Raw genomic sequence first — 52,157 nt, 5'->3', positions numbered from 1 at the left:
ACCATATAAATAAAATCTTTATCCTGGTAATTGTACTGTTTTTTGGATTGAAAAGTGGCATATTTGGCTTCAGCCCAAGTTATTGTAACGGTAAACACTTTTTTGACCTTATAGAGATAATATTAGCATGTTTTGATCCAGAAAATAAAACTAAAATTGATAATTCGAAATAATGTAGATCGATTCAAAATTTCACTCTGGACAGTGTAGACTGCAGTTGATAGTAGGAATCTACTATCATCCTAAAATATTACAAATATTATTCCCATAAAAGAGAAAATCTAGTCTGGCCGCAAATGACTAAAATGCAGTGAAGCAATAATCTATATCTCAGAATAGACTATGTATTGTAATCGTTTTAAATTTTAATTTTCAGTAAAATCGGGCCATTTTTCATGTTTTTAAAAAATATGATTTTTCACCATTAGGTTGCAGACAAAAGGTTTCCATGACAAAGTGAAAGAGCAGACTCTAAAAGGTTAGAAAAACGAGGTTTGCTTAAAATCGACCTATTTTTCAATAAAATATAAGGTCATGAAAAAAAACAAGTTGATTGTAGGAGGCAATAGCTTTTTATTCCATTTACTTTAATCTAAAATTGTCAAAAATGTTTCTATGTTGGAATTAAACACTTGAATTTCCAAAAACAAAATTAGTTTACAAATGTGATTCAATTGTACCACCGTCAGCTGCGATACACATCTGGATTTCGGAAAGAGTCTTGGATCATTTCCGGAGTGAAAAGACGACATGCTTCTACAATTCTCTCACGTACCTCTTGAGCGCTGGCCACATTCGTACGGTATACCTGTTCTTTTATAAAGGCCTCCACGAAAAAATCCAGAATTGTTCACTCCGGGGATCTAGGAGGCCAACGAACGGGTCCTTTCTTTCCCATCCATCAATTTGGTAATTCGTTTTTGAGGTGCTCCACGATATCACGGTGGTGGTGAGCTAGCGCTTTGTCGTGCTGAAACTAAAGACGTCTGAAATCGTGCAGAAGATCATCCAATGCGTACTCTATCTCGTTTTGAAGAAAGGTCCATTAAGCCGAGCTGGTAGAATAAATGGACCAATAAGTCTACCTCTTACCAGACCAGCCCAGACATGGCCGCGAAACTGCTGCTGATGGTGAAGAGGGTATCCAAAATGAGGATTCTCGTCGCACCACATGTGATTGCTCTGGTGGATAATGAGCCAACATTTGAGAGAGGGCATTCATCGGACATTAGCTAAAGACGCTGAAAATCACGGTTTTCGTCAGCCATGATGTTGAATTTCTCCATTGTGTACTGCTTGATGCAGTCTCTCTCGGTATGGATGATAATGGTGACTGTTTAGAACGCTCCAGACGTTGCTATTTGCCACACCCAGGTCGTTGCTCGCCACTCGCCACGAAGTATGTAAGGACAACGTCTTAAAAGTCAAAGTTGTTTTTCCCTTGTCCATGGAACCTCAGATTGATGTTGCCGGAATTGTTTAAGTCACTTATGACTCTGAGAACAGTTGTGTGACTATAGGCTAAAGTTGGAAAAAATATTTCTAAATAACTGGCGTTCCAATGACCTACACCGAGAAATTGCTGAAGCATATGGTTGCGCTACTCCAAATTATAACGAGGCATACTTACCTTGAATTGATTATTTGAAATTATGATTTAATTTCGTAGTGGTACAGCTTTAATTACGAAATGGTAATTTTCTTAAGAATAAACGTAAGTGAAAAAGCAAAAGACTTTAGGACAAGTTTAGGTCTACGCGTATTCTTAAGGTCTATTCACACGAGCCAACTTTTTTATCCAACTAGATGAGTCAACTTTGAGTTGAGTAAACTAGTTGGTTCGTGTGAATAAAAGTTCGATGAGTTGATCCACCAAAAAAGTACGCGAGAAAAAAATGGATCACTGATCCATATTTGCTGACTCAGCATTTTGATTTGAAAAGTTGGCTCGTGTGAAAAGGTCTTTAGTTTCATATTAAAATTTCAAAAGTGATTTTTTTGTAAATTCTAAGTGGTTTTTCCAACAACATTTTTGCCAATTTTCTATTAAAATAAATGGAATAAAAACCTTTGACCCTACGACTAACTTGCTCTTTTCATAACCTTGTATTTCAGTGAAAAATAGGCTGATTTTAACCAAACCAATTTTACACTAACCTTTTACAGTCTGCCCTTTCATTTTATCATTGAACCTTTTGCCTGTAACCTACCTGTAAAAAACAATTTATTCCAAAACCATGAGAAATGCCCGGATTTTTTAAAAATATTTTATTTAAACGATTACTAATCATCGAATACCTCTGAAAATTTCCTACTTCTACAATAATGTTTTTTTGTGAAAAACGCTTATATCGATGAATTTCAAACACCCTGTAGAAACATCTTAACAATTATATCAAATAACGAAATTTATGGACTTCCCTTAAAACCTTCAGCTCGTAAGTCTTCATAACTTCGTCATATATTGACGTACGTTCCTGGAAAAATTCCAAAAGGAAATAGGAGTTGATTTGAAATTAATCTCAGCATCTACAACATTCTTTCTTGTTTTCTGAATTGAAAAATAATTGGATTAACAAGACTTTCAGCAGAGACGTTTGGGACGACAGTCCGAGGGGCTAACTGCACTTCCCGTAATCGGTGTACACCCTAACTGTAATTATAACGAAATCTTCTGTAATCCTTTGCACTCATTCGTAATCCGGGAATCATTTGTAATCTTCTTACTCATCTGTAATCACGCGTAATCATTACGAAAACACGCGTACTCATCTGTAATCACGTGTAATCATTATGAAATCACGCGTACACATCTGTAATCACGTTTAATCATTATGAAATCACGCATACTCATCTGTAACCAAGTGTAATCATTTGTAATAGCGCGTAATCATCTGTAATAACGCGTATTCATTGGAATTCTCCCGTACTCAATTACTCATCTGTAACAATTTTTAAGTTTTGGGTTGCCTGTGTACTCCTCGTAATTATTCTATACTCATCGTTATCATTCTGTACTCATCGTTATCATTCTGTACTCATCGTAATCATTCTGTACTCATCGTAATCGTTCTGTACTCATCGTAATCGTTCTGTACTCATCGTAATTATTGTACTCATGGTAATCATTCTGTACTCATTGCGTAATCAAGTGTACTCATCTGTACTCATTAATGATTACGTAATCGGTGTACAGGCAAATTCTTAGTGGTTAGCCCCTCGCGACAGCCAAGAAACATGTTGATGAATTTGTCTCTTGCGTTACTCTTCAAAAATGCCTTTTTGGCGTTTGGTACCCCCGTTGAGGAGTTTGAATTGACTTAAGTATATCACCATTGGAAACAATACCAAAGATGTCTGTAGAGCTGGAAAAGTAGACGATTCAACCAGAGTTCAGACGGTACCACATACTTTTTTTAAAAGTACGTACATATCCACAATCTACGAAATAGCTTATTATAATTTCCACGATGGAGGCTAACGAAGAGAATTGGCACGAGTTTATAAAATAAAAATAAAACAAAAAACAAAATCTAAAAGAATCACAATCTTATATGCCCTAATATGTACGTCATTTATTTAGATCTACCTTTGTCTAGAAGTAACCAGTCTGTACTTGATATGGAAATGTGAATTTGGTAACTAACAATACTACCATTGTAAAATCATAAATCTACAAATCGAATTGCTCTAACGTGGCTTTCTTGAAAATATATTTCGAGAGCTATTTGCGGAATGACATGAAAATCTTAAAAAAAATCGATATTTAGCAAGTTTTTACAAAGTTTACCGCAGAGCCTATAGAGCGACAAATGTTTGCATGAAATAAACGAAGTATAAATTTCGCTTGATGTACTTCTACATTTAATTAAGTCGTGTATTTTTGAGCAAGATTGGTTTTATACCAACGAACACACAATCACTATTAAATTACTGATAACACTTTATCATTGACAATTTCATTTTTAAATAATTTCGATACACAATACTTTCCGTAAAATTATTTAACCATCAAAATTAAAAAATTTCTTTTAACTTACTAAAATCTTTTAACTAAATATTATTTTATTGAAATTACGGTCAATGATACTATAATACAATAATATTCAGACTACCACTAAGAATAATGCGGAAGGCATCCATTGCTATAATAATTACATCTGGACCTCCTATACAAGATGAAATATTAAAGATCTGAACCTCCTATACAAGATGAAATATTAAAGATCTGAACCTCCTATACAAGCTGAAATATTAAAGATCTGTACCTCCTATACAACATGAAATATTAAAGATCTGAACGTCCTATACAATATGAAATATTAAAGAATAAACCTAACTAGATTATTCCGCGACAATGGCGTCTAAGACGTTTGGGGTGTGATTGTTAAAGGTGACACGGTGGATCGAATTCAGAAAACCACCAATTATAATGCGGAAGGCCGGCTATCCATTGATATAAAATTACGTTATTTTTATATCAATGGATAACCGGCATTCCGCATTCTAATTAGTGGTTGTCTGAATATGATCCACCTGGTCATATTTAATTAAATCGCGTTTAAATATCACACCCGAAACGTCTTAGACGCCATTGACGAGGAATAATCTTTAATATTTCATCTTGTATAGGAAGTCCGTCCACCCAAATTAATTGATCATTACCCTTATAATATTAATTTATTTAAACACATATTTTAGTATCATGGACGTTAATTTCAATAAAATTATATGTATTTAAATCGCATTTCCTATGTCTAATTTTAGTAAATTTAAGGAAAATTAAAAAAAGTGATGGAAAACTATAAGACACCGGTACCACCACCATCTATTTTAGTTTTATTTGTAATTTATGTTTTTCATCGTTTTTTTAGACAACTCTGGCTTTTGGGTTATGAATAATAGTAAACAAGGTTTTTAGTGCGTTAAATATTTTTTTCCGTAATGTTAATAAAGTTAAAAGCAGTTTCTAATGTTTTACGCCTTAGTAACGACCATAGTTTAATTTTGTTTCGTCGGGTACTCCACCGCACCGTAAATATTATCTTTCCCAAGTTTCAGAATTCTAGCAGATTGACGTCGGTAATTATATGGTAGAATTGCACTTTACCAACCACACCCCCCCCCCCCCTCCCCAATAAACACTTGATTCCGACTAATTAGACCATGAAGAGTTCAAAAAAAAATTATCTGCCCGCCGCAAGTATTTTTAAAATTTGATTGAAAATGTCAAAGCTCCATGTATTTCCCTTAACTCCGGCGAAGCGTCTATATTGACATCGTCAATTCGCCGAAACGACTACCTCATTACATATAGTGGACACCGCAGGACTGGTGGTGAAAACTAAATTACCACACTAAATGGTTAAACTGTACTACATATACTAAAGTATAATAAATGCATTTACTGAACCACAAAACATAAATATAAATAACAATATGTTTGAAAAGGTACAATTTTTTGTGGCGGGAACTAAAAAGCAATATGAAAGGAATTATTTTAAACGAAGACAACACTGTCGAATTCAACGACGAATGAAGCAGTGTTTTCTTCGATTCCTTTGAGTTCTTTAGTTCTTTTATTGCTCAACAAGAGGTCTAAGACCCATCACGTTAAGACAGTGGACAATACAAAGTATACATATACAGAGGAAATATTATATACAGTTTGTATGTACAGGGAAACAGTACAATGTGAGGGAGATACAAGGGAAATAAAACAAAGTAAAGGAGTTATATATTACATTATTACATGTAAACGAGTTAAATATGAAGTTCTAGGAACTCAGTTAGCTCCTTGCGGAACTGTTTGGGGTTGGGATAGGACTTTAGGAAGTTCCGGAGAGAGTTCCACTCACGGATTGAAGAGGGGAGGATGGAGTGCCTGCGGACGGAGAGTCGAAAGCCAGGAAGAATGAGAGCCGCGGATTTCATTCCATGCGGAGCACGACGCCAAGACGAGATGGCAGACGTAAGCGGGGCCAGGGCTCCGTTGGAGCGGTGAATAACACGGTTTACCATTGCGAGGCGTTTGACACGGCGACGGTCCGAGAGGGAATCCCATTTAAAGTTTTTAAAGACTCGCGTCATGCTTGTACTCCAAGAGAAACCGATGTTGACAACAAAACGGAGGGCTTTACGTTGGATGGTTTCAATGGTATGCATGCCGCTGGCGGTGTTGGGGGACCAGACTGGGGAACAATACTCCAGAATGGGGAGGATATATGTTTTTATAGCGAGGGTTTTTGTCTGGAAGGATCAATCTGAGAGGTGTCGGCGCACAAAACCTAGGGCACGGGCGGCTTTGGAAGTGACGGTCAACATATGGGGATTCCAATCAAGGGTACAGGATAGCGTTACCCCGAGGTATTTTTGGGAGCTGACGGACTTAAGTTCGACATCCCCCAAAGTGTAGTGGGGAGAGTGAGCTGGTTGCCCTGAGGGGTGAAGGGAGAGGACTGAGCATTTGGAGGCATTTAGAGGTAGGCTGTTGGAGTCACTCCAAGACAGAAAACGATTGAGATCCTCTTGTAGGGTAATAACATCGGAGGGGGCGAAAATGGTTCTTGAGTGCGCAACATCGTCGGCGAAGATATACAGTCGGGAGATAACATGGTCCCCTATGTCGTTTATGAAAATGACGAATAAAAGGGGGCCAAGAACTGAGCCCTGTGGAACACCAGAGGCCGCAGGAAGCCAGTCGGACGCAGCCCCTGGAATAACAACACGGAAACGCCAGTTTTGAAGGTAGGCAGCTAGCCAAAGCAAGGTCTGGCCCCTAATGCCATAAGAGTGGAGCTTGGCTTTTAAGAGTTCGTGAGACACAGAGTCAAATGCTTTACGGAAATCGAGGAAGATAATGTCAACACGTCCAGTGCGTTCCAGCCCATCGCACCAATCTTCAACGCAGCAAAGTAGTTGGGTTTCCGTACTAAAGCTGCTGCGAAAACCATGTTGGTAAGGCTGCAGAACATCATGGGCTTGAAGGTGGGAGGTTATGTCCAAAGCCACGATATGTTCATCAGCCTTGAGCACCAGGGAAAGTAGTGCAATCGGGCGGTATTCAGACGGATTTGAGTTGTCACCGCCCTTTGGAACGGGAGTCACATTAGCTGTACTCCAATCAGCCGGAATACTCCCAGAATCGTACGAGAGTTGGAAAAGCCGCGTTAGGGGAGCAGCCAGGGCCACGGCACAGTTCTTCAAGACAGCGGCTGGAATTCCGTCATGGCCCGCAGCCTTAAAAGACCTGCCTCTCTGCAGCAGACGTTGTACGCCTTGCTCCGTGAAGATGATCGGAGGCATTACAGGACATCGCGGCGGCAGAAGGGAGACAGTTTCAAATGTGTGAACAGGAAACGTGCGTTGAAATGTTTCGGCCAGTAGTTTGGCTTTAGAGTCTGCGCAGGTGATAGCACCCTCCGGGCCATTAAGATCAGGGATATCAGAGTGCTTGGCTTTTTGGGAAACAAGCTAGTAAAACTGTCGCCTGTTGTTAGTGAGATCTGATGCCATAATTCATTTTTCAGAGATAGAGAATTGCTGGAAGCACTGCTTTTTGTCATGGTAGTAATAGTAGTTATTATTTTCTTGTATAATGTTAATAAATAGACTAGTTCGACGAAAAAATGTTACATTTGACAAAGAACCTAGTAAGGCTCGAAACGTTGTGTCCAACTTTTATTGTTTTTAAGTTGTAATTAAAGTAATGTATTGTTATATTGATTTTGTTAAGTCCTTATTAAATACAGTTATTTTATCTCATGCGTATTCCTTAAAAAAATAAAAACTAATAGAGAATTGCTTTTTATTATTTTCAATTGTATATTTTTTGGGGGATTTTATATTTGTATATTTTTATTTTTAAGTGTATATTTGTAGTTCTTGGATAATTTTTAGTTTAATAGGTTTAAAATCACATTGTTTTAGTTAGTTTCTGCCACAAAAATGGCATATTTTCCAAACTATTGTTATTAACATTTGGTTTCTGCCACAAAAATGGCACCTTTTCCAAAATATTGTTATTAACATTTGGTTGCTGCCACAACAATGGTACATTTAAGCCCAGTTCACAGTATACAATTAATTGGACCAGTTAATTGAGACCAACTAATTGTAAGGAAGAAAATTGAATAGTGTGAACAGAAAAATTGTAACCATTGTTCCAACTTTTTGTATTCACACTGTACAATTTTCTTGCTTACAGTTAGTTGGTTTCAATTAAGTGGCCCAGTTAATTGTATAGTGTGAACTGGGCTTAAGTTCCTGCCACAAAAATGGCCCCTTTCTCAAAATATTGCTATTTACATTTAGTTTCTGCAACCAAAAATGGTACCTTTTCCAAAATATTACTATTTACATTTAAATCCTGCCACAAAACATTACACCTTTTCAAAAATATTTTTATTTATATTTATTTTTTGTTGCTCAGTAAATGCATTTATTACACTTTAGTATATTTAGTAAAGCTTAAACATTTCGTGTATTTATTTAGTTCCCGCCACCAGTCCTGCGGTATCTATTATATTAAAGGACGTAGTCGTTTGGGCGAATTGGGTCTATGGCCAGAGTTAAGGGAAATACATACAGTTTTAAATCAAATTTTATAAATACTTGCGTCGGGCAGCGTCTAAATTTTTACCAACCTTGGTCGGGCAGATAATTGTTTTTAACTCCCCATGGTCTCATAAGTCGGAATCAAGTGTTTTATAGGGGGTTAGGTAAAGTGCAATCCTACCAAATATATTATTTGTGCAATAGCATTTACATTATTGTTAAATATTGAACTTATTAATTACCATGGTATAGTGTATTAAAAAAACAATGAAACTGGAGAAGATCACACGGTATAAATTTATTATTTGGATTGTTGGGTCAAAATATCAAAACTTGTTTAAATCTTACAACAATTACACATAAGTGAATAATTTACCAACTTATTGCATTGTCTGACTTATTCTTTTCAAAATAAAAAATCTAGTTAGTTCGTAAACGTTTTAAATATATTCGTATAATGTTCCAGTTAACGTTTAAAATCGGCTCAACTCTCTATTTTATTTTATTGGCTGAAAACTAAATAGTACAATTTCATCAATGTTAGAATAATAACCAAAACGACTGCCGGACATTTTTTTGAGTGTTGGGAAATTATCCGTCAATTTCTTGGCTTTTCTTTAAATTTTCCCGTCGCAGTCCGTTTACCGAAAAGCAAAATGCTTTGATAACCTATGATACGCGAGCGAAACATCAGTTTTAGACACAACTAACCACAAATAATTTTTTTTTAACGAATCAATAGTGAAATATATTTTCACTACTCACTTTCATAATTATCAAATTTAATACAAATGGTGGTTTCGATACTGAATCTTTTCTGAGATGGTTTTCGAGCGGGAATTTTTAGAAGGAGGGCGTTGGTGTTAATCGACATTATAGCCTCTGAAATATTTTGTGCGTTTCTTAAATGGTTTTTTCGGTTGATGACTAACGTTTATTAAAATTTTACGTAGAAAATCTAGTTTGTAAGATTTTAAGTTCTTAAAAATTTATTTTCTAGACTTTCATTAAATATTAATTATAAAATATTTAAAATTGTATGAAGTTCACAACAGATATTTACCCTTTACCCCAGGTCTTCTATAATTACATTTAGGCCACTTCGAACGTACGAGTCCACTGCACTCGTATACTAAAGCCGTAAATTCTTCCTAGACTAATATGAAAATTCACAGTAAAATTATTCTTGGCTTATTAGGCCTAATTGAGCATAACCTCTGGAGTTAAAACAATTAATAAATAAAATTCAGTTGTAATTAAAGTTGCAGGATTAAATTAAGAGTTAAATCAAACTTTCAGTAACAGATTATATCCGTTTATCGAAAGTTAAATATATAGGGTTATTAAATAAGAAGAAGGGGGCAGGTAAGGGGTTTCGCGTCAGTGACGTCACGGAGTAACTTAATTTAATTATTTGAATTTCAAATAATTGGAAAACCACTACACCAAATTGGTCACAAACCCCTAAACAGTTCATTGCTGTTCAAGCGAACCCTTTCCTTCCCAATTAGGACTTTAAAAGTGGTATATTCTACACGGCCCTTGAGTCTACAAGATTTTAATTAATTGTAGTTAGTAATTATAGTAAAAAAGAGACATTTGTAGAATGTTTTAAAATAAATGAAATTGTTAAAATAATAAAATTCAAGATTTTGGTGATATAGGAGAACAAGGTATATACTCCCAATCGATGTGACTGTACGAAAAAAAGTGTACATAAAATGCATTCTATCACTGTTATACAAGGGTTTTTTTCGCTTAAACCTAATTCGGAGATTATTAAAAAAATTATTGTTTATTCATTCATAGTCTGGCGTTATTTGTAATTTCGTATCCGTTTGCCGAGGAGTGTTAATAACGAAAACTTCACGGGTATTGGATGTAAACAGGTCCCGGATCAATGTTTCAGAGGTTGCCAATTTGTCGTTTCAGTGCTGTGCTGTGGAGGGGTGCGAAATCGTAATTTTGACCCCTAATAATTAAAAAAGCATCGTATTTTTAAAACTGTTCATGCTAAAATTATTTCAAAGGTATCACTTTAAAGTCTGTTACATAAGGAATCACTTTAACTACTCAGAGATAAAATTGGGGTTGTTTAGCTTTATTTTTCCAGCATTTGGCCAAGCATTCCGCATATCTTTGAAATAAATTATCGCCAAATTATTTCAGAAATGCAATTTTAAAGATAAATTATTGAGGAATAACCAAATATATTTAGGGTTTGCGTTTGGAGACTGAGGGGAAAGTGAAATCGAAAATTAAACCCTTCTAATCTAGAAATAATTAGTCATGGCTAATGAGCCACCACAAATATTTCTGAGTTACTTTGTCGCTAGATTCTATTTGTATTATCCTACTTGCATGGTGAAAATTATAAAGAAAAATCCAATTTAATCTGAAACAAAAATATATTATAAATTGTTTAAATTTAAACGTATTGTACTATTATTACCTGAATCAACTTTATCAATATCGAAATAAACTAAAGAATCCCTTATTGTTACGTTAGTGCATTGCACTCCAATTGTTTCATAAGAACTCTTGTAGACTCCGGTGCATGGCAATCCGTTCTTTCAGCAATGACACAGGGTCTTGAAAATGTTTTTTACATGCACATTTGACTAATTCTAAAACTAGCTTTTGGAGCCGGTTAATTTGGATTAATAATTGAGAATAAATGCAAATCCTGTAGACATTTTGTCTACGAACAGTAATCTTCGATTCGTGGCAGATAGTGGCGTAGCCAGGGGGGCTAATTTTTTTATTTTTTTTTACAATGGCGTGCCCCTTCCCCGAAACAAAATACTGGCTACGCCACTGGTGGCAGAGCTATCCCAATGAGAGTCACGAAGTGTGAACCGAGGTGTGTACGTACAATGTGAGGTTAGTCAGGAAGCAAGTGGGCCCGGCAGTCTCCCACGAGCTTACATAGCATATATATATACCGCGTTCTCCTATTCTCACAAAGTACTCCCCACTCCTTCGTCGCCTATCTCTTAACGACTAATGAAATATGCCGATCATTCGCATCTCACTCTCTAAGCAGCCGCTTGCCGTTACGATGCGGTGGTGGAAACTGTGTCCTACTCTTGTCTGTACTAGGCTCGTTTAAGACTTAATATGAATGAGCAGCAATTACACAAAGGTTTTCGATAATTTCACTACTACCCTACAATTATCGCGGGTGTCTGAAGCACAAGGATAATAATTAATGTGCCAAAAATATTTTTTTCTGTGAATTTCCTACTAGTCTAGATTGCATTTATTCCTTTAGTAAACGAGTGGTCTCGTACGTTCTCAGTTTTTATCTTGAAAGAAGACCTCGCGCGTATAAAGGATAAATATATTTTGTGAACTACATACAATTTGAATTATTTTATAAATAATATTTATTGAAAAGTCAAGAAAAAATTTTTATGCTTCAGCTGCAAACTTAAAATATTCCCACTTAAAATATTACGTAAAATTTTAATAAACGTTTGTCATCGAGCACTACACCCGAAAAAAAAACAATTAAGCAACACGCAAAATATTTCAGAAGATAGAATATCGATTAACACCCATGACCTCCTTCTCGCACTGAAAACTACCTTGGAAACGTTTCATAATCAAAACCACCATTTGTATAAAATTTGATAACTATGAAAGTTAGTAGTGAATATATATTTTTCTATTGATTCTTTAGCAAACTTAAAATTATTTATTTTTAGTTACGTCTAAAACTGGTTTTTCCTTGATCGCGTATCATACGTTAACAAAGTATTTTGCCTATTGCTAAACCGACTGTGATTGGAAAAGTTAAAGCAATGCCACTGTATTGAAGACTAATTTCGAAACATTCAAAAAACATGTCTGGCATTGGTTATGGTTTTAATTCTATCATTGATGAAATTGTACCATCTTAGTTTTCAGTACATAAAATAAAATAGGGAGTTGAGTAACATTTTAATTGTGAACTGACACAATTTTTTTATTTTTCTTACTACAGTTTAATTACTTATTAACTTAATTGTTTATTTTGTAAAGAAAAAGTCAGACAAAGCAATCAGTTGGTAAATTATTCACTTATGAGTAGTTGTTGTACGATTTAAAGAGGTTTTGATATTTAAACCCAAAATGTTTTATAGGTGTAAATGCTATTTAACAAATAATATATTTTTAAAACAGTTTAATCTTCACGTAAACTATATCAATGAAGGTACATTTTTAGATGAGTATAAAACAGTAAGTTAAAACATTTTTTCTATATCGTGGCTTTCTACGTGAAGATTTATGATATTGTGGTATGTTGTGGGACTAGTGATGAATTAATTTGAAAATGTTAGACGATATGGATTATAATAAGAATTTAGAATACAGAGTATACATTCGCCAAGTATGAGATTGAATTTTAATTTTCAATTGTTAAATTATTATACGGATAGCATTTTGTATCGAAAATGTTTTAAAAATTTTAGCTTTTAATTTTGGCAAGCTGTAATTGTCAATGAGAAAGCTTTATCGGTATTGTAATAGTGAGTGTTCGATGGTATAACACCAATCTTTCTCAAAAATACACGACTTAATTAAATGTAGAAGTACATTAAGCCCAAATGAAATGTCGTTAATTTCATTCGAACATTTCTCGCTCTAACGGCTCTTCGATGAAAACTTGCTCAATAACGATTTTTGTTGGGTTTTGATATCATTCCGCAAATAGCTCTTGAAATATATTTAAAAAAAAGTAACGCAAGAGAATTTCGATTTGTAGATTGATGATTTCACAATTGATGGTAGTATTGAGTGCTTTCAATTCGAAACTCACTACGTCACCAATGTAATTTGCATATTGATAAAAAACGGTAACTGTCATGGCGGCCGCTATTAACACTACATCTGTGACGTTAGAAGTTTTCAAAATCGTATCAGACGAAAGCCCTCAATTGTTAGTTACCAAATTCAGAGTGCCGTTTCAGGACCAGACTGGTTACTTCTAGACCAAACTGCTGATTGAACCTAGGACACAGGAGGCCATCGCCTTCTCGCCCTATGGTCCTGTATGGTCATGGGGCGTTCTTCACCATAAATGACGTAGATATTTGGGCATATAGTATTGTGCTTCTTTTAAATATTGTTTTTCGTTTTTTTTTTTATATTTTAAAGTTTGACTGCTTGTTTGCAAATAGATTTTGGTACGTTGTGGATGTGCTCCTGAAAATCATAAAGATGTATTGAAGCAGGTATACCTTAAATTATATTTTACATTCATTTATAAAGTTCTGATTCATAATCACGTTTTCTGAAAAATTATTTTTATACGTGTATATTATCGAAAACAGTTGTGTTTGAGACAAAATGATGATAGTAGACTGTTATTTTATGAAATTTTACCTATTTGAGGCTTAAGAATGTCATTCCGAACTTGGGAGTTCTGCGGTACACAGTTAGGGTAAGGGAAATACAGGTGTACAGGTTTAGGGGACTGTTTCTGTTCCTCTCGTTCACCCTTTGCACTTTTTCCTGCGCCGTTTATTTTATACTTAGACGCTTTTTATTCAAGTTTGATGCATCGCGTGTGTTTGCATATCAGTTAAAAAGCTTTGCCCAACTATGCGTTTAAATTGAAATCCACTTCACGTTGCAGTTTAACTCATGTCTCACCTAGGCAAAAAAATTTATTTTTAACTGGACTTCAAGGTTATTGAAGAAGTGAATTTCCGAAAAACCATTGCAGTTCAAAAAGCCGAGAGAGAAAAGCAAATTTCAACTTTGTACAGGCCATTTCATAAAGAATTATATCGTACATTTTCAGTAAGTTCAAGTTGCTTTTACTTAATTTTTAAAATCTTGAATCTTTTTATGACACTCATTTCGATATGAAGATGCATTTTTGAAGTTTATGAGTTTATAAAGTGTATAGCTTAAATGTGGTAAAAATCACACCCCTGAAGGTCGGCATGCTGACCATTTATAACATATTTCAAACATTTCTTATTTTATTTATTTAATCTAGGATAGTTGTTTGGATTCTAACTTTATACATATTGTGAACCAAGCAAAAAATACCAAATCTTTAACGGAAATTGATATCAACATAATTTCAAGAGGTTAGTATAACATTATGCATATCAAGACATTGCGACAATCAATCCATATATAGTCATGAGGGGTTTTCTAGTTTGTTAAAGAGAGTAGAACTCAAATTAAAAAAATGTCTGGCAACACCGAGGGGCTAGTCACTTCACGTAATCGGTGTACAAGCCCGTTCCTTTGACTGTACTAATGATGGTATGTGTCAGAATTTATGGCCCGGTGTACCGGTAAGATTAAAACCACGCCACCAGAGGTCTATCATCATAATGCAATACGTCAGCGTCCACAGCCCGGACAGGTGACAAAACAGCCAGGGAAGCAAGTGAACCTTACTGCTGACGGTCTCACCTTCGACTCAACCCAGCAGAAGGTGCAACAATGGGACGACCAACCCCTCACTTCGCACACAGCAGTGAAAATAAGAGCGGATGCTCTAGCAACTCCAGCCGACACTCTACCTACGTAGGTAGAGAGCCAGACCCTTCGGAAAGAGCTCCTGAAGGGGAACTACGGGCACACAGTGGTCCACATGACCCGGCAGAGCTTGAACCGGAGATCCCGGTGTGCTCCCAAAGGCCGGGAAAGAGTACCACTGCGCCTCATACGGAGATCCAAAGCAGTCTACCAAATCCTCCGAGGCTGCGAGTTTGCCAGGACCCTTCCGAGCCGTAACTCAGTTTCCAGCTTATACCTGACCGAAGTCGGAGGTGGAGCTAGCAAATGAACCACCGCCCTTATGGGTTACAAGAGCCGGACCCCGACTCCCCGGTTAAGCCACCAGTTATTGCACACTCTGAGCCATAAAGGGCCACTAATGACAGTATGCGTACTCTTTAAAGTCTGTACCTTTAACAGTGTTGAGTATTCGTAATCGGTGATAGTCTATCTGGCCGAGGTTAGCCCCTAGGCCAACACCCGTAGCGACTTGTTTTTAAACTAAGTAGTAGTATCACATGTAGCTTATGTTAACCCTACAGGCAGAATATTCGGATTCAATGATGCACCACAGATATGAAAGTTCATACTCCTTTTAATCACGACGCTACCAATAAACTTTTCTTATTTCCTAAACGTATTGTACATTTAATAATTATATTATGGCTATGGGCTGCACATTTTGTTGTATTGGGTTGTAATGCGAATCGCAATGTTGATATTAGATATCGTTACCTAATTTTCGAATCAACTAATCTAAGTAATATTTTAAAATTAATTTTTTTCTTCTGTCCAGAAAAACAGCTGTATAGCTTTCCTGTATTTACTTCAAGCTTTTGCCAAATGTTGCTAGAGGAGTTATTCCATTTTCAAAGCGCACCTTTCGAGAAGAGCAGACCGAACACGATGAACCAGTACGGCGTAAGCTAGTTTTCGTGTTTTCGCCTTTCTAGGTCCTGCTGTGTATTTCGCCAAGTAGTTCTGATTTGACAGAATTAAGAGTAATATAGCACCACATTGCAATCGTCTTACGGCTCTGTCTTATCTTCGGAAATTATTAAAAGGGTGGAAATGTAACATACGTTTCTAGTAAACCAATATTTCGGAAATTGGTAAAAGGTGTTTTCATCCGAGTGAGTTGGTTTCCTATTCCATAATACACATGGAGATTAACCTTAATAGTGAGGTTAGGGAACTGTATTCTCGTGTGACATGAAGAGCTTGCCACACCCTTCTACACAATATATCGCGGCCACGTGAATTTATTTCACTAAAAGTCGCTAGGTGGCTTGGGCCAAAGCTGGTGCCTTTGATACTAACCCTGCTGATTATTATAGTTACTATAAATATGAGTACAAAATATATTTTTCAATGCCTTTTCAATTAGTAGTCTGCTCCTCAATCTGGGAGTTTACACTCACAAGTTCTTTGGATTTAAGCATGTGGTGCTCATTAATTAGGCTTTGTTAATTATCATACTAGATTAATTCTGTACATATAAAATACTGCACTAGAGTTTAAAAGGTCGACCTCGCAGGAAGACTTGAATGAGAGTGACTATCTAGTTCCCTTGACTGGGGTAAGCTACGTTTTTGCCCACTTCACCGGCGATAGTCTTAGGACGTTTATAACAAAGCGTTTTCCTTTGAAATCGGTTGAGTCTGAAAGTGTATGGATGGAAATATTTGTGTTACCCTTGAATATTTGAATGTTATAGTTTTATATATGCGTCTGCGTTCAAAAGGAATTTCAGAAGATTTTCCTGCAAGTTTATGTTTGGATGAGGAGTTCTGTTAAACTTTTATAGTTATCCGGATTAAATACCTTGCAATGAAGATTTGATGGTAAACGTTTCAAATTATTTAATTATTTTTCAAGGTTTTACTCGAAGAAATAGGCCTCACTAATTTAATCGATGTTTTACGGGAGGAGTATTTGAACCCCGTCGCTAAAGTATTGTATCCGGATTGCGTTGGTAACGGACTCGATTCTCACAAAGCTTTCTCAGTCAAGTACAAAATTGGAGAAGACGAAGAACTCTCTTACCACTTTGATAACGCCGAAGTGAGTTCCACTTTTGTTCCGTTTACAGTACGTGTTAAGCATTTATAGGCCTATTTATACGAATCAACCATTTTAAAACATTATTGTCCAACACAATATTATCGATGTTGATCGAGTTTTGAAGAAGGCCTGATGTATGTGACCGAATAGTTAAATCTAAAAACATTCTTAACACTCTTTTAGTTACCAAAAATTAATTGACAATTTGTACACAAAATACCTGTATTATAATGTTTTTCACTGGTTAACGTGCGAAATCGGGACAACCTTTTTATGGAGCGTGTGAGTTTATATGCAACATGTTTTGCAAAGACCAGTTGAAAACTGGACCGCCCAACACTGTCTGCCAAATGTGTTGTCTCATATGATCATGCCTTAAATTTCAACTAAATATAGTTTTATTTTATTGTCTGAAGTAACTTATTGATAATTATACATTCGCTTTCTTTCAGGTAACAATTAATTTATGCCTTGGAACGGATTTTACTGGTGGTGATCTCTACTTTGGAAGTATGAAGAATGAGGAACAGTCTAAAGTCGGTGCGTCTTCATTCATTGGCGTCGAGCACAAAATGGGAACGGCGATAATACACAGAGGCCAACATCTTCACGGAGCCATGCCTATTGAGGAAGGTGAGAGGCAGAACCTCATCGTGTGGATGCGATCTTCATCGGTGCGGAACCAGCTGTGCCCGATGTGTGATCGACCACCTTCGTTAGAAAGTGCACTTGGCTATGGTGACGGGTTTACCTTGTATGCTACCAAAGATCATGTAGTCCGAAATAAAGTAATTTCATGAACTAGAAAGGAATATTGTTTTCGAGGCATATGTGAAGTATTGTGACAAAGAGAGTAGGTGAAATTTATATTTTGCTCCAAATTACTATAGCCACTAGTCTACAATTTTCGGAATAAACCAGAGAGTTTTTTCCGTTTCAATTGCGTAAGATCCAAATTGATATGTTTCACCCTGATACTCTGATACTCTACTAGGCGACACTAGAAGCCCCAGATATCTAGCCAAAAATAAAGAGAAAGAATGTTCAAAAAGATCGAGGAAAGATAGAAATGTTAAAACGTCAGTTTTAAAATAACCAATTACAATCAACTGTCATTATTATAAACCTTCACCTTTCATAATTTAGATCCTTAGGTGAAGGTTAAATTTTGGTTTTCACATTAAATTCTAAGAAATATGTTGAACCTCGATAGAAATCAATACACACAATTACCATGGACTAATTAACAACAGGGACGGTCCGCCACGGGAAAACAGTAAAAGAACAAGCATAGGCGCGCTCTAGCGGTACTCGCGGGCATAACAGGAGATGCTTTTATAGGCTGGTAATTCCAAATAAGCGGGGGGAGTAAAATAGGGAAAGAAGCTTCCTTGGAATGCTTGGAATTTAAAATTTGAACCACGAGATTACCATGCGGTGCTAATATATTAGTATTTAAATTAATCGTCGGAAAAATTTAGAATGTCGAGCTTTTGCGTTCATACTTATAGTAAAATATTCTGCTTCGGATGTGGAAAACGTATCATTTAACTATACCAATTATAATAAAATAATAGCAATAATTATACTTATTTAACGTTATAACATGGATGGTTATGAGACACGTTTGGGGCTTCCTTTGTAAACAACAAAATGAAAACCCAAATCGCAACTGCTAAAACCGAAATTTCAAAAACCGTTTCCAGTTTATGACGTTTGAATCACCAGCATAAAAAATATTTGCCTGGCAGCGCTGCTGAAAGCGTTAACACTTTTTTGGGTCTTTATAGGGAAATGTTATATATCTGGACCGTCTCGGTTGTTAATTAGTCCATGCAATTACTAACTGAACCTAAGAAAAATAATTATTGGGAATGAGTCCATGTGAGGGCACGGACCCGCCTGCTCTACTACCTATAGCTAATCCACTTAGACATAAATTCCTGCAGAACGATCTAAGTTTGTTTCTGCGTCTTCTGTTGAGTGGCTCTGCCTATTATTTTTATGCAGCTGATTCTTCTTTCTGATTGATTGAAAGCATTTGCACGTATTCGGAAGCTTTAATGAATTAGGTATTGATCAACTATTGAAACGCATTATATTTGTATTTACATGGTTGCGAACCATTCTGTTTCCTGTTGCTATTTAGTGACCATTCATTCACCCCTGCGCCAACTTTAACCACCATTTATCCACCCTTGAATCAACATTTAGCCACCATTTATTCACCCCTGCGCCAACATTTATCCACCCCTGCATCAACATTTAGCCACCATGTATTCACCCCTGCACCAACATTTTTCCACCATAGCTATAGCAGATCAACCTCATCTGACTAACTGTTTGTCTTCAGATACTTACGACCTGAATAACCCGATCTGATGGCCCTTGAAAGCACTAGTCCACTTGTAATTACCGTATGTTGATGGGACCTGGATGTTCACTTTTCTAGAGCTAGGACATTGGCGTGCGGGATTTTGGAAATTAAAATAATGATCGAAGGTTTAATTCCCAACAATTTTCAAATACAGCGAAACAAATTCGTTCGAAAACCAGTAGCGCCGCTTGAAATTTTATTTTGATGTCTCTAACCTAAAAGTAACCCCAACCGCCACGATTGAATTCGGCTACACCAACTATCCACACAGTAAACAACATTTCTTAACAGATTTTAAATAAAAGAATATTTTATAACCACCATTTATCCACCCTTGAATCAACATTTAGCCACCATTTATTCACCCCTGCGCCAACATTTATCCACCCCTGCATCAACATTTAGCCACCATGTATTCACCCCTGCACCAACATTTTTCCACCATAGCTATAGCAGATCAACCTCATCTGACTAACTGTTTGTCTTCAGATACTTACGACCTGAATAACCCGATCTGATGGCCCTTGAAAGCACTAGTCCACTTGTAATTACCGTATGTTGATGGGACCTGGATGTTCACTTTTCTAGAGCTAGGACATTGGCGTGCGGGATTTTGGAAATTAAAATAATGATTGAAGGTTTAATTCCCAACAATTTTCAAATACAGCCAAACAAATTCGTTCGAAAACCAGTAGCGCCGCTTGAAATTTTATTTTGATGTCTCTAACCTAAAAGTAACCCCAACCGCCACGATTGAATTCGGCTACACCAACTATCCACACAGTAAACAACATTTCTTAACAGATTTTAAATAAAAGAATATTTTATAACAAACTGACGGAAGCATACACATGTGCAGTATAGTTTCGTACCTTTTATAATCTGTATTGGTATAAATTTAGAGAAAACAATTTTACAAATTTGTTTTGAATAGCTTCTATGATATTTCATCAATTACGATTAAGATCGGAGCAGGTCTGAACCAGATATTTTATTTTTAAACTAAAAAATTGTTGAAGAATGAAGCTTTCTTGCGATTTTTAAGATTGCGTACAGTTTCCCATTGGTTTCTATTTAGAAATGATCAACCTGAAAAATAATCGAAGTATACCTAATTCCACTTGGATCATGAAAAATTACTAAGAATCATTAAGTTTACCTAGGGTTTTCGTTGTTAATTTTATTTATAGAAGGTCACCAGTGATCTTATATGGATAAGTGATTAATGGAATTTTGTTTCTTATACCACAGTCGTGAAGCTTCTGAAAATTTTGGATAATGGCAAGACAATCTTCAAAGTTATGTATGTCTTTGTAATAATAATAAATTATGACTTCAAAATTGAAGAATTTCAAAGAATTTAAATATATCTGTAATTCTTCTTTATAAGAAAAAGGGGGACAATGAATAACGGAAAATTTTTCTTAGTGCTCAATACACGTTTGGTGGCGGAGTGGTTAGCATTTATTTCGAGTTCGATCCCAGCTTATGGCACTGGGTGCAATGTCGAAACAACTTCTGCGTTGGGCTTGCAAGTTCTCTCCCCACTGGTTTAAGGGGGTTTCCCCCGAGCTCTTCGATTTCCCCTTCCATAAAAACTTGTAGAGGTTAACGGTATTAGTTAGTATAGGGAGCTTTGCATTGTAACCAAGCCACCTGAGTTAATGGCTTTAAAAGTCTCTAGAGGACTTAGGCCTAAGGGTGTGCCTCGGGTATTAGCGTAACTTAGCAGATGATTATTATTATCTTTTCAAGCGCACTATTTGTACTAATACTTCCAAAAAAGACTTAAAAGTATGTTTCGAATAAGAACTGGCTTCCTAACCTCCCTCGATGTTTTTAGATAGATTCCTGCGTAAAACTACTAAATCCTATCCTTAAAAAGAACTGGATAAAATAGAGACCCCAACTAACAAAATTCCCGATAGTTAAGATAGTAGTTTTATAGACTTTATCAAATATATATTTTATAAGAAGGCAAGTGGGCTTCAAAATGAACCGTAGCATCAGCATATTGACATTGTTAAGAATGTTATTAATAAAATATCATCTTTGCTCATTTGGAGTGTAGGGTTAAATACACCGTGATATCAATAATGTATCTATTTGTACTTAGAATACAGCCGAGAGAGACAAACTCATTCCCCTAATTACAAATAACTACTTTCTTGCAGTTACAATAGTTATATTAAGTAATGTTAAAATACGACAAGTACATTGTTTTTGATGATGTCGAAATACGGACAAAAATTGTTCCAATCAAATATACCTTATAGCAGCGGTTCCCAAAAGGTGTTCCGCGGAACCCTAGGGTTCCGTAAAAGGGTCACAGGGGTTCCGAGAATTCGCAGCGCGGCCATCTTTGTTTGTGTCAAGAGTTTAAGATGAGTAAAAAAAATGAGTTGGGGTTCCGCCAGAATTAGGTGGATAATTTAGGGTTCCATAGCAAAATAAAATTGGGAACCGCTGCCTTATGGCATATTAATTATTTATACAAATAAAATGATAAAGAACCTCAAATTTGTAATACCATGAAACCGCATCTTATAATTTTTTTGTTAAATTCTTTACTTTTTATTTCTATATTTTTTATTTAAACTTCTTCCTTGAAAATTAAGTATCTTGAGGCTGCTTTTAAAAATGACGAGCAACTGGTTTTAAAAAAAACTTTTCTGTATTCGCTGCAGCCGGGGTACTCAGATTTTCAATATAAGAGAGTGCATTTTGAAGGTCGAGATCGGCATTTTTATATATTTTTTATTATCAGGTTTTAATATGGTTTCGAGATAAACATTTTGAAGGACGAGACCACTATTTGAATGATCGTCATTACCTGTACTATGACATCTTTTATCTTCTCTTTAAAGTTAAAAACCAAACGTTTCTTAACTCACTTAAACATACAGGGTGTTTCAAAAGGTTATGAAAAAATGTTAAAGAGTTGTAGGGGGTGAGTTGAGAAGTATGCCGGTTTTTCCCCCCATTTTTATACGATGAGTAAAGAGCGCCAGAGAGCTTCCAAGTGTGGCCTACTAGCCCCTGGAAGTAGGTTGCAACAAGCGCATACTTCTCAACTCACCCCCTACAACTCCTTAATTTATTTATTTTCATAACCTTATATAACACCCTGTATTTATAAAACATTAAAACTGTTCTTAACAGCTCAGTTAAAAAAGAAAAATGAAGTTTATGATATATAAATACACGAATAACGTATTGTTAATATATTTGATTAATAATTAAATGGTAAGCGGTTATAAAACAAGTTGGCAAGCCAAAATATACCTCTCCTCGGAAGAATGGTCCCTAGTGGTATTAATTTCTCGATACGACCCCCAAAGATATCTCCGCAATTCAGAGTTATTTACGAAAAACGTATTCTCGGTTCAAACCCTGCCCGGTTTAAAATTTTAATTTTAATTTAAATAATTGAGACAAAACAATCGAGTTTCATATATTCAGAATATTATAAATTAAGTAGTTACAACAGCGAGTTAGACTTACTAAAACAATGCACAATTGAATTTAACCCTTTTTACAGTACATGTTTATCAGTTGAATATAATACTAAGCAAATTTTAATGAAAGAAATATCTACAGATGGTATTTGTATTTTTCTCGCTTACGAAATACTTGCCGCATCTTTAACGCTCATTTTATTTCAACGCTCGTAGACTTCCAGTTGACGTTGTGACACATACCGCATGAAAAAGACCAATGCCGTCCAATTTCGAATATCATATAATGACTCGCACACCCCGGAAATAATTGACTGCGTTAGAAATCGTAGATATCCAAATATCCACACCAAATATATTTACAAGAAGCAAAAACCTTACCATCAACAAAGCACAGAGAGCCACTTGACTAACCGCCAGCTCTTAAAGCAATTAACGTTAAATTATCTCCTTTGAATTAACACAACTATATATAGGTCGTTAATAATACCCGTAAATAAATAACAAAAAATTAACAAAGTGGACCACCCACAGGGTCTACCCTTTAACCCTCTTATCTCGGCTGACTGCGCTAAAACAAGATTTAACCTCTAAAAAAACCAGATTAGGCCTTCATAAATTCATTAATAAAAAAAGACTTTATTACCTATTATGCTTACGATGCGTGTCTTAATTTCAGTGAACCTAAGTAGCTATCGGTGGTTCTGTGGTAGAGCGCTCGACTGCCAAGCCGAATGGTCTGGGTTCGAAACCTGGGTGGTGCATTTGTTTTTAATCAAAAGAGAAACGCTAAATTAGAATTTCTTCGATGCAATAATTTCAATTTCAATTCTATTTCAATTAAACCAAAATTTCGTAATCTATTAAATACGCTTCCGATAAAGCTGAAGGTCTAATTTTCAATAAGGCGGAACAAGTGTCGGTGGTTCTGTGGTAGAACGTCCGCCTGTCAAGCAGGAGGTCTCGTGTTCAAATCCCGCCCTATGCGATCGCAAATTGATACTGAGACGAATACCGCGTACAACTGGTGGAAACCCTGCCATTGGACGTTGAGAGGTAGCATTACACTCAGCACTCGGTGCGTCCCAAAGTCTTTAAGAAGAAGTTGGAGAGAAAACGCCCATCTAAACACAACAGACTCAACATGCACAACCATCAGAACACAAACACAACAAATTCAACACTCACAACCTACTCATAAACATTACAAAAACGTAATACACCAAACCGTCACGACGGTGAGCGAGAAAACACCAACCAAACCGCAAATGAATCCGTTAACGCTCACCGTCAAACGGTGGTTTTGCCAACCCTTCGAGAAACTGCGAACGCAGAGATCTCGAGAAACTGCGTACGCAGTGATTACACTTTGCACCGAAAATGCGAACGCGTTCGCAGGCCTGACAGACAGACCCACAGACCCACAGACAGACACGGTGGTTGTATAACCCCTCCTAGGGGACTTTGTCCCCTCGGAGAGGTAAGAAGCTTATATTTTTCTAGCTGTATTTATCGAGTATGTATTCGCCTTTATTTAAGTTCAGATTTATTTGCTTTACAACTGCGCTTCGTGATAGATACACTTCTATATTGAAATTGTTTCGTGCTGATAAGATTGAGCAATAGTTCAAAACCGGTCTGCTACTAATCTCAAAGTAAGATTTGACGGGTGTCTGCCCCTTCAATTGCTTTTCACAATTTCCCGCCGATACTTATAAGAGCCAGCTTGTATTAAGCAAACTTTAGAATAAAATTTTATTCTGAACCAAGAACATCGCAATCCGGTCTAGCCCGACGAAAACGATGAAGACGTGTTTTGTTCAGTTCTGTCTCTTGGCAGTTTTCTTAATTATTTTAGTTGAAAGTGTTCCTGTTGATAACGAAGGTAAGGTTAAGTTCAAATGTATTAATTTTTAATATAATGTGATAAGTGATATAAAATATTTCATTTAAATTTTTAAAACTAATTTAAACCTAGGATAATCATTTTTACCTCTCCGAGAGGACTATGTCCCCGAGGAGGGGGTTTTACATTCACCGTGTCTGTCTGTCTGTCTGGGCTGCTTACTCTTTTAGACAATTGCTTTAATTGTGGGATGATTACCAGTAATATTTAAATCGAAGAAATTATAAATTTTAGTTTAGTTTATTGTATGTGTTAGTGCAGGGGCGTAGGAACGTTCTAGAAGTTGGAGTGGGCAAAGAGAAACGAAAAGTGGTCATGGAGAATGGTTTTGAATTTTTAATGGGGTGTAGCTTTTCCGAATGCATGTGCGCTGTTTACTACTATGTAAATTGGCGGGAAAAGACTGAAATTTAAACACAGTTGAGGTTCTATAAGCTTTATATGCTTTGAAAATGATAATTTGAGTCTTTTGAAAATTTCAACTGACCAAAATGTTGGAGGGGGCAATAACATTAGTTGCTTCTCCCAACATAACTCTAGGGAGGGGCATTGCCCCCCCCCTGCCCCTCCCGGTTCTTACGCCCTTGTGGTAGTGGATTTTATATCCAAAACAAGGAAATTTAGCAGCGCAATAATTTCGGAAAGTTACGGAAATTTAAGACCAGGAAATATATTTAATCTCTGAAAAGTTTTGGCTGGCCGTGGCAAGACAGTTTCGTCCTACGTCACGTATGTTATGTCTAGGAAAATAGATTCTGAGACAAGTCCGATTACGGTGTTGTTTTGATGTAACATTATGCAAAAGGTAATAATTGAAGTACACTCGGCAGCGTATATTTGGTGGTGGATGGGAGAATCCTACGCTAACTAAAAAATATAAGGTGACGTTTTCCTGTATTTAAAGTCACTTCTAGTGCCCCACCCCCTTAAATTTTCATGGCTGGAATTAAACATAATCAGGTTTTTAAAATTGAAGCTTCTGTCAATAACTGGAGCACGCTCTTTTGATTTTAAACTATAAGGTGCATTAACTATGGTTGGTTTATATATATATTGCCTGGGATTTGTGTGCATAAGTTTCACCTGTCTATCTATTTGGTCCGAGTTTCGCGTCTTTTGGTTTGCTCGAAGACCTATCGGTACGAGCTATTAGTAAGTTTTTAAATTTCTTCTAATTTGTTTAGGGTTTAGCTTTTTTTATCCCTTTTTATAATGGACTAATCTACTTATTCGCTAATTTTATCATCCTTTACAATGCAGTCCATAGGTGGTTCCTTTTAACTTCACCTGCCGTATTTCAAATAACTCATAACGTTTTAGGCTTAAATGGAAAATGTTAAATAATTTGCTTAGAATTAACACATCTCCATTATTTAATTTTGGGAGTTTGGGGATCCCAGAAGTAACTCATTTATCGTTTTATTGGCTTTGACGATTTTCGCATATACTTAAATTTCGTCCAATTTGGATAAAAAAATTGACTTTGGTTAGTTAGGGCGTGACTCCTTTAACCTACGGTTACAAGAGGATAAACACTTTTATTTAAAAGGTGGCTTTTAGCCAATTCGCAATTCCAAATAAATTACAATCAGTAAGAATTGATTATTTACACACAAATATTTGATTTACCGCGTGGTTAATTATCCAAATTTATCCCACTGGCTGCCACCTAGGAGCAACAAACACAACACCCCACACAAGGAGAACGCAACCCGTCAAAAGTCGTGGATTTTCTTGTGTACGTTTTTCATTGGCTAGATGCTTTAGCGCCTGCTGCCGTCAGATGGGGAAAATTCGGAAATTGTCTGCCCCCCCACCGGTAAAACGTTCAGTGTAAAGGCTCGTGACGCTCGTCCAATGAAATTCGTACACAATCCTTCGTTAGCGTGTTTAAAGGCTAGCTGCGTTCTCCTTGTGGTTGTTTCTCCTAGCGGCCACGGATTCGGTTATTGCTGTCGTTATATTGAGTAACGCAATTAACTATTTTTGGCTGTGTAATAAGTAAACTAATTTATTTAATTTGATAAATTCATATATCTACTGATCCCGTTATGGTGCTACATAACTTCCGAAGAAGCTATGCTTTTGCAAGGCCAGTTAGTGACGTTTCGGACGAATGGCACGAATCCCAGAGCCCTCTCGATTTTCTAATGTCTTCTCTATTTCATATATCAAGTGGAAATAAATGTTTTGAACATTAATTTATCTTTTGTACAAATCCAAAATTATTGTAATGTTTTATTTTCCCACATCTTTAAGTTGAAGAAAAATGTATAATTAAAAATTAAAAAGGCTTGTTTTTTATTCGATTTTGCAGACTTAAGCGAACCATGTCCGAAACCTGGAGAAGTGAGATTAGCATGTGCACCAAATCCAAGATGCAGAACATGCGGTGAGAGAATTTGCACATTGGAATGTCGATTAAAGCAGTGCATTTGTGGAGAAGGCTTAAGTTACAATAAAGATGGGAATTGTGTTCCACAAGATCAGTGTTAATTATAAGAATTTGCTGCATAATATTAAATGAGTTTAAAAAATGTTTTTGCAGCATATTCGAAATAGTACTAAATTTACTTTTTGTACCAGTTAACCAATAAATTTTTCCTCATTTGGAGTGTGTAATTAAATTCTGTGTTTCAATTCGTTAAGGTAAATATGCAAATTTGTCGAAATAGAGAAAAACCATTGGGGCAATCAAATCTACAATACATAGTAACCACTTAGGAATTAATTCTATAAGCTCACTAGACTTTTTAGTTAAATTGAAGATTTAATTAAATCCAAATTTCAGCGTTGCTCTTAAAATTTTATTATTTGACATAATTATTTAAAGGAAAAGTTTGGTTCCAAGTTTTCTAGCGCTAAAACTATAATTTACACTCTTAAGAAGAAAATACAAATGATGAAATTTTTTTAACGAACCTTAATAATTAGTTACAAATTAAATTAAATTCATTTACGCTGACATTTGGGTGCCGCCATTACCGATTTCAAAAAAAAATTATCGATCAGGCACCGAAGACACCACGCGCGAAACTATAGAGCCTTATCGCTCTTGCTCTATCCGAATAGACATAAAAGCACGCTTACCGTTGTACAAGCTGTATTTTCAACGTGATTCTCTCTTTGTGGTCACATAACTCACAGACTCCTCAATCGTTGGTGAGAGTTTATTTTAGACTGACCAATAAAAATACTAGATTATAAATCGTCTGCTGTGTTTCTTTAGGTCTAACAGTCTCTCTCTAATTTTTTGCTATTATATTTCATAAATCTGAAATGATTCGTGTAAATCCCTAGACGAAGTTGAACCGGAATATACAGAAGATAACTCCGGGAAATAGAAAAACAACCAAGAAATGAGATAGTTGGTAATGCCCAAATTCAAATCAATTTAGAGGAAATCAAAAAACTGCACTTGTGGGAAATGTGTCCCAGAATGGGTTGACCTAACTGGTGATGATGAACAAATTCAAAACATGAAGAGATATTTAAGTTGGAAGGATGTAAGGAGAGGGTTCATCTGTTGCAAACAAATTGAGAAGGTTATTGAGTACTAAAATGAATCTGATGGAGATAAACTATCTCAGGGTGTAACTAATGACATTGATTATAAGTTTGTGCCAATGAAAGCGTGCTTTGAGAACCATTTATAGGAGCTATTTGCACGCTCGTCAAAGACAATTTTACAAACAGGTAGGTAATTTTATATTCAAATTTACATGTAACTTTAACGTATTATATTTTATATTTTAGAACATATCGTTATACAGCTTATTGAACGTATACGCATCTCATTTTTCAGAAGCTGGAGAGAGGTATTCGCAACGCTGAAATAGAAATATTATACAGAGGTATACTTATTAGTGATTGTGTTACATATGGTGGTTTGACATAAATTTACGGCTTTTCTGAAGCAATCAACCTATTTTAAGTACAGGGAATGGTGATAATGCAGGTCAATATCTTCATTAAGCCCTGACTATTAAGGAAGATGAGACTCAAAACCTTATGGTGCCTAATGTGTGATTCTGGACCATCATTGTAAAGTGTGCTTGACTTTTTAGTTCCACATCTAAAGACCTTTTGTGGCGACTTAAATTGAAGCTCGTTAAAATATTCTGGTAGCCTTGTTGATGAAAAGCTGTTTTCCATACAGTTTATGCTATCCTACTGTTAATTCTATAAGTTTAAAAAAATAGTTGTAGCGTGGGATATCACTTTTAGGGCTTTGTGATTTACCATTAATTTCCTTAGTATTTCAGATAACACAAATATTAAAGGTAAGCTTAATTAGTTTTTATGTTTTATGAGTTAAAAGCTTTGAAAAATCAAAATTAGGAAAAGAACACGGGCTAAAATGGCAAGGCTTAGAATTTACAATCGCTCACGTGGTCTCTATGTCTCTGCTACAATGTAATCAGCTGGGATTCCCCTCGGAAGAAATATTCTTTTGTCATCCTACTGAAAGATCCTACTAAAGGTGATATTGGGGGGTTACCCACAGTGAAGGTGACTTGGGGGGGGGGGTCGTAACGGGGAAAATAATAAAAATGGTAGCCCCCAGTCACAGTTATCTATCTATATATATATATATATATATATATATATATATATATATATGGAACTATTGGTTTTCTCAGATAGATGTGAAGTATTGTTATCGTCCCCATTTGCAACACTTTCTATATCTTTTTTTTCCTGTAAATTTTTTTAAAAATATACTTAATAGCGTTTTCTCTACCCGCCAAACCTAGTTTTGCTGGTTCAAAGTTGTTAGCGGCGATATTTCAGCCCCTTTCATCCAACCCCCCTTCAAAACATAATAAAAATACGCAGCCTCATAATTTTGGATCCGATTGACTTTGAAATTTCGTTTTATTTTTAATCGATATTACTGATATACCTCTACACTGTCTGCACGTTTCAGCTCTGACAGGTAAACAGGGGGGGGGGGGGGAGTCGTTCATAAGAGCTCTGGGCAGCTTCCTTTTCTCATTTGTGTGTGTGGTCAGAAGAAACAAATAAGTGTGATTAGAAGTAACAGTCGAGTTTGATAAGAAGTAACAGATAAGTGTGATCAAAAGTAACAAAAAAGTGTGGCCGCGGATATATATTGGTTGCTCTGTATAGATCAGACAAACTTAACACATCATGAGGATTGTGTGTATTCTGACCTTCATACGTTCTGTTTTAATCCATATCACTGCTAATTTTTCTAGTTCAGTAGAAAGTGGACGAAATCTTATTAACTCTTCCCCCATGAAATTTAGAGAACGGTGAACGACATTTTCACTTCTCAGTGTCAGAAAAACGAACGTATATATTTAGTCCCCTCTAACAATGATGGTTTATTCTAGTGTTGTAAGTCGGAAAATTTTCCGGAAAATGACCGAGGCCTTTTTTCCGGAAAATTTTCCGTATTTTTCCGAAAAAAAAAAAAAATTCATTCCATGATTAGTCTAATATATTGTTTGCAAATTTAAATAAAGCGGAATTTTCGCCTCATTTTTTCTAATCTAAAAAATTTTCTGGAAATTTTTCCTCATTTTATTTTTCCGGAAAATTAACAACACTAGTACTTTATTCCCTTCGTTTTGGCCGCCATGGTCAAGTTGTTTTTATTTATTTTCCCAACGTCGAGTAAGAAAGGTAGTGACAAGGGAAAAACGGTGGTGCATCTAGCCTCGTATGTATTTGGAAATGCTCGGTTTTTCGGAGAAGTTCCAGGCGAGCCTTGGATATAGTACCAGCTGTTGTACGGTATAGATACGCATTGTTGTTGACGGACCTGCCTCATGTTTCGAATGTAGTGGTTGAGCTGATAATTTTTGCCACGAGGATTTTCTTTGCTCATATTCTTTTGAGATCGCCAGTAGTCAGAAAGAATCGTGAATATTTTCTAGCTAATCAATTTTTAATTTTTAATTGAAACACATTTGTATTTCTATTTTGTGGTTCTTTTGATGTGTTTCACATTTGTATTTCTAGGTGCTTTTATTTCTTATTGCCTTGTTTTAAAATTCAAATTGGGCATGGTCTTATTTTTAAGGGTGATATGCAATTATATTTAATAATTAACCTTAAGGCGGACACTCGGGGGCAAATAAGAAGGACGAAGAAAAGTGTGAAAATGAGTGTTAATTTCGAAAATGTTTCTGCGTTAAGTTCGTTTTACTCTTTTGAAATTCCGCCAAGAAGGAACATTCCTCAAATTGGAAAACATACGAACATTTCTATGCGAATCTCATAAATGTACTTTTGTACATTGTATATGAAATCGTAGCAGTTTCGGTAGCGCTTTAAAGACCCTTGTAATTAAAATTGATTTCCAAACAGCGGGCGCAACAGTCCCCCATTAAAAAAAATTACGCACTCTTATAATTTTGGATCCGATTGACTTTTAAATTCCGTTTCATTTTTACCAGATGTTCAACTATTATTACGGCCTTGGCCGAATTGTTTATTTTACGATGCAATTTATACTCAATATTTTTTCTAGCACTGTGACTAAGAGCATGTGTCTACCCTAATAAGTGATAAAACCACTTTTTGTAAAAACACCTTTTCATGCTCCAGATAAATTTGATCCGTTTCAGTGCTTTGAATTACTTGATTGGTTGGTTCTTAACGACGATTTAACTAGGCGAAACAACAGACCACAGAGTTTCAGTTAAAGAGTGTTTCACAAGACAGTTTTACAATGGCCATTAGCAATCTCCTTAGAACTCACGAGGTATCGTTTGACTTTTTTTGTTGAAAAGGTTTTAAGGTTCTTAGAGACTTGTTACGTGGGCCGCTGTGTGCCCGTCATTCCCCTTTAGGAGCTCTTTCTGGAGGAAGGGTCTGGCTCTCTACCTACGTGGGTAGGGTGTCGGCTGGAGTTCCTATAGCATCCGCTCTTATTCCCAATCTTGTGTGTGAAGTGAGGAGTTGGTCGTCTCATTGTTGCACCTTCTGCTGGGTTGAGCGGCTTGCGTCGAAGGTGCGACCGTCAGCGGTAGGGTTCTCTCGCTACCTTGGCTGTTCTGGCACCTGTCCGGGCTGTGGACGCTGGCGTAGGGCATTGTGATGATAGACCTCCGGTGGTGTGCACTCTGTTTACGGTACACGGGGCTACAAATCTGATACACATACACATGTAGGTCGCGAAAAGAAGTCGACTGTCCCATAAGCTTCAACTAAGATTTTTGGGAGGCAGCCTCATTATATAATAATTAACAGAAATCTAAACAATTATAACTTTAATGGCGAGATAAATTATTATTTCGTACTAAGAGAAACAAACAATTCATATTTTGAATGCCAGAAACAATCATAAAGATTGTTCAATAACAGCTAACAAATAATGAATTGAATTGGTGATTCAAAAAGAGTTTCTTTCTACATAGACTGGACATAAATGGTTTTCACTCAAGTTGCAATTGGAGAGAAATAAATACTTAATAATTTGTTATTTGTCAGAAGCGATAGTAAATATTTTTCAATAGCAGATTAAAAATAACTATTTTTCAATAACAGATTAGAATTTAATATTTTCAATAACAGATTAAATTAATATTCTTCCATATCAGATTAAATTAATATTCTTCCATATCAGATTAAAAATTAATATTTTTCAATAACAGATTAAAAATTAATATTTTTCAATAGCAGATTAAAAATAAATATTTTTCAATAACAGATTAAATATATTTTTTTTATTTTACAGAAAATTTTATAAATATTTTTCAATAACAGATAAAATATTAATATTTTTTATTTTTCAGAAACATAAATAAATATTTTTCAATAACAGATAAAATATTAATATTTTTTATTGGCTAGAAACAAATAATTTTCTAATTGATCGACGAGTTTATTTTTAAATACATTATTCCTTGAGGAATTTAATTTCTTTTTTCGCGTTCGTCCGTGATAAAATATTTTCAAGTAATAAATGGACATTTCTATAAACAAGACTGATGATGATATTCCGTAAAGCATTAAAGCGAATAAAAAAACGGAGTACAAGTGCTCTATTCCCAAAGGATGGTTTTCCGGTGAAGTCTTCGCTGTTTCGCAAGAAGAATAATGCTTACTGTACTCTTTTTCCCAGTTCGGAAAAATGTGCAGTTCATCCAGTCGCCTAATGCTAAAAATTATTTTCAAAATTTAAAAAGGTTATGTATTAAGAATATTAAAAAAATTTAATACATATATAGCTTTTCTAATTAAATCTTCTAGCTCTATTTTACAATTAAACACAATTTTCTGAAAATCAACCATTGTCAGGGTGAAAAAAATTATATAAACCCAATGGGAATTGTTAATCTTCCGATATCATAAAAGGACATCATAAGACCATTTAGTCTCCCACTAGGTTATTTAGATTAAATAATTGCAAATTTAACGAAGCTTCTTAAGGGGGATTATGAGTCTTTTCGCGTTTTTCTCGCCTCTGTTGATTGGTTTATTGTTTTGGGCTCTGGTAACTTGTCCGACTCCTGGTGCGCCATTCTTGATGTTCTCAATATTGGTATAGACCATTTTATTCCGTAACGTAGGCCTCCCCCTAAATATGGCCTTGAAACGGTTTCTTAAAGCTTAGAAACGTTTGGCCCCTCTGTGTGTTTTGGATACCCTCCATAATCAGTACTGTGCTGCTCGTAATGAAATTCTTGTCGTAAAAATGAATCTAGCCTACCTTCTCTAATTCGCGACAACCTTAAGACCTTCTTGCCTCATGTTTATCAGTTTCAGGCTTTTACGGTCCCCATCTCTGAGCTGCAAAAACCTAATGTCTCAATTTCTACTACTTTATCTGAGGCTGCTTCAGTTTTCAATATCTTTTTGCTTCCACGGTTAATTCAAGTGGATCGTTTGTGGCCCCGAAATCTTTGTTCACATCGTCAAACCCCAGTGTGTCTGCTGGCCCCGGTGATACTCTTCTGAACTTTTCGTGCGAGCCGGCCAATATTGTCTTTTTATTGGGTAAACTTAAGACTGCTAAATCTCCTGGGCCTGATGGTCTCCACCCGTTTTTGCTTAAATCCCTTTCCAATGTTTTGGCTTTCCCACTGTATCTTATAATTTATCGCAAATTTTCTCTCTATTTTGATATTAATATGAAAAACAATTCGATTCAGCTTGGGTGAAACCTTAAATATTTGAAGTTTATGCATTTTTCTTAGAATAACGATAAATATTTTTTATCTTAATAAAATTGAACCTATTTTTAGCGTTCTAGACTGTTTATTCAAAGTGTCATATCTCTAAAACGGGACCATAATTATTTTGACATATTTGGTCAGGGTTATACCAAAGTAAACGAACTTAAATTATTTAGAGACTTATGCAGGTTGTACCGGATATGTGAAATGCACCAACTGGCCTTGAAATGACCCCAAATTATAACATTTATGATTAATTTTACCTCTTATTTATTTTCTTTATAACGTGGCGAGGAACGTCTTTATGAGCCATGTGCACCAAGAAACGTTGAAGATATTTGTCCTCCGAAAAATGAAAGCGTCTTTTACCCATTAATCCGGAACAATACGCAGATGCAATTGACTTCAGGAAACTTTCTGTATAAATAATTACCGACTGGCCGGATTTCACTTCTTGAAAACATTTAGAAGAGTGTAATTTATCAACAGTTAAAGGGTTTGATTTCATCTGATCTTTAAGATTTTCATGGAGCGTATCATAATTTCCAACTTTCGTTATCTGAAAATTGATTAAAGCTGTTTTACATAATTAGGCACGACACGGTTCAAAATTAAAGGGAATGCATTTTATACTTTGGAGAGAGCATGAATGAAACTGCATGATACTATTCATTTTGAGATATCATAATACTATTCATTTTGAGATATCATAATACTATTCATTTTGAGATATCATGACCCTTTTCATATTTGGGAAAAATAATCTCTTAATTTTTTGAGAGACCAAGCCCCTTTTAATAGAGTATAAGAGTTTTAAAATTTTCAGAGATCATTCAATATTTTATTTTTAAGGGAGTATGGTGAGTGAGGGTAAGAATGGACATGGCGAAGTTTGGACACTTGAAAAATATTGATTTGAAAATTTATTCTTTTATGCCAAAGCGCAAAATTGGTCTCATTTTGAAGCCTTAAACATACTCTAAAACATGCAATTTATTACTAAATATTTACACCGCGACAATTTATACAGCAAGTCTTGAAATAAAACAACTAAAATTATCGAAAAAAATGTCTTGAATTTTCATTGGAAATTTCGTTTTGTGGCTTAGGAAATAAGATATAGCATGCAAACATGAAATGGTGAGATAAAAATAAATTGTTTAAGTATCATTTTAAGCAATTTCGCGTTTTTCTAGTACACGAAATTTATAATTTAATGAAGGTTTTGCCTTTTTTATAAGCATTTAAATTAACTAGTGCAAAGTTTAAGATTGGACAGCCTACCTTGTGATCAATCACATGTCGATTGTATTCAATTTTAAACGAGGTAGGATTTAGTTTAAGGTCTTTGCTTGAAAGGAAACTTTAAAAACAAGTTTTCATATTCAAATTTCCCGGGAAAGCAGACGGCTGACTGCGTACGGCTGTGAGTTTGGAGCACAACGAAACACGTAGCTAGTTCCCTCTATGAGTCTGCCTCGCTTACATTGTTAGTGAAGGAGTTTTGTTTTTGGTTTGTGTATTTATCTTCTTATCGCTGTTTGTATATACTTTCAATTTGTAGTCTAATTCTGTATGATGCACATGGTGTGAAGGCCTCCGCTGCCATATACACCAATAAAGTCTTTCTTGTTTTTGAAAAAAAAAAATTAGTGAAGGAGAGTCGATGGGTCCGACACTCTTCCAAATTTCGTACACGCCAGTAATTTGAAAATTTCCAAATTTCAAATTACTTATTAAATTTTAAAAAATCTTTTCAAATTTCTCAAATGTTTTGGCAAATTTTAAATTTTTTATCAATTTCGACAAGTTTCTCAAATTTAATAAATCTTATGAAATTTGATGATTTTCCGCAAAGTTTTATGAAATCTTGCAAAAATTTGTAAATTTGAATTGAAATTTTAGCAAATCTTGAGAAAATTAATAAATTTCTACGGGAAATTTAAGAAATCTTCAAAATTTACAAATTTACAAAAAACCCCGAAGGAAAAATTTCCAAAGATACTGTAAACTATTTCTGTGATAACTGCACACCAGAAGTATAATATGTAATATATTAATATCTTTATATATTAAAATTGTAATATTACAATATCTACCATATTAAAATATTTGTTTCCATATTATTTATTTGCCTTAAATTACTTCTTAAAACAAATTTATCGTGTAATTAGGCTTCATCTTAAAAAAATCTTTTTTCAAAATTTTCCACTAAGTTATTTGTTTTTTTTTAAAATGTCCAATGATAGACGAAATTGTCCAAAAATATACCTTCTTGTCCATAGTTTTCCTAATAGTGTCCAAAGTTAGTGAATTGGTGTCTAATTTTAAACCTTATTGTCTTTAGTTAGCACCCCCCTAGTCCAATTCAAAACTATTTTGTCCAATGTTTGACTTACTCACTTCATATCTTAAAATAATTATTGTTTTAAAAATTCACAAATTTAAATGCCAAAAACCGGAGTAAATTAAAAATGAACATTCATAATTTGTATTTCAAATTAAAATGGTCTACTCTAAATTTGTGTTTTTAAATGGAATTTTACAAAAAATGTCCATTCTTACCCTCACTCACGCTATGACCTTTTTAAATTTTTGAGGTAGCATGCCACTTTTTAAAGGAGTATGACCCCTTTACGTTTTTGAGAGATGTCCCTTTTAATTTTAAGGGATCAAGATTATTTTAAACTTTTGAGAGCATCTTTTTTATTTTTATGGGATCATGACCTTTTTAAATTTTTAAGAAAGCATTCCCCTTTAGCTTTTTGATAGAGTGCGTGTAATCACTTCTTTCAAATTAATGAAACCTTTATTTCTAGTAATAAATCATCCTTCTACAACAGTTTTAACTATTATGGTTCACGAGCTAAAACCTATGGCGCAAAAAATCTATTTTGGAAACTATTATTATCTGACTTACGAAAAAAGATTTTTTGGAGAAGATTGATAAAAATTATATCCGACTGTACAAAGATCAGTAAGCAGATGTAGGATTTACAATTAATCATTTCTCACTCTTAAAATAGCCTGATATTCTTCGCCGTCCACCATGAGGGGTTTCATGAGGTGACTCTTGCTGTTTAAATCCGCAAACTGGTTGATGGGGTTGATTTCTTTCTCGATCATTAGAACGGATTTTAGTTCCCCGGAAAACCCTTTCATTAGTATCATACAGCCAGTTATCCAAATAGTTATCAATATTCGACTTTTATAAGTTTTGGGAAGATTAGTTGATGGTAGACCTAAAAAGGAGATTATTATGTGAAGTAAAGAATCACATTCCACATATGAAAATTGGTAGTCTTACTTTGCTGTAAAATGGCACGGAAATGAATTTTGATTGCATTTTCCACTTTTTTCATGAACCGTTGAATATTTCGGTCCTTGGGTGACAGATCATTTGTTGTCACCATTCCAATTGAAGAAAATATCATTGCAATTAAGAGGAACAACCAAATCTGCCAAAATATTTTAAAAGCTCTTTAAGTTTTAAATCCAAGGATTAGTTTCTTCAAAATAAAACAATGCTAAACCTTTTCATATCAATTAATTTTGGGAATTATTTAATTATTTAATTAAATATTACTGAGCATATCTACTTCGCGATATCTTAGAACTTTTAACTATTGACTAAAAATGTATAAAATGTAATGTAATAAAATATTTCCCATTGTAATACGCACACCCGGCTCATAAGGAAATGCCCTTAATTACTAACTTACCCAAACAAAATTTAATTTAACATTTTTTATATTAATATGGTAATCTTGTCAAAGCTATCATTAATTTGGGTCAATAATCTAGTTAAAACAACTCGGCTAAGCCCTAGTATTAGTTCCACATCGACAATTAAATATATTTCATAACCAAATATCCAACTAAATCGTGTGATAGCGAATTATTTTCACTTTCTATCTTTTTATAAATAATTTCTATTACGGGCTTCAGATACATCTTATACTCAATTTGATGACCTTTAGGGCCCAAACGGTTATCACGACTGAAAGATATATTAAAGGGAATATAACCTCAGGTATTTGGTGTGGAACACCAACGCTTGCAGCTCTGACCGCTCTTGCCTTTCGCTTTAAAAATGTTTGGCGCCACTGTACAGCGAAATTTGAAAAATTGAAGGGGTCTTCCATAAAGATTGCTTTGCAGGTTATATTCCCTTTAATAATAATAATCAGCTAGCTATTTTTACTCCCAAATTTCTTAGCCCCGAGAGCATAAACGGGTACCGTTATATAGACAGATTTTAATTTAATATCTATTAATGCTTTATTTAATGCATGTTTCGCATGCAAAATAATATACTCCAACCGTTTTTAAGAAATAAGTTACCAAAATGAAATAAAGCGTTTTTACTTTTAAATAAAAAGTTTTTCAAACCAATATTTTTAAGATACCTGGTTTGGGAAATAAGATAGCGAAACGAGAATGTCACCGCACCCTTTGAAAACCTACTTGCGAGCCATCGTCAGTACGCCCGAAGGTCCCAAACCCGGAGCGAGGTACAGTGGTTCATTTTACAAGTAAAACAGGTCTATTTAAATATGGAAACGCCACTGTTTTGACTAAAATGGATGAAGGATATCTGTATGTACATGAACCTATCACCAAATAATAAAGTAAATTTAAATTAACTTTTTTTGAAAATAAAATGGCCGCTGACCGTACGACTTAACTGGTAACTTTTTTTACAGAAAAAGAGGCCTCGAAATTTTAGTAACGCCACTGTTTTTCGCAATTTTTCTGAAAGGTACCTATGGCTACGCAAAACAACACAAAAAAACTCCATAAAAATATTAACCATCTCAAACAAATTATGACAACACTTAACTAGAATTGATATTGGATGGAGAACGTCTACATGCCCATGTAGACAGGTGTACATTGTAATAAAGGGAACATTTTAGAACCAAAAAGGTATTTCTGGTATAGCGTCCCCAGGCGACGCTTCAGAAGGACTTTAATATACGTTTGTGATGGTATTTTAATAAACCTTGCCAAAAAGATATTACTAGAAAGTTATTAAACAGTGCTAATAGAGAGGTTAAGCAGAGCACCTTAGAAGTGTGAAAAGTAACGATGGGCAGGGCCGGACTTAGAGATCCTGGGCCCATAGGCAGATAAGGAGTCGGGGCCCCCTTTTCTTATACCTGGAACTAGGCTGTGCTTGAATTTCCCTGATTCAGCGTAGAAGTCTGAGCTCTAAGGCTACATTACTAAATAAAAGCTCTTAACGATCGTCGACTAAATATGCGATAATTATGCTACATTGTGATTTAAGGCTGCGTCCGTAAACTGCCAGGCAGAAAGTTTGGTAATTTTAAAACCAAATCTTCTAGCTAGGAATTTCTCCAATATAAATTACGATTGATATTATTTATTTATGCCTTCGAATACAGTAATAACGGTTACTGGAGGGCCCCTACCAAGGAGAGGCACTGACGATGGGAGTAAGTTAAATATTTTAGACATATTACTTTTCCCGTTTGTACTTCGAGTTATGACAAATTATTATTTATAAATCAGCCAACTTGTTCAAAAGCGTAAATACTTAGTTGTATTGAAACACGCCTAGGCCTTGTACAATTAAGACTAATTTGTTTGGCGAAGTAAGTACGAGAATACAAAGAAAGTCTTTTGCGGTACACCAAGGCACACGAAGAAACATATACTTGTAATTCAACAACACTCATACCCAAACATAACGCATGATTAAGTATTGTTCAAACAAGGTTTTTATTTCTTCATGTACCCTGGGTTAGCGAAAGGTGTGCAATTTGTTAAAACTCGATTGCAAACGAGCATTTACGTAAGGCGGCGAACTAAAAGCTTGCTTAACCGATTTTTGAGAAAATTTATCCTCGATATTGTTGTTAAAACATTCATAATTATCTCAAAAGGTTTTGTGAAAAATCCCTTAAGAAGAAAGGAATTATATTTCCCGTTTTAACAGTCGGTAAATGGTTTTTTACGGAATTTTTCGCTATCTACATGTAAGTAATTGGTACGCTTAGCAATTTGTTAATAGTTTACAACAGGCTTGCGTTTCCCCCACATGATCGCTCTATCAGCGCCATAAGACTATAACTACTAACTGTAGTTTCACTAGTTTTTTCATTTGTTTGTAAAATAAGCTTTCGCAATACCCTTTGAATCATCGAAAAAAGAACAGTTTCGGAATACTTTAATTAATAATATATTAATGTGAATATAGAAATATATGATAGCGTTTCCTCGTGTAATCCGGGGTATATATAGGGAATTCACTCTTCCCGACTATTCTCTGATTCCACGAAATATTCCTTGAAATATTATTATCAGTAGAAATTCAAACTAGGTGACACGAAAGCCGATCTTAATTCTACATTCAAATATATTTACCTCAGCTTCTAAAGCTGATAGAAAATGAAAGAAGTGAATGAAACCTATAGTCTCAGTCGAAGAAAAGATGGAAGTTTGCACCACCGCGTAAGGAAAAGACGTTTGGAATACTTCGTACTTCCTCTCGGTTAAGAATACCGAAGAAACCATTATATCAATTTCCTATAAAAAGTAATGATAAATTTACGAAACCATTAATGTAACAATTTCGTATAAAAAGTAATGATAAATTTACAAAACTAATATATCAATTTCCTATAAGACGTAATGATCAATTTACGAAACCAATATATCAATTTCCTATAAGACGTAATGATCAATTTACGAAACCAATATATCAATTTCCTATAAGACGTAATGATCAATTTACGAAACCAATATATCAATTTCCTATAAGACGTAATGATCAATTTACGAAACCAATATATCAATATTCCTATAAAAAGTAATGATCAATTTACGAAACCAATATATCAATTTCCTATAAGACGTAATGATCAATTTACGAAACCAATATATCAATTTCCTATAAGACGTAATGATCAATTTACGAAACCAATATATCAATATTCCTATAAAAAGTAATGATCAATTTACGAAACCAATATATCAATTTCCTATAAAAAGTAATGATAAATTGAGGAAACCATTATATCAATTTTGAATATAAAACCATGATAAATTAAGGAAACCATAATATCAATTTCAGATATTAAAGCATGATAAATTAATAAAACCAATACATCAATTACGAATATAGAAGCTTGATAAATTAATAAAACCAATACATCAATTACGAATATAAAACCATGATAAATTAAGGAAACCATTATATCGATATTCTATCAAATCAATTATAAATTCAGTTGTGACGATAATAAAATAACCTGAGAACGATTCATTTAAAACCTAGTCTAAAGAGGGTATTAAATATTGTGTGCATGTATAATTTATTTTAACTTATAATCCGTAAAATCTTGAAACTTACATGGTTAATTAGTCATGGCGAAGAAACACTGATTAGATTTATTTCATTTTTTAAATTGTTTAAAAATTTTTAGAATATGGAAAATCTTATTTTTAATAATAAAGTGTGCAATATTTCATATATAACCGGAAGATTATTACTACACGATATATTAAATTTCCAAGGCGAGTATTCTCAAGAATAATTAAATTTTCCGTGGAATTTATCAGTTTTCTAAGACGCTCTTCAAACTTCGTTGAAATTGGTTCTAGTACCTAGTGGGTGTTTTCATTTTAATCAGTAGTAATGTACGAGCCTTAATCGATTTAGTAATCGAGCATGGTTTAATACCTAATTATTTCAATGTCCTAAACCAAGTCTCTTCATAGTAAAAAGTAAAGTGCATCGGTGATTTCATGATAAACCTTTATTTTGTTACGTACACTTTCTTTTATATCCTTATTTGTGAGAGCTGCCATTTTATTACAGGTCTGATTTCAAATAGTGCATGCAAGGCCGCTTCACGCGGTCAAGTGCACATGACGACTCAAGCTGATGAGCACGTGCAGGCGCTCTTGCCTGGACTATTTTAAATTAGGCCTGTAATGAAATGGCTGACTTCGTAAAATAGTGTATACATCTCTGTACTTACCATTCTAGGGTTCTTAGGCATTAAAGTGAACTAGTTATGAATTTATTTATTTCCAAAATGAAACTAATTAAACCATGTGGTATTGGGAATAATAACTTAAAGCCATGATTTTTAAAACACTTTCAGTAAAAATACTTAAAGAAATAATTCCACTACAAATTAAATTAATTAAATATTTATTTCGTGAATTATAATTGAACTTCAATCATAAAGGAAGATTAAGCTCAATGCATTCCACAGTGTAGTAGCACTACTGTTCAAAAAATTGCATAATAAATTTGTATCGTCAGCTTTATACGAGTACTAACATAGTAATATGGTATTTTCGAGCATAATCGACTGTATTACATCACAATTTAAAGTGTTTAAAATAAAGTATTTAGCAATATCATACGAACTCATTTTTAGTACCAGATTTGCCAGAAAGCTATGCCTAAATCTAGCTCTTAATATACCTGGTGCTGCTTTACCCCTTCAAGCAGATCATGCTTTACCTCAATACTATGTATTGCAAATTTAATGCCATACTATAGGCACGTTCGAAGTAAGGGTAAAACGTACAAGCAAACTCTATTCCCCAAATTAACATTAACTCTCGTCGTGCGGTGAAGCACGTATTTGTCCAAGGGGCAATGAAGTAACCTGTAATTCTACATAATAGTTTCCCTGGTTAATTATTAACTTTGAGCCTGCAAATCAGAGGTTTGAAAGAATCAAAGACCAAGCACAATTACTAAAATTTGGGTTTAGATTTAATAATATTCAAAATTGCATAGCAATAATGTATTTATTTATATTTAGTGAGATAATAATTGTATGAGATAAAAACAATACTATTATCTAACATTCATGTATTTTAAAGAAATTTACATCACACTAATTCGAAAATTATACCTTTCTTTAATAATATTATTTTTAAGGTATCTCGCAAAACGTTTTGAAAATGTAATTTCCTTTCAAACACAATTAATTCTTCAATATTTTTAATTGTATTAGATTAAAAATAAATAAAAATATAATTTTCATACTTCTTGTGGTATTTTATTTCACCATTAGAGGACAATAACGTGAGAATCCGCAAATTAGTCCTAGTCTTTTGAATAATCAAATATTTCCTAAACTTTCATTTCACGCTTTTCATAAGGGGTATCTGCGGTTAAATAAGAGTTAATTTTTTAAAGTAAGAAATAATACGATTCTTCTTTGTATATGTAAATATATACAAATCATTGATAGAGCCATTTTGCCAATTAAACATTCTGAAAACTTGTCAAAACATATATAAAGAGACAAACAGCTTCGTACAAATTGTCACATGGAAATTGATTTGATAGTAAAACTATTGAACCCTGAAAACGGAAGTTTAAACCAGGTAAAGTTCGTAAAATAATTATAGAAATGATATTTTGTTATATTCCATGGTCTGGTTGTCACTGGTAATATCGATTTATTTTAATTAATTTGAAAAATACAGACCCGATAAAAGAAGGAGTCGGGGGATTTTTTTCTTATTTATTACAGTGCCATAACTAATGATAATGTACGCTTCACAAGGAATTTTCTTATTTATTTGGCGAACCTTTCCTCACTAGCATAAAGATTTCTTATTTGTATGGTACATTTTATCGTAATGCTTTCTAATTAATGTGGCATATTTTCCTTATTATCACAATGTTTTGTTATTTTTACGTTACTATCACAATGCTTCCTTATTTGTATAGCACATTTTCCGACTTGTTCTCAATGCTTTCTGGTTTTTATGGTACTTTTTCCATCACTATCATAACATGGAAAAGTGGATCGAAATTTATGGACTTTTGGCTATTTGAACTGAAAATCAGAATACGTTTTGCAGTACAATTGAATAATTCCAATGTTTATTGTTATTCTGTGGTTATCTGCCAATCGATCTCGATTTTGTTGTTGACTTTTGCCTTTGCTTCTTTTTCTTTGACAACTAGAGTAATTAAGTCAATCACTAAATTACGAACTTCGTTTGTTATCTTCAGCTATTTGTTCGTTTGCTTCTACTTCATTCTTTGGAAATTTTAGAGTTTGCTTTTTATCATATATTGGCTTAGAACTTGGCGTTTCAGCCTTTGCAATTCCCAGATATTTTAAATCTTCTGATAACGCGTGTTTTGTCTCAACTTTACAGGCCTTAACATCCCCAAATTAATTAAAATTTTGTAAATCCGTAAAAATATCAAATTTTGAATGAATTTCTTGGCACATAACTTGACGAAAGATCCGAGAAAACTTGATTAATATCGATTTATCTCTTTCGAAATATAGCTATAGACTTTGAATCCTACGTTGTATAAATTGACATGCATAAACCTTTAAATTAACCGTAATTAACCATAATGAAATTCACACTAGGCATTTAGACGTACATGATCTGAAATTACGACTAGTTTAAAAGCGAACAGTTTCTGTGAAAAAGTTGATAATTATGTTTTGTAGCTGAAATGCCTTAATTTATAAATTTATAATTCTTACTTCAATTTTCAGGTTTTGGAACCTCAGAACCGACCGACAACTGCTCCCTGCTGATTTACAGTATAAGATTAAAACTCAGATTATCACCAAACCGAGTTTTACTCCTCGTTTTGCTAAACGATTTTTAAATACTTGTTCACCAACTGATTTTATAACCATTTATTAACGAAACATGATTCAAATATTCTGATAAAATTTATATTTGTAAATTTTTCATCGTTGCTAGTTTTAAATCTCAATAAAATTATCTCTAATTACAATGTTTTAATTTAGAGAAAGACCGTGTCTATACATAAAATGGACAAAATTGGAATATACAACCCAATCGCTAAATGTAACATACTTTTCGGTGTAGCAAACCAAGAGTACCACTCCATGATCCATTTTGAAGTTCTACTCCAAATATCCGGTCTGGGGAGTATGTGTACACATAGCTGTAGTAAATGAAATATTTTGTCAATGTACGAAGCAGTGATCACCTCCTTTGTTAGTAAATTTTAAATTACCTGAAGTTTAGGGATCTAGAAAGGTACTCCGTCACTTGGGCCGATAGTCCATTTATTTTGTACGTTGTTATTCCGTTTACCACATTTTCTGATTGGATAGTTGCCCAACCTTTTCTCTGTTATGTGTAATACATATTATATTACACATTATTTTTATAAACTTATCAAAGAAATTCTCAGTATTTAAAAAATTATTGAAAATAAAACATTTGAGAAATAGAGAAAAATAAAATATCATGTTTGGTCGTTAAAGATTGTGATATCAATAAGAAAATCTAAAAACGGTTACAGACTGTACTTAACAAAATTGAACCAAATTAATACCGAAACATATGAAATACAATTGAAACAGAAAATTTACCGGGTAAAATCCAATTCGAAGATGCATTGCACGTGGCAAATAATTATTTCATTGTTGTTTATGACTTTGGTTATCTCCATTAACCACTCTCATGTTATCTACGAACAAAAAAATAACGGCATTTACGATGAAACTCTCCGTCTTCACATTGTTTTGGTAGAAAATTGAAAATCTGGGGAAAAGTTAAATAAAAACCTAACACGAAATTCTTAAGACTTCTTACCGACAGCTAATGGCAATTATATAAAATTGGAGTGGATATTGAGACAATAAATTAAAATTATTAGTATTAATATGGAATCATTAATGTATGTTTTGAATCAGACTTGGAATTAGCGGGAGTCTTGGGGCCAATGGCTCTTAATAAAAATCAGTGGGTTAAGTTTATTGTCTAACTAAGCTACGAGGAATTCAATGATATTCTAAGATTGGATGTATCACCTCAAACAAAGTTGAATGTCGCAAAGAAGAGTTTTTAAAGATATTTCTCACTTGGCCCTTTATTCCCTATTCCCAAACATTGTGTTGTTAGCGTTCGGCTGCTGACACTTAAAAACATTGGCAATTCCCGCCTTTCGATGTTGGGTGGTATCTAATCAGAACCAAATAGCTACCAATATGTTCAGTAGCGGCGATTGGATTATTGGGGAGGTAGGCCAACCATTTGGAGGCCCCCCACCACAATTTTTTCAAATCCATCCACGTGGATTTTTTAACTTTTTTGAAGCAAGTGGTGAAATGTTTGGCTAAAATGGGTACACGACGATAAATGAGAGTTAATTAATTTAAACATTACTAAAACCTGAGTGTGTTGATCCTTTTTGTGTAACCATTAACAAATGAGTGGTTATTTACTTATTTCTACCACTGAATTCCAGTCTATCAATTTACATTAATTCCTTCGGTACTTCGCATGTACATCCCTTACATCATAACTTACAACTTTACGAAAATGAATTTAAGTAAGTTTAAGAACCTTATATTTGTAAAGATAAACTTAAAGTTACAATTTGGATACAGCTGCGCTCGCGAAATATTAAAACGAAAAAATAAACTACTGTCAAAGAAAAGTGACTCGTACCTTTGAAAGGAATAAAAACAGCAGTGTCGTTAAGCCAATCACCCGCGTTGAATATTGGAAAATTAATAAATAAAAAAATTATTTCGCAAACAAATTACAGAATTTTTTATAATAGATAATTTGTAGGCCCATATATTAAATTTTGGAGGCAACTTAAGACGACCTTTGGAGGCCCCTACCAAAATTTCAAGTAGGCCCAGACCTACCCCGGCCTATTGCTGGCGGCGCTACTGAATATGTTTTAAAAATAAAATGGGATACCATTTTATTTTGGTTGCAAAAAAGAGTTATTAGAAAGCGTTGTATAATATTATTTGCAAAAAAAAAACACATTTTCGAATTAACTAAAACTTATACATTATTCAAAAATATTAAAACATATCAACGGTTAGGTAATAATAATAATAATAATAATAATAATAATAATAATAATAATAATAATAATAATAATAATAATAATAATAATAATAATAATAATAATCAGCTAGGCTAATACCCAAGGCACCACCTTAGGCCTAAGTCATCAAGCTACTTTTGAAGCCTTTAATTCAGGTGGCCGGGTTACTATGTGTAGGACTTCCAGCTAAGCCTAGGTGTACAAAATAAATGATTCTTCTTCATCGTATCAATTTCAATATTAAACACGAAATTAAAAAAGTATGTTATTCTATTTGCAATTATATCATGAAAAATTGACTTTTAAATGTAATGTTTCATAATAATTGTTAGACTGAAAAGTGTATCACGACATTGAGAAAATATAAATTTTAAATTAAGACCGTCTACAGCGAAAATATTTATTTTAAATCATTTTCCATCATGCAATTATAATTATTAAGAGTAAATTAAAAACCAACCTGGTGGTAAAATATTTGAAGGGAAGCCTGCAAAGGCTTTAAATTGTATCTGACACGTATGAAGACTATTCCATAAATGAATTTTTCGGCCAACAACTGCTATAGCGTGTAGAGTATGCGTGCCATTTCCACTCAAGATAGAAGAGCACGAACGGTCGCTTGTTGGCTGGCTTTCAGTATTCCTTCCAAATTAAATATTTATTACGGATTCTGTTCTGTATGAACTTGCTAATGCATAGCGGACTTTTAGATACCGACATTGATCCGCTAAAGTAACCTCATTAATTTAATTAAACAAAGACTACAGTACAATTTTTATCAGAATTTGAATTGCTATATTTTGGTATGAGCTGTGGGTGGCCCGGCTCTAATGCTCTAACGCGTCGCTGCCAAATATATTTATTTTAACCCTAAATTCGAGATATTTTTAATACATGTGGTTTTGAAAGAGCAGTAGCCTGAACTAAGACATTTGCCTCTTAGGTGTCAGGAATTTTGGATTTTATTTAAATCCTGGATTTTTTATTGTTAATTTGTCATATGGGTGCGAAATTCTTGGATTTTGGATATGTTGTTTTTTTCCTAAATTTGATACGGTATTTGGTCAAATGCCCGATCCCTCGCTAAGAGAGCAGCCACGACTTATAACTGGAAAACTGGACTTTGTTTGTTGCTTTTTCTGGGGGATAATATTAACTTATGTCTGATATTTGATCCAGTTAATGCTTGTAGAATCGATGGTCGGTAGCTTAGCCTCTAAGCCATGGATACAACTCTTAACAAAATTAAGCAGGTAGTTAATTTAAAACTGAAAAATTGCTTCTGTATTTCTAATTGTGAAAAGCATTTGGAAAATTAGTCAGATGAAGTGTAGGGCAAAAGGTAAACGTATGACCTTTTTTTGGTTTTTAATTACGCGACCGATAATTTTTCCAAACACAATATACATTGAAAATAGTTTCATTTAGTACTTGTAAAGGTGAGTTGAAAGTGATTAAAAAACAAAAATTGCACTGCTAGGAGTCTACGTACCGTAATTGTGTCCAAGTTGGCTTTTAATGAAGTACAAGAAACTCTTATTATCTAATGAAATATTTTATTCAGGTAAAGAACATATTAAGGCTTCCAAACAATCTTAGTAGCTCGTAAGAATGATAATTGTAATTATTACTATATTCTATAATCGTGTAATGTAAATAAGGAGCCATACATGTATATCGTTATGTTATATGATGATGATGATGATTATTATTATTATTATTATTATTATAGCAGCAATTAATTGACTCAAATTACAATATAAAGGACATCTAAAGGTATGAAAAATAATGTGATTGATTATATTTAGCGAGGATGACTTGGTCGAGTTTCTCCCGGCCACGAGAGGATCGAAAGAAAACTCGAATGGTAAGTAGACCTTTGTGTAACTAGAAAATTTCCAAAATGCTGGACAAGAATGGGCTTTCGTTTTGCCATTTCAACCGAAAATGATTTTGACAACTTAAAACCAGTAAATGGACTAAAACGTTGCTTTACCCAGTTTCGACGCGAAAAGGTCGGGTTAAAAATAAGGTGTAGTTTTAGCGTCGACAATAAATAAATGTCTATCGCCTTCAAAAAAAATTGGCGCTTATAAAAACAATGACGAACTTAGTTGACTTGGTTTAATTTTTCATTCAGCGATGCTCTATTCACCGCGCAGGGGGAAATAACAAGGTTTTATCTGTAATTGAAGCACCAATTCAAATATTAAGTTTCATATTAGCAGAGGTACATAATAAACCCATAAATTAAATATTTTATCTCTTTTAAAATTGGAAAGCATGTGAATGGAAAATTTATTTCAAAACATATCGGGGAATTAATGGAATTGTTTTATAAACACTGCTTAAATTAATATTGCAAATTTTCAAAAACTTAAACCTGATCGTCAAAATACAATTTATAGGCATACTACAAAGATTCATGACTAAATGAAAGAATGGATTAGGTAAATAATTCAAGATTTAAAATGTGAATAGAGTAGTGTCAGTGCTACATAACGCAACGTCACCCATGCTTTTTCCTATAGAGAAAAAAACGCGCCTAAAATGGCGGCCATGGCCAAAGCTACGAGGTGATACTACTCTATACATAACAGCCAGGATTGAAAATGAATCTGAGCACAAAGAGAACGCAACCCGTCAAAAGTCGTGCATTTTTTTGTGTACACTCTGTTTGAAAAGTCTTCGACAGGTGAAATGTTTGCCATCTTTTTAATTATGCTAGAAAACTATAATAGATAGATCGATGAAACCAAATGCAACTATTATTTATTTTCCAATATCTTTCGTTATTTATTGGTTTCGTCCGCCAAAAATTAATGGTTAGGCGGGAACCGTCAAAACTCATTTTTGACAACTTTTTAAATATTGGTTCTACGGCACTGACTCGCGCGTTTTTGAATTCACAATGGTCGGTTCATATTTAGGAAGTGGAATAATTATCCCTCTACAACCAACGGTTGAGAAATTATAGCGTTTACACACTTTCGTCGAAACTAGGAAACACCTAAAATGCATCAAGCGATTATTAATAACGCCACTTCGACAGTGCTGCCGTTGGAAGGGGAAAATTCGGGATTTGCCTTCCCCCTTTTCGTAAAGCGCTCAGTGTAAAGGTTCGTCCAATGAAATTGGTACACAACACTGCATTAGCCTGTTTGAAGGCTAGTTGCGTTCTCCTTGTGTTTGTTTCTCCTAGCTGCCACGGATTCGGTTATTGCTGTCGTTATATTGAGTAACGCAATGAACTATTTTTGGCTGTGTAATAAGTACACTAATTTATTTAATTTGAGAAATTCATATATCTACTGATCACGATATGGTGCTACATAACTTCCGAAGAAGCTATGCTTTTGCAAGGCCAGTTAGTGACGTTTCGGACGAATGGCACGAATCCCAGAGCCCTCTCGATTTTCTAATGTCTTCTCTATTTCATATATCAAGTGGAAATAAATGTTTTGAACATTAATTTATCTTTTGTACAAATCCAAAATTATTGTAATGTTTTATTTTCCCACATCTTTAAGTTGAAGAAAAATGTATTATTAAAAAGTAAAAAGGCTTGTTTTTTATTCGATTTTGCAGACTTAAGCGAACCAAGTCCGAAACCTGGAGAAGGGAGATTAGCATGTGCACCAAATCCAAGATGCAGAACATGCGGTGAGAGAATTTGCACATTGGAATGTCGATTAAAGCAGTGCATTTGTGGAGAAGGCTTAAGTTACAATAAAGATGGGAATTGTGTTCCACGTGATCAGTGTTAATAATAAGAATTTGCTGTATAATATTAAATGAGTTTAAATATAAATAGTCTTCAAAACTTAGTTTGTACATTTGTTTCTTATCGTACTAAAACAACTGTGATAAAGAGATAAATCTTAAATTTATGTCAAATAAAAACCATGAAAAAGGCCCAGATGCCTTTAATCATATTTTACAATTGTGTTTCTTATAAATTGTATTTAACAAAAAAAAACATTTTTAATATAATTGAACTGAAAATAAAATAAACTTAAAACATAAACCCTTCAACATGACCATAATAATATTAATTCCTTTTCTTTAAAAGTTGCATTCGTAATTATGATAATTTTCAAAGCCTTCAAATACAGGTCGGTTAATAAAATATTTTATGAATAAAATTTATTAAAAGCTTTAAAAATGTTATACAGTTAGCTAACCATTTATGTGTTCAACATTTTTCCAACAGAAAGTTGAGATACGTGATTTTTGAAAAAATATTTGAGAATACTTCAGTATTTGTAACTTACACGAATTCAATCACTAATCTTTATATTATTTAGATTAATTTTTTAAATATATATCCAATATTAGATTATTATTGTCATTATACTGGTTACAAAACCGAAACAGATCTGGTTGTTTCGAAAACCGTTTTTAAGACAAAATTGCTAATTGATTTTCTTTCACTTGATTCAGATGGTGACGTTTTGAAACAGTCTTCAACAATAACATTAATTTCCTAGACAATAACCAAGCAGCAAGGAAATGCGAACATTAAGGTTCGGGTTCGTGTGATAGATAATTAAAGACTTTGTAAAAAATCGAGTTAACCAGCCTAAAAAGTAAACTTAAACAGTACTTAAAAACCCTGCTACTGGGTTTTGCGCTTGTTGCAGCCTACTTCCAGGGGCTAGTTGGCCACACTTTGAAGCTCTCTGTGGCTCTTTTAACTCATCGTTGGAAAATGAAAAAAAAAACAGGCTTATTTCTCAACTCACCCCATACAACTCCTTAAAATGTTTGCAACATTTTTGAAACACCCTGTATAATACATGTAGGCTGCCTTTTAGCAAGCTAAAGCTAAAATACTACAAACATTAACCTCCAGACTGCAGACTAAAGTTTCTTTTCTGACGAAAATCCCTGTCAACGTTTAATTTTATAGGTTCAATGAGAAATGGAATACTTCCGCTTAAGGTGTTTATTATGAACTTCTGATATTAACTAACGTAGTGAAAACTTTATTGATTTTTATTTCGTTTATATACTTAACTGTTAAACTATGTTTTCAAATGCGTTATTACCCTTCTATTCCGGTCACGTTTTAATAACGGTCACAAGAGTCTTATAATTAATTTAGAACACCTACGGCCTTAAAATAGCGTCGCCTGGCCCTAAAAATCCTACGTATAGATCCAGTGGAACAATCGCCAAACCTATTTTGTTCTAGTAGATACCCATCTACGGTTTGTTAATTAAACATTTGCGTGATATCAACAATTTCGAAACTTGCGGACTAAACCAATTTCCT

The 52,157-nt window shown here is 34.3% G+C and overlaps 1 protein-coding gene and 1 long non-coding RNA gene across 3 annotated transcripts; both read left to right on the top strand.

The window, feature by feature from the left end:
• Nucleotides 1–13,304: 13,304 nt before the first annotated feature.
• Nucleotides 13,305–17,965, top strand: LOC149966168 (2-oxoglutarate and iron-dependent oxygenase domain-containing protein 2-like). 2 transcript variants are annotated; one of them, XM_090171000.1, is made up of 7 exons: nucleotides 13,305–13,626; nucleotides 13,722–13,775; nucleotides 14,233–14,346; nucleotides 14,549–14,642; nucleotides 15,860–15,984; nucleotides 16,942–17,154; nucleotides 17,580–17,965. In XM_090171000.1, exons 1-7 carry the CDS (start codon nucleotides 13,585–13,587, stop codon nucleotides 17,925–17,927), a joined length of 990 nt encoding a protein of 329 aa, XP_090027126.1. In that variant the 5' UTR covers nucleotides 13,305–13,584; the 3' UTR covers nucleotides 17,928–17,965. The 2 variants fall into 2 exon arrangements, with proteins under 2 accessions (XP_090027126.1, XP_090027131.1); XM_090171005.1 differs by having other exon boundaries at nucleotides 13,313–13,626; nucleotides 16,942–17,127; nucleotides 17,580–17,960.
• A 6,676-nt stretch (nucleotides 17,966–24,641) lies between these two features.
• Nucleotides 24,642–27,464, top strand: LOC149966167 (uncharacterized). The gene is made up of 2 exons (XR_016480252.1): nucleotides 24,642–24,847; nucleotides 27,186–27,464. It is a non-coding gene; the product is annotated as an uncharacterized LOC149966167 (long non-coding RNA).
• Nucleotides 27,465–52,157: the final 24,693 nt, after the last annotated feature.

Source organism: Leiobunum rupestre, chromosome 1, assembly GCF_980474605.1.
Source record: "Leiobunum rupestre chromosome 1, qqLeiRupe1.1.hap1, whole genome shotgun sequence".
NCBI classification, from domain to species: domain Eukaryota; kingdom Metazoa; phylum Arthropoda; class Arachnida; order Opiliones; family Sclerosomatidae; genus Leiobunum; species Leiobunum rupestre.
The sequence above is the reverse complement of the archived record's forward strand: the minus strand, read 5'-3'. Positions and strand labels throughout refer to the sequence as shown.

Bases quoted from the DNA above. Each gene is read 5' to 3' on its own strand.
- LOC149966168 (XM_090171000.1), top strand. From the start codon at position 13,585: ATGGTCCTGTATGGTCATGGGGCGTTCTTCACCATAAATGAC. The intron at 14,643-15,859 runs GTTAGTATAACA...TCTTCTGTCCAG, and splicing joins TATCAACATAATTTCAAGAG to AAAAACAGCTGTATAGCTTT. The intron at 17,155-17,579 runs GTACGTGTTAAG...GCTTTCTTTCAG, and splicing joins CCACTTTTGTTCCGTTTACA to GTAACAATTAATTTATGCCT.